Raw genomic sequence first — 72089 nt, forward strand, 5'->3', positions numbered from 1 at the left:
ATGGGGAAGGAAGGCACTGTATTTGGACACTGGGATAGGGGGAAGGAGGGCACTGTATTTGGACACTGGGGTAGGGGGAAGGAGGGCACTGTTAGTGGACACTGGGATATGGGGAAGGAAGGCACTGTATTTGGACACTGGGATAGGGGGAAGGAGGGCAGTGTTAGTGGACACTGGGATAGGGGGAAGGAAGGAAGTGTTAGTGTTCACTGGGATAGGGGGAAGGAGGGCACTGTTAGTGGGCACTGGGATAGGGGGAAGGAGGGCACTGTTAGTGGACACTGGGATAGGGGTCAGGAGGGCACTGTTAGTGGACACTGGGATAGGGGGAAGGAGGGCACTGTTAGTGGACACTGGGATGGGTGGAATTAAGGTACTGTTAGTGGACACTGGGATAGGGGGAAGGAGGGCACTGTTAGTGTACACTGGGATAGGGGGAAGGAGGGCACTGTTAGTGGACACTGGGATTTGGGGAATTAAGGTACTGCTAGTGGACACTGGGATAGGGGGAAGGAGGGCACTGTTAGTGGACACTGGGTTTGGGGGAATTAAGGTACTGCTAGTGGACACTGGGATATGGGGAAGGAGGGCACTGTTAGTGGACACTGGGATAGGGGGAAGGAGGGCACTGTTAATGGACACTGGGATAGGGGGAAGGAGGGCACTGTTAGTGGACACTGGGATAGGGGTCTGGAGGGCACTGTTAGTGGACACTGGGATGGGGAGAATTAAGGTACTGCTTGTGGACACTGGGATAGGGGGAAGGAGGGCACTGTTAGTGGACACTGGGATAAGGGGAAGGAGGGCACTGTTAAGGGACACTGGGATTTGGGGAATTAAGGTACTGCTAGTGGACACTGGGATAGGGGGAAGGAGGGCACTGTTAGTGGACACTGGTATGGGGGGAATTAAGGTACTGCTAGTGGACACTGGGATAGGGGGAAGGAGGGCACTGTTAGTGTACACTGGGATAGGGGGAAGGAGGGCACTGTTAGTGGACACTGGGATTTGGGGAATTAAGGTACTGCTAGTGGACACTGGGATAGGGGGAAGGAGGGCACTGTTAGTGGACACTGGGATGGGGGGAATTAAGGTACTGCTAGTGGACACTGGGATAGGGGGAAGGAGGGCACTGTTAGTGTACACTGGGATAGGGGGAAGGAGAGCATTGTTAGTGGACACTGGGATTTGGGGAATTAAGGTACTGCTAGTGGACACTGGGATAGGGGGAAGGAGGGCACTGTTAGTGGACACTCGGGTGGGGGGAATTAAGGTACTGCTAGTGGACACTGGGATAGGGAGAAGGAGGGCACTGTTAGTGGACACTGGGATAGGGGGAAGGAGGGCACTGTATTTGGTCACTGGGATTTGGGGAATTAAGGTACTGCTAGTGGACACTGGGATAGGGGGAAGGAGGGCACTGTATTTGGACACTGGGATTTGGGGAATTAAGGTACTGCTAGTGGACACTGGGATAGGGGGAAAGAGGGCACTGTTAGTGGACACTGGGGTGGGGGGAATTAAGGTACTGCTAGTGGACAGTGGGATAGGGAGAAGGAGGGCACTGTTAGTGGACACTGGGATAGGGGGAAGGAGGGCACTCTATTTGGACACTGGGGTACGGGGAAGGAGGGCACTGTTAGTGGACACTGGGATATGGGGAAGGGAGGCACTGTATTTGGAAACTGGGATAGGGGGAAGGAGGGCACTGTTAGTGGACACTGGGATATGGGGAAGGAGGGCACTGTTAGGGGACACTGGGATTTGAGGAATTAAGGTACTGCTAGTGGACACTGGGATAGGGGGAAGGAGGGCACTGTTAGTGGACACTGGGATGGGGGGAATTAAGGTACTGCTAGTGGACACTGGGATAGGGGAAGGAGGGCACTGTTAGTGTACACTGGGATAGGGGGAAGGAGGGCACTGTTAGTGTACACTGGGATAGGGGGAAGGAGGGCACTGTTAGTGGACACTGGGAATTGGGGAATTAAGGCACTGCTAGTGGACACTGGGATAGGGGGAAGGAGGGCACTGTAAGTGGACACTGGGATGGGGGGAATTAAGGTACTGCTAGTGGACACTGGGATAGGGGTAAGGAGGTTACTGTTAGTGTACACTGGGATAGGGGGAAGGAGGGCACTGTTAGTGGACACTGGGATTTGGGGAATTAAGGTACTGCTAGTGGACACTGGGATAGGGGGAAGGAGGGCACTGTTAGTGGACACTGGGATGGGGGAATTAAGGTACTGCATGTGGACACTGGGATAAGGGGGAAGGAGGGCACTGTTAGTGGACACTGGGATGGGGGGAATTAAGGTACTGCTGGTGGACATTGGGATAGGGGGAAGGAGGGCACTGTTAGTGTACACTGGGATAGGGGGAAGGAGGGCACTGTTAGTGGACACTGGGATAGGGGGAATTAAGGTCATGCTAGTGGACACTGGGACAGGGGGAAGGAGGGCACTGTTAGTGGACACTGGGGTGAGGGGAATTAAGGTACTGCTAGTGGACACTGGGATAGGGGGAAGGAGGGCACTGTTAGTGGACATTGGGATAGGGGGAAGGAGGGCACTGTATTTGGACACTGGGGTAGGGGGAAGGAGGGCACTGTTAGTGGACACTGGGATATGGGGAAGGAAGGCACTGTATTTGGACACTGGGATAGGGGGAAGGAGGGCACTGTATTTGGACACTGGGGTAGGGGGAAGGAGGGCACTGTTAGTGGACACTGGGATATGGGGAAGGAAGGCACTGTATTTGGACACTGGGATAGGGGGAAGGAGGGCAGTGTTAGTGGACACTGGGATAGGGGGAAGGAAGGAAGTGTTAGTGTTCACTGGGATAGGGGGAAGGAGGGCACTGTTAGTGGGCACTGGGATAGGGGGAAGGAGGGCACTGTTAGTGGACACTGGGATAGGGGTCAGGAGGGCACTGTTAGTGGACACTGGGATAGGGGGAAGGAGGGCACTGTTAGTGGACACTGGGATGGGTGGAATTAAGGTACTGTTAGTGGACACTGGGATAGGGGGAAGGAGGGCACTGTTAGTGGACACTGGGATAGGGGGAAGGAGGGCACTGTTTGTGGACACTGGGATGGGGGAAATTAAGGTACTGCTAGTGGACACTGGGATAGGGGGAAGGAGGGCACTGTTAGTGTACACTGGGATAGGGGGAAGGAGGGCACTGTTAGTGGACACTGGGATTTGGGGAATTAAGGTACTGCTAGTGGACACTGGGATAGGGGGAAGGAGGGCACTGTTAGTGGACACTGGGTTTGGGGGAATTAAGGTACTGCTAGTGGACACTGGGATATGGGGAAGGAGGGCACTGTTAGTGGACACTGGGATAGGGGGAAGGAGGGCACTGTTAATGGACACTGGGATAGGGGGAAGGAGGGCACTGTTAGTGGACACTGGGATAGGGGTCTGGAGGGCACTGTTAGTGGACACTGGGATGGGGAGAATTAAGGTACTGCTTGTGGAAACTGGGATAGGGGGAAGGAGGGCACTGTTAGTGGACACTGGGATAAGGGGAAGGAGGGCACTGTTAAGGGACACTGGGATTTGGGGAATTAAGGTACTGCTAGTGGACACTGGGATAGGGGGAAGGAGGGCACTGTTAGTGGACACTGGTATGGCGGGAATTAAGGTACTGCTAGTGGACACTGGGATAGGGGGAAGGAGGGCACTGTTAGTGTACACTGGGATAGGGGGAAGGAGGGCACTGTTAGTGGACACTGGGATTTGGGGAATTAAGGTACTGCTAGTGGACACTGGGATAGGGGGAAGGAGGGCACTGTTAGTGGACACTGGGATGGGGGGAATTAAGGTACTGCTAGTGGACACTGGGATAGGGGGAAGGAGGGCACTGTTAGTGTACACTGGGATAGGGGGAAGGAGAGCATTGTTAGTGGACACTGGGATTTGGGGAATTAAGGTACTGCTAGTGGACACTGGGATAGGGGGAAGGAGGGCACTGTTAGTGGACACTCGGGTGGGGGGAATTAAGGTACTGCTAGTGGACACTGGGATAGGGGAAGGAGGGCACTGTTAGTGTACACTGGGATAGGGGGAAGGAGGGCACTGTTAGTGTACACTGGGATAGGGGGAAGGAGGGCACTGCTAGTGGACACTGGGAATTGGGGAATTAAGGCACTGCTAGTGGACACTGGGATAGGGGGAAGGAGGGCACTGTAAGTGGACACTGGGATGGGGGGAATTAAGGTACTGCTAGTGGACACTGGGATAGGGGTAAGGAGGTTACTGTTAGTGTACACTGGGATGGGGGAAGGAGGGCACTGTTAGTGGACACTGGGATTTGGGGAATTAAGGTACTGCTAGTGGACACTGGGATAGGGGGAAGGAGGGCACTGTTAGTGGACACTGGGATGGGGGAATTAAGGTACTGCATGTGGACACTGGGATAAGGGGGAAGGAGGGCACTGTTAGTGGACACTGGGATATGGGGAAGGAAGGCACTGTTAGTGGACACTGGGATAGGGGAAAGGAGGGCACTGTTAGTGGACACTGGGATATGGGGAAGGAGGGCACTGTTAGTGGACACTGGGATAGGGGGAAGGAGGGCACTGTTAGTGGACACAGGGATGGGGGGAATTAAGGTACTGCTAGTGGACACTGGGATAGGGGGAAGGAGGGCACTGTTAGTGGACACTGGGATGGGGGAATTAAGGTACTGCATGTGGACACTGGGATAGGGGGAAGGAGGGCACTGTTAGTGGACACTGGGATAAGGGGAAGGAGGGCACTGTTAGGGGACACTGGGATAGGGGGAAGGAGGGCACTGTTAGTGGACACAGGGATGGGGGGAATTAAGGTACTGCTAGTGGACACTGGGATAGGGGGAAGGAGGGCACTGTTAGTGGACACTGGGATGGGGGAATTAAGGTACTGCATGTGGACACTGGGATAGGGGGAAGGAGGGCACTGTTAGTGGACACTGGGATAAGGGGAAGGAGGGTACTGTTAGGGGACACTGGGATTTGGGGAATTAAGGTACTGCTAGTGGACACTGGGATAAGGGGAAGGAGGGCACTGTTAGTGGACACTGGGATAGGGGGAAGGAGGGCACTGTATTTGGACACTGGGGTACGGGGAAGGAGGGCACTGTTAGTGGACACTGGGATATGGGGAAGGGAGGCACTGTATTTGGAAACTGGGATAGGGGGAAGGAGGGCACTGTTAGTGGACACTGGGATATGGGGAAGGAGGGCACTGTTAGGGGACACTGGGATTTGAGGAATTAAGGTACTGCTAGTGGACACTGGGATAGGGGGAAGGAGGGCACTGTTAGTGGACACAGGGATGGGGGGAATTAAGGTACTGCTAGTGGACACTGGGATAGGGGGAAGGAGGGCACTGTTAGTGGACACTGGGATGGGGGAATTAAGGTACTGCATGTGGACACTGGGATAGGGGGAAGGAGGGCACTGTTAGTGGACACTGGGATAAGGGGAAGGAGGGCACTGTTAGTGGACACAGGGATGGGGGGAATTAAGGTACTGCTAGTGGACACTGGGATAGGGGGAAGGAGGGCACTGTTAGTGGACACTGGGATGGGGGAATTAAGGTACTGCATGTGGACACTGGGATAGGGGGAAGGAGGGCACTGTTAGTGGACACTGGGATAAGGGGAAGGAGGGCACTGTTAGGGGACACTGGGATGGGGGGAATTAAGGTACTGCTAGTGGACACTGGGATAGGGGGAAGGAGGGCACTGTTAGTGGACACTGGGATATGGGGAAGGAAGGCACTGTTAGTGGACACTGGGATAGGGGAAAGGAGGGCACTGTTAGTGGACACTGGGATGGGGGGAATTAAGGTACTGCTAGTGGACACTGGGATAGGGGAAGGAGGGCACTGTTAGTGTACACTGGGATAGGGGGAAGGAGGGCACTGCTAGTGGACACTGGGATAGGGGGAAGGAGGGCACTGTTAGTGGACACTGGGATGGGGGAATTAAGGTACTGCATGTGGACACTGGGATAGGGGGAAGGAGGGCACTGTTAGTGGACACTGGGATAAGGGGAAGGAGGGCACTGTTAGGGGACACTGGGATAGGGGGAAGGAGGGCACTGTTAGTGGACACAGGGATGGGGGGAATTAAGGTACTGCTAGTGGACACTGGGATAGGGGGAAGGAGGGCACTGTTAGTGGACACTGGGATGGGGGAATTAAGGTACTGCATGTGGACAATGGGATAAGGGGAAGGAGGGCACTGTTAGTGGACACTGGGATAAGGGGAAGGAGGGCACTGTTAGGGGACACTGGGATTTGGGGAATTAAGGTACTGCTAGTGGACACTGGGATAGGGGGAAGGAGGGCACTGACAGTGGACACTGGGATGGGGGGAATTAAGGTACTGCTAGTGGACACTGGGATAGGGGGAAGGAGGGCATTGTTAGTGTACACTGGTATAGGGGGAAGGAGGGCACTGTTAGTGGACACTGGGATTTGGGGAATTAAGGTACTGCTAGTGGACACTGGGATAGGGGGAAGCAGGGCACTGTTAGTGGACACTGGGGTGGGGGGAATTAAGGTACTGCTAGTGGACACTGGGATAGGGGGAAGGAGGGCACTGTTAGTGGACACTGGGATAGGGGGAAGGAGCGCACTGTATTTGGACACTGGGGTAGGGGGAAGGAGGGCACTGTTAGGGGACACTGGGATTTGGGGAATTAAGGTACTGCTAGTGGACACTGGGATAGGGGGAAGGAGGGCACTGTTAGTGGACACTGGGATGGGGGGAATTAAGGTACTGCTAGTGGACACTGGGATAGGGGGAAGGAGGGCACTGTTAGTGGACACTGGGATAAGGGGAAGGAGGGCACTGTTAGGGGACACTGGGATTTGGGGAATCAAGGTACTGCTAGTGGACACTGGGATAGGGGGAAGGAGGGCACTGTTAGTGGACACTGGGATGGGGGAATTAAGGTACTGCTAGTGGACACTGGGATAGGGGGAAGGAGGGCCCTGTTAGTGTACACTGGGATAGGGGGAAGGAGGGCACTGTTAGTGGACACTGGGATTTGGGGAATTAAGGTACTGCTAGTGGACACTGGGATAGGGGGAAGGAGGGCACTGTTAGTGGACACTGGGGTGGGGGGAATTAAGGTACTGCTAGTGGACACTGGGATAGGGGGAAGGAGGGCACTGTTAGTGGACACTGGGATAGGGGGAAGGAGGGCACTGTATTTGGACACTGGGGTAGGGGGAAGGAGGGCACTGTTAGTGGACACTGGGATATGGGGAAGGAAGGCACTGTATTTGGACACTGGGATAGGGGGAAGGAGGGCACTGTTAGTGGACACTGGGATGGGGGGAATTAAGGTACTGCTAGTGGACACTGGGATAGGGGGAAGGAGGTCACTGTTAGTGGACACTGGGATAGGGGGAAGGAGGGCACTGTTAGTGGACACTGGGGTTGGGGGAATTAAGGTACTGCTAGTGGACACTGGGATAGGGGGAAGGAGGGCACTGTTAGTGGACACTGGGATAGGGGGAAGGAGGGCACTGTTAGTGGACACTGGGATGGGGGAAGGAGGGCACTGTTAGTGGACACTGGGATAGGGGTCTGGATGGCACTGTTAGTGGACACTGGGATATGGGGAATTAAGCTACTGCTAGTGGACACTGGGATAGGGGGAAGGAGGGCACTGTTAGTGGAAACTGGGATAGGGGGAATTAAGGTACTGCTTGTGGACACTGGGATAGGGGGAAGGAGGTCACTGTTAGTGGACACTGGGATAGGGGGAAGGAGGGCACTGTTAGTGGACACTGGGGTTGGGGGAATTAAGGTACTGCTAGTGGACACTGGGATAGGGGGAAGGAGGGCACTGTTAGTGGACACTGGGATAAGGGGAAGGAGGGCACTGTTAGGGGACACTGGGATTTGGGGAATTAAGGCACTGCTAGTGGACACTGGGATAGGGGGAAGGAGGGCACTGTTAGTGGACACTGGGATGGGGGGCATTAAGGTACTGCTAGTGGACACTGGGATAGGGGGAAGGAGGGCACTGTTAGTGTACACTGGGATAGGTGGAAGGAGGGCACTGTTAGTGGACACTGGGATTTGGGGAATTAAGGTACTTCTAGTGGACACTGGGATAGGGGGAAGGAGGGCACTGTTAGTGGACACTGGGATGGGGGGAATTAAGGTACTGCTAGTGGACACTGGGATAGGGGGAAGGAGGGCACTGTTAGTGGACACTGGGATAGGGGGAAGGAGGGCACTGTTAGTGGACACTGTGATTGTGGGGAACTAAGGTACTGCTAGTGGACACTGGGATAGGGGCAAGGATGGCACTGTTAGTGGACACTGGGATATGGGGAAGGAAGGCACTGTTAGTGGACACTGGGATAGGGGGAAGGAGGGCACTGTTAGTGGACACTGGTATATGGGGAAGGAGGGCACTGTTAGTGGACACTGGGATAGGTGGGAAGGAAGGCACTGTTTGTGGACACTGGGATAGGGGGAAGGAAGGCACTGTTAGTGGACACTGGGATAGGGGGAAGGAGGACACTGTTAGTGGACACTGTGATGGGGGGAATTAAGCTACTGCTAGTGGACACTGGGATGGGGGAAGGAGGGCACTGTTTGTGGACACTGGGATAGGATGAAGGAAGGCACTGTTAGTGGACACTGGGGTGTGGGGAAGGAAGGCACTGTTAGTGGACACTGGGATAGGAGGAAGGAAAGCACTGTTAGTGGACACTGGGGTGGGGGAAGGAGGGCACTGTTTGTGGACACTGGGATAGGGGGAATTAAGGTACTGCTAGCGGACACTGGGATAGGGGGAAGGAGGGCACTGTTTGTGGACACTGGGATAGGGGGAAGGAAGGCACTGTTAGTGGACACTGGGGTGGGGGAAGGAGGGCACTGTTTGTGGACACTATGATATGGGGAAGTAGGGCACTGTTAGCAGGCAATGCCCTTAACTCTGGAGCTCTGCCAGGTTCTTGTTATGAGCGGTTAGCACTGTGCCGACGCGATATGGGCCAATGACTCGTCTCAGAACAACAAAATCACCAGGGATTCTGGGAAAGACAGAGAGTTGCAGAAAGTTCCATTGGCAGTTGTTGAGATCATTATGAATTGTTGCTGTACCTTTGGAACTATGGTTTATCTCAATCTCTACCACTCTCTATCTCACTCTCTCCCCTTCTCTCTGGCCAATGGTTTTCTCTCTCGTTTTCAGGCATTGGGCTTTCGCTCATTTCTTGCTGTCCCAACGCAACTCAGGCTATTTGGGGAAATTAAATAACCTGAGGATTAAACTACTTTAGAAGCCCCAATTAACATATTTCCCACTGTTGGGAAATGTTGCCTGAAGTAGAATGGACAGTAATTTTACGCATGGATTTTCTTCACCCTAATTCTTCAATTTTGAATAATCCTGAGATTAAATTGTTTTATGGGATGGTGGGGTCTTTTCAATGTTCTTTTAACAAGTGAACTACTAAGAATTGAATTTCAGAAATGTCAGCTAATATACTGGTTTAAATCAGTATTACATGCTTGTTGTATTGTGCATGCAGAACATGATTTACAGCCAGAAACCATTAGACTTTTATTTTAAATCTAACTTTAATGGCCACATTATCACACATAAACAGTTTATACAACAAGTCAGATACAAGCTGAATAAATGGCTTCAGGGTGTGTTGACCATATAGTGAGAGTGTCACAACACTGGGAGATTACAGTGGATTATGTATCTGCCCAAGGCCTATATCTGACAACAGTCATTCTGGATGAATATACCAATTAGAGTGGTAATTGCCTGTGTAGTCCCCTCTGGTGTCTAATCCAAGAGATCAATTTCTGTTGAGCCCAGATATGTTACATTGTGAAAACATTCAGCTCCCTGTCCAAAGTTAGTACATTTAATTACCACTATGTTGTCATTCCTCAAGCCTCCACTATACACACAGAAAACAGGGTTCAGATTCCAAATCCAATCTCTAAAGTACCTTCTTTGACTCCCTTTCTAAATCCCGCTGTGCATGAAGATCAAAGTCTTGTGATGTTGGGATAACCCTTATTACTTCTCATTAGCTGGTAACCTGATGCATTTTGACAAGTCCAGCAGTTGCTGTGGTCAGCTGTTGATGCCTAAGCTAGCTAGCTACATATGGACCAATCAGTGGTAAAGATGAGGATCGAGGAGAATCCCCAAGCAAGATAGTGGAGTATCCAGGCAAGGTGGCCTAGCGTACCGTAAACTCCAGTTGACTGTCACCTCAAGCCCTCAAACCATTAGGGACAGTTAAAGATGGGGCTAGTTGTAGGTCTTCCATGGCCCTCCTGCCATCGTCTACCGCAGCCACAGCTCATTAAGACTCCATAGCCTCCATCTCTAGAACACTACAACACACCACTGAAGCCATTACTGTAAAGTCAATGTCTAATTAAAGTAGGAATAAACAAGGGCTTTTCTCTCCCTTGGTCCCTTTTTGCTCCCCTTTTCTCTGTGTCGCTCTCTTTTTTCTCTCTCTCTCAATCTCTCACCTCACTCTCTCTTTCTCTCTCTCAAAGTGGGGGTGATTCTCATTTGTTCCCAGTGAGACCATCAGCGATGGACGACGTCCTGTGGTCTAATTAGAAACCTAAATACTTTGAGTAATGCCTAACCCATGGGAGTTCAACTGCCACATCTCTTCCGCATGCCCTATGTGGAAGGACCCCTCCAGTCCCCCAGACCACTGGGATGTCTCATTGAAATACACCAGCCTGCTCCCCTCAGCTCCCCACAGCTGTCTTCTACAGACACTGCACTTAAGACAGCATTGCTTTCATAGCTAAAATAGACATTTGTGTCCTAAGTGGTGCAACATGGCTAATGCAAAATATTTAATTCCCCTGGGTACTAATTATGGTTGAGTACTGGCAACACGGATTCCTTTTTTTCACTTCACATAACAACTGTAAAAGCAATTCGAGCATTTTTCAATTAATTAAACACATAGTCTTCCAGTAACCTCCTCTCATTTTGCCCTCCAGGACCGTAGCTAATTTGTGCAGAATAGAAAGAAGAAAAATAGAAAGGCAGTAAAGAAAGTGTTTCCATCTTTTTAAAATATGCCTCAACAAAGGATTTCGCAACCCACTGATGAAGTGAAATTACTACATCAACAATAAAATAGAGATTTCTGAAAACCCTTTACAATATCACAGCTACTGTCACGACTTCCGACGAAGTCGGTTCCTCTCCTTGTTCGGGTGGCGTTTGGCGGTCGAAGTCACCGGTCTTCTAGCCATCGCCGATCCACCTTTCATTTTCCATTTGTTTTGTCTTGTTTTCCCACACACCTGGTTTTCATTTCCCTCATTACTTGTCGTGTATTTAACCCTCTGTTACCCCCATGTCTGTGTGTGAAATTGTTTGTTGTAAGTGCTTGTGCACATTTTGACTTGTGTGCGACCGGTTTTGTACCCATATTTTGTTATTCTGGATGCCGTTGGTTTTGATAATTAAACTACTCTGGTTATTACCCAGTTCTGCTCTCCTGCGTCTGACTTTCCTGCCACCAGTTACGCACCCCTTACAGCTAGACATTCAAATTAAGCTCTGTCAGTTTAGTGGTGTAATGGCATACAATATCTTGCAAATGTACTTTTGAAATTAAGATAATGATAGACATTTTACATTGTACTACATGCTAAAATAATCACTATTCTCTAAATGGATATGCCGTATGGCAAGCTAAAACATTATATCTATTGCCCTGGGAAAGACCTACAGTACTTCACCCCAAAACCTCACCACAATGGTCAGTCAATGAATGACAGAGAATGATCAAATAAGAAGAACACACCAGAAAAAGTTTGTAAAAATCAAATCAAATCAAATCAAATCAATGTCTTGTACAGTACCTTGCAAAAGTATTCATCCCCCTTGGCATTTTTCCTATTTTGTTGCATTACAACCTGTAATTTAAGTAGATTTTTATTTGGATTTAATGTAATGGCCATTCACAAAATAGTGCAAATTGGTGTGAAAAAAAACTTGTTTTAAAAAAGAATCTCCCCAAAAATAAACTGAAAAGTGATGTGTGCATATGTATTCATCCCCTTTGCTATGAAGCTCCTAAATACGATCTGGTGCAACCAATTACCTTCAGAAGTCACATAATTATTTTAATCAAGTCCACCTGTGTGCAACATACTGTAAGTGTCACATGATCTGTCACACGATCTGTCGCATTATCTCAGTATATATACATCTGTTCTGAAAGGCCCCAGAGTCTGCAACACCACTAAGCAAGGGGAACTACCAAGCAAGCAGCACCATGAAGACCAAGAAGTTCTCCAAACAGGTCAGGGACAAAGTTGTGGAGAAGTACAGATCAGGGTTGGGTTATAAAAAAATATCAGAAACTTTGAACATCCCACGGAGCACCATTAAATCCATTATTAAAAATGTTTAAGAATATGGCACCACAACAAACCCACCAAAACTCGCAGACCAGGCAAGGAGGGCAATAATCAGAGATGCAACAAAGAGACCAAAGATAACCCTGAAGGAGCTGCAAAGCTCCACAGCGGAGTTTGGAGTATCTGTCCACAGGACCACTTTAAGCCGTACACTCTACAGAGCTGGGCTTTATGGAAGTGGCCAGAAAAAAAGCTATTTCTTAAAGCAAAAAATAAGCAAACACATTTGGTGTTCGCCAAAAGGCATGTGGGAGACTCCCCAAACATATGGAAGAAGGTACTCTGGTCAGATGAAACTAAAATTGAGCTTTTTGCCCATCAAGGAAAACGCTTTGTCTGGGGCAAACCCAACACCTCTCATCTCCCCGAGAACACCATCCACACAGTGAAGCATGGTGGTGGCAGCATCATGCTGTGGGGATGTTTTTTATCGGCAGGGACTGGGAAACTGGTCAGAATTGAAGGTATGATGGATGGCACTAAATACAGGGAAATTCAGTCTTCCAGAGATTTGAGACTGGGAAGGAGGTTCACCTTCCAGCAGGACAATGACCCTAAACATACTTCTAAAGCAACTCTCGAGTGGTTTAAGGGGAAACATTTAAATGTCTTGGAATGGCCTTGTCAAAGCCCAGGCCTCAATCCAATTGAGACTATGAGGTATGACTTAAAGATTGCTGTACACCAGTGGAAACGCATCCAACTTGAAGGAGCTGGAGCAGTTTTGCCTTGAATGGGAAATACTCCTAGTGGCTAGATGTGCCAAGCTTATAGAGACATACCCCAAGAGACTTGCAGCTGTAATTGCTGCAAAAGGTGGCTTTACAAAGTATTAACTTTTTTTTGGGGGGGGGGGGGGGGGGGGTGAATAGTTATGCACGCTCAAGTTTTCTGTTTTTTTGTCTTGTTTCTTTTTTGTTCCACAATAAAAAATATTTTGCATCTTCAAAGTGGTAGGCATGTTGGGTAAATCAAATTATACAATGCAACAAAATAGGAAAAATGCCAAGGAGAGGGTGAATACTTTCGCACGCCACTGTATGGCGTCCCATCGTCCACTGTACAGCTGGTGTGTGTGTGTGTGTGTGTGTGTGTGTGTGTGTGTGTGTGTGTGTGTGTGTGTGTGTGTGTGTGTGTGTGTGTGTGTGTGTGTGTGTGTGTGTGTGTGTGTGTGTGATTATACTCTGAGACAGGACAGGGGGAACCAGGCAGTGATCCTGGCACACCCAGCCTCTCATAAAGGCTCCTGTCATAGCAGGAGATCAGAGGCAGCCCGTGAAATCCAGCTAATAGTCATTATGGGATCCCCTTCCTTTTCCTTCCCTCTCCCTGCTCTGTACTCCCTACCTGCTCTGCTCTCCAGGCAGCTTCCTCTCCCTGCTCTGTACTCCCTACCTGCTCTGCTCTCCAGGCAGCTTCCTCTCCCTGCTCTGTACTCCCTACCTGCTCTGCTCTCCAGTCAGCTTCCTCTCCCTGCTCTGTACTCCCTACCTGCTCTGCTCTCCAGTCAGCTTCCTCTCCCTGCTCTGTACTCCCTACCTGCTCTGCTCTCCAGTCAGCTTCCTCTCCCTGCTCTGTACTCCCTACCTGCTCTGCTCTCCAGGCAGCTTCCTCTCCCTGCTCTGTACTCCCTACTTGCTCTGCTCTCCAGGCAGCTTCCTTTCACAGTGCATTTGTCTTATCAGCCTTCACACAGATAGAGGACGCATCACACACAGCAGACAGACAACCTCCTTAGTAAAAGACCATCATTGTAAATAAGAATTTGTTCTTAACTGACTTGCCTAGTTAAATAAAGTAAATAAGGAAAGAGAGAGACAGAGCGAGAGGGGAGGCGAGGGGGTTAATGTAATATTCTGGGATGCTGGGGTTTTAAAACAATATGAGCAGTAAATTGTAGAAATAATCTAAACACAAAGTGGTAATTCAACCCTGAAGTGAAACCATTGAAAACCCTAAAAATAATCCCCAGTACTGTTATTTTTCTCTAATGTAAAATGAATGTCTGTAGTCCTTTGTAGAGCATTCTAGCATGCGTCCCTTGTGCTCAGCTCTGCAGGGTGAACACTCCGGACCCTGTGTGCTCATTCACTCCTGGGCCCAGTCAATAAGGCTATTTCTGATCTCCGGATGGCTAAGGTTTCAAAGCCTGCTTAAATGGGCGCCCACAAAGCCGGAAGCACCAACCTCAGTCAGCCCTCTCCTCCTCTACTCTCCCGCGTGGAGGACCTTTCTCTAAATATTGAGAGGGAGGCTCAGCTTCCAGCCCGTGGTAAAGGGGGAGGAGGGAGGGAGAGAGAGAGAGAGAGCGTGAGAAAGAGTGAGATAGAGAGAGTGAAAGAGAGAGCGAGAAAGAGAGAGCGAGAGAGAGAGAGGTGGGGGGGAAGCCTCCCCCACAGCTCCCACCACACACACCCGGCATGGTGACGACAGACAGGGAAGCGCAGTTCAGGGCTCCCGGTGCTAAACTCTGAACGGCAAACGTTTGGCAGAGTAATTACACGCCACAGTGCACTGGGAGTGATTAGTGATAGTTGTCTGTTAAAAGTGCTTGGAGGCTCAGAGAACCCTTTATGTGCCACGGTTGCCTTCCCCTCCACTAATGTTTAGGTTTCATTTGCATCAGGGAGGAAGGAGTCACATGTCAACACAAATAAAGCACGTCTATAAAAGAACAGTATCGTTCATATCCTATTTTATGCAAATGTCAGTACAGTATTTTCAAACGAGATTACATTTTATTTCAATAATATGTTTCCTTCAATACCATCTAGGAAACTATAACAACAAAACAATTTCCACTTTTCCACTTAACACTTTTCAACTTAACTGAGTCGTATCTACAGAACTATGTCACATCTATAGAACTATATTAAGCCTGCGGCTTGTTTTGGTCTGGATCAAAATAAATGTCACAAAGTGGGTATTCCACTCTAAAGGCGTCTCCATTGCCAGGTCATGTCACGCTCCGGTGCGTTGCCGTCAACACACTCAGGTGGCGTAGCGGCAGCCGAGCCTGCAGCCTGCCTTTCCTTTGATCTCCCTGCTGTGTTTACCTTAGCTGGTTAGCTATGGCGTCTCAGTCTTAGTCACTACGGCATGCAGCAGATGTGCCTGTAAGCAGCTGAAAGGTGAGTAGCACTCGCAGATAGTTAGTGCGCCCAGTTGTTAAACACATCACAGAGAAATAAGGGGGGAAAGGAGAGAGTCATGAGGAGGATGGACTGTGGGATTATTGACACCACCTGATAATTCCTAAACCACAACACACACACTGGGCCTTGAGCTGTGAGTCGGGTGGCAAAGGGAAACAAACGCACCCCATTGACATCCACTAGGGAGGAAAAAATACCTGAGGGGTTTGACTAGGGGATTGAGAGGATGTAAGACAGTACCTGTGGTGGAAGCCTCTACAGATCTGCACCAGGTGTGAGGCATTAAGGAGAGGAGCTCTGCATCTGGCTCTATCACCCAGGGCCCAGGGCGGTGTGTCAGGTGCTGTGTGCTGTTGGTCTCTCAAAAAAGGGCCTGACTGAGAAACCAAATTGATTACAAAGACAACTATGTGGACAACGATTTCAAGTGTACTATTGCCTCTGTTTATACAGTGTACAACAATTTAGTAAACATAGCTTATTATTGATGTGCAATAAAAACAATATCCAGAGAGATGTGATTATACAGACAACAACACCTACATCACATTCTGCTGTCAGTTTACACCTGGCACTTCCTCACACTAATCATACAGCACAGTGTGTTAAAGCTGCTGGCTGGTGGTTATTGTCCTGAAACAAAAACCCACTGTAATGAATACAGAGAACACAGCACCAGTGTTGCACTGGAATACATTCTTCATTACAGAGAAGAAAACCATGTGGGCATTGTTGTTTCTGCAGATTATACATGACACAGAACAGAGGGGTAAGACTGTAAGACGAGTAAGTGTATCACAAGCAGTGGGAGAGGTAACTCTAGACCTCAGAGCTGGGAGAGAGAAGGAGAGGGAGAATGCGACTGGGCACGTGTGGAATGCAGAGTGGCGGGGAGAGAGAGCAATCTACATTTCAAATGTTCTAGGATGTTTCCATTGTGTGTTTATGAAACATGGCTGCTAGGACTACAAAGGTAAGAGGATATGGCATCAAAGGCCTCCCTTAGAAAACACAAAAAAGCAACATCGCTGCACTGAAATGTACAGCAGAACATACTACTCCTCCTCCTACTCTGCTCTACTCTGGTCTTTAACCATTTGATTACAGTGTACAGGCCTCAAATCAAGGCCCTGCAATCCATTTTCTCACTGTAACTTACCGCTGGGTCTGTAGTGGGTTTAATGTAGGAGGTAGACAGACAGAACTGGTCTGAGTGGCTATAGGCAGAGGGAGAGAGAGAGAGAGAGAGAGAGAGAGAGAGAGAGAGAGAGAGAGAGAGCGAGAGAGAGAGAGTGAGAGTGAGAGTGAGAGTGTGCGAGAGAGAGAGAGAGAGAGAGAGAGAGAGAGAGAGAGAGAGAGAATCAGAGAGAGAAAAAAACAGAGTAAGAAACACACATAGAGAGAGAGAGACAGAAAGAAAGAGAGAGAGAGATGGTGTTCTGTTCTGGATGAAAAGACCTCATTTAGGGAAACAAAAGACATAATGGAACGGGGGTGTGGGAAAGAACGAGGAGAAAGTGCTGATGTGAGTCCAAAATGGCACCCTATTGCCTATATAAGTGCACTGCTATAGACCAAAGCCCTATTCTCTATTAGTCCACTACTTTTGACCGAAGTAGTGCACTACATAGAGCATAGGGTGCCATCTCAAACAGTCCTGAAGCCCTACTGTAAGTGCAGCCAGTGACCGACACCAGGCGGAGCCTGCCTGTCTGTTGACGGTCAGGGTAATATTGTTTACAAGCTCCCTCAGCAGAATCCCACTGCCCTCCTCCAACCATCAGCCAGCCACAGAGCTCGCCCTCTACTTAAGGCAACAAGACTGGAATGTGTTCACTTCAGCATTACAAGCCTATTAAAATACACTTTTAATTATGCTACAATCTCTCCAGGGATCATTTATTTTCATCTCCTCCTCTCTTGAACTGCGTGTTCTTTGACATCTGCACCAAGAGATCAACAGCACAACTGGAACTGGGAACTAGCATGTGTTGTTTTCTCACTAGCTCCAATTAAAGGGCATGTTGACAGATTATAGTACGTAGCTGCTGCTGCTACTGGTACGGCTGGTTGTAGTTTGTGCTCCAAACTAGTAGGGTGAGGAGGAAGGGTAGGCTGTTGATGGGGGAGAAGAATGATGAGGAGAGAGGGGTAAGGAGGGGAGGGAGGAGAGGGTGAAGAGGGTGGGGAGGGAAGAAGAGGGGGCTGATGGGATGAGAAGAAAGGGGGATTATGGGAGATATCTCATGTACACAACATAACCAGGCAGCCCTGGGGGGTTAATGTGTTTACACTACCTGGGCTGTGATCTATCATCAACCTCATCAGCTTCTATTACCCTTCACATACATAACCAAGCAGCATCTCTAACGTCTTAACCAACCGCCAATCCACAACTCTCACTCACACAATTTCTATTGGATTAGTAAAATGCTAATATCCAGGGTATAACTCACTTCCCCAGTAGACTGGGTTGATGTGCAGTACTGTACATCATCATTCCAGTAGTTGATTTATATTTAGTGCCGTTGGGGCTTTTCAAGGCGTTTCAGGTTGAACACCTCACAGCTTCAAAGGAGTTGTCATGTATATGCATATGAAACGGCAACCACATGGAACCTATAGCATTATCATAACAAGTCCTCCATAATAGTTGTTTACTTATATCTGCTAAGACAACAGACAGATATTCCCTCTGATCCTGAATCAGTTTACCTACACCAGTGAGAGGCGTAGAAATGGGGGATGAATACAGTACACTTCATCAGCATGGACCATCTGAGATCTTTAGACTAACAACACAACTGGTAAGCGGAACATCATAAGTCTATAATGTGCATAAAATGTGCATTATTTCTCCTACAGTGCACATAATAGCATAGTAACAGTGATGGCATGGGTTCACCACAGCGCAGAGCCCATGCAGTCAGGCTGAGGTTAGCTAGATGCTGATGAGGGAGGTGCCTGCCTCAAAGAGCTTGTTTTCACTTTACTCAGGCTTCATTATGTCCAATCAATATTCATTTAGTCTCTAGAGCTATTGACTCATTTCTAAAATAAAATGACAGGTAATTTGTCTTGTCATGGAATAGGGTGTATTATCCCTTTAGAAAGAAAACAGAGTGGGTGGGATGGGACGTGGTGACCCATAGAAAAGCTGGATACAACTGTAAATATATTTTTTGATAAGACATTGAAAAATCAATGTCTGCTTCCTGCAATCTGTCTCGAGCAAATCAATCGTAATCTGCACAGTTGGCAGTGGGATGAGAGAGAGAGAGAGGGAGAGAGAGAGAGAGAGAGAGAGAGAGAGAGAGAGAGAGAGAGACAGAGAGAGAGAGAGAGAGAGAGAGAGAGAGAGAGAGAGAGAGAGATGGATGGAGAGATGGAGAGAGAGAGAGAAGAAAGGCTGGAAGGGCCCAATCATTGTCTGATATCTCTGATTTCTGAATGGCTTCTCATCATGGTGATAATAGGGTCATCATTTCAACACTTAGCTAACCCCAGCCCCTTCCATTCAGCCTGGGGTAGAGGGGAGCAGAGGGGAGCAGAGGGGAGGACAGGCTCCAGAGAAAGAGGAGTGGACTCATTCTAGCCCCATTCATCTTAATTCAGATTGGCAGACAGACACAGACAGAAGTGACCTAGAAAAAAAAATATCAAGGGGACCAAATCAGTTGAAATGTTGCCCTGGTGTATACTATAGCGATAAGTATGTTATTAAACGACTTATTTCAAATGATTGCATGTAATTATATAATTGTTTATGAACAATACATACATTAACAATAGGTTAATTGAATAGGTGAATTTATGTTTTGCAATTTAAATGTTTGTTTCAAATGTTGGTCAGAAAATATAGTTAGGTTCATATTTGAAGTAAAAGGACTGTGACCTGAATGTCAGTCTGAAGTGAACTCCATGCCACCATCTGTAGGCATCTCCAGTAAAACTGGATAGCAGCATGACATCACACAACAAAGATGGCCGTACACACTGCTGACTTCTGACCACATTACAAAATGGAAGTTAATTTATAAAGAAGAGAAATACTTGGATGTGACTGCATAAGTAAATGGGTGCATACATTAAATAATAAATGAACCAACAACAAAAATATACACAAACAGCACAATGTGTATTATCTTGGTTTTTAATATTTTCATATTGGTAACTTAGATAATTACAAAATCATGCACATTTAGAATAATATTGCATGAAATATCCCCAAAACATCTTATGACACCAGATAAATAGCAGTAGTGATGATTCAATCACTAATACTTGTACAACTAGTTAGTAGGCTATATAGCCACAATAATGTTGTGCCACCTACAAATGAATTACTATTGTCAGCAATAGGATCAGTAGATTCAATGCAGGTGTTCAGTTGAGGGACGCAGTGCAAGTATGTTTAATCATTTCATTAAAAAACTGCAAGGTCAAAAATAAATAGCATCCATTATTTGCAGCAGATCTCCCCAAAGCATTGCGAGCGAAACTGTTTTGAATTTCAATTGGCTTCCAAGTGGCAAAAGCCCACAGCTAATACAACAAAGAAAAGTTGGTGTCAACTAATCGGTTTAGGACACAGATTTAGAAGGGCTTCTAAATTATTATGAATACTTGTAGCGGGTTTCCCTCCTGTAGGTACCAACTAACCACTGCTTTCTAGAGAGCACAGAATACCTGACCTTGTGCCAACGAAGGAATCTGTCAAGCACTTGACGTTAACCAACTTAATTAAACTTAACCATCATCTCTATGAACGCGAGAGGCAATTAGTCTAGTACAATAGTTAATGCTTTCTAATAATAGTCTCTAAATCCAAATTAGATTACGCCTGCTCCCTCAGGCATTTTCACTGTGATGCTTCATCCTTCACATCCATGTTTGGTTTGCTCCACCGCTGGGCTCTCTCTTCTGCTCTTACTGGTTTCTCGACCAGTGTGGACTAGTCCTACAGAAGCTGTCTGAATTGTACTGCTTTTTCACATGTATACAAAAGTCTAGCAAGTGTAAGACACTTGGAATAGCTTCCAGTCAATGATGTCCAGCAGAGTGTGCGTAAAGCTTATGCTGGAGCCTGTCATAGGATATGTCAATTTATTGTCCGTTTTTTTTAATATTTTATCAAACGTATGTTTTGACAACTATGACGTTTCATATATTTAAATATAAGTAGAATATACAGTTGATTTGAATACATATATAATAGGTTCATACACCGCTTCAAAGTGGTATGACATATTTATAACATGCAGACATTAGCCTATACTTGAAAACTATTTTATCCCGTGTATTTAATTATGCTCTAATATAATATTATCACCGATTAAAAAAGCGAGAGTGCACTCAACTTCAGCTAGGGTATATTTCTGTTATGGAAAATTATCCGTTTCCTACCTTTTCCTCAGCACGAGCTATAAGTATTTTTCCCGCTCCTTGTGATCTCACACACACACACACACAAACACACACACACACACACACACACACACCTCCTCGTCCTACTTCAGAATAGACGTCTTATCATGCGCATATGGTGCCTGGAAGTCATTAATGTCGATAATAGAGTATCAATGCATGTTGACGTCATTCAAAATACCTCTCCCCTCTCGGTATCCCTGGTAACCGGTATGCTATTCAGAGATGAGTGACTGAGCATTGGCCATTCATTACGTCCCTCATTGAGGAACAGTAAATATAATTGGCCAATAATACAATGAATGTCGCTTAAACCCTTGCGGGCACTCATGACAACTTCAATGGGAAAAGTACAATTACACTTGAGTAGGTGTTTACTTAGATTATTATTGATTAATTTGTATATTATACGAAATCAATTATAGGCTAATAGTTCGTTGTAGTCTATATTTAAAAAATATTTATAAACAACAGTAGCATATACCTTTCTGGCGTATATCTATCGTAGCCCTGCTCAAAAGGGAAATACATTGACATAGGCATACCATTAAATCAAATCAGTTTATCAATGGCAAAATATGATCAATAATAGTAGTACTATTATTATTAGTAGGCCTAATAGTATTATGACCATCATCAGTAGAGTAGGATATCATTATTTCTAGACCTCTACTTTTTCTTCAAAAATAGATGTAGTAGGTCTAGTATAAACAATATTAACATTAGTATCCTGAACCTTATATACCTGTGTTGTCATAGATGTTACTGCAAGAACATGAGGAAGAAAAACTGTTGGAGTAACAATAATTAGTTTGGCTATCATAGCACTGCCGGTGGTTGTAAAAGTTGGTATTCTAGTACCGTTGTCACCATCATTATTCTCTCTTCATGTATGTATCTTTCTTGCCTTTCCCCAACTCTTGCATTGGCTCACTGTACCAGCGTCATCACTCTCTGCTGCTCTCCAGAGGGTTTCAAAGCGTAGGAACACGTGACACTATGCACACACTTTTTAGCAGCGCCTACAGCGATCCCTTTCGGTTTATCGGGGATTTGAACTATAAAGCCAGAAACAATCAGCACTGTGACTATAAGGCCTGTGGATGTCTGTATTTCAAAAACAAATTCAATCCGGATATGCATTATTATACCTTTATTGTGGTTAAAATATGAGTCTAAAATGTATTTTCTAAATATAAAACTATTACAAGTTTAAAAAGATATCGTGCAATATTTTTATTATATAAATACTATTATATAGCATAACCTAACTAGTATAGATATTTGTATTATCATTAGGCCTATTAATATCATTATATTGATGATAATGTAATAAATAATTGAAGAGTGACTCATATATGGCACAGGTGCGTAAAAAGTAATTGTGCTGAAATGAAAAATCTGGATATCCATAATGGCCGATAAGCACAAGATATTAAATGAATCGGGACTATCCATATTTCTGCAGAGAAACGTATCTGGTGGCATCAAAGGAGATTACATCCAGTGGTCATAGCGGATTTGCTGTAGTTCATATGGTACTAATCTGCCCTCGCTTGGGGCTTTTATGACTTTCGGGGTGAGAGAGAGCGAGAGAGTGTATCTGACTGGTTTATTCCTGGATCCATGGAGAAAACTATTTAGCAGCCGCTTCAGTTAACAGCTGTCACACGTTAAGAGTTGCTTATCCCACAGCTGAGTGGAATGCTTCCTAGATTTCAGCTAATATTACAAATAGCTGGTTAAGGAAAAAAATATACGTTTACACAAACAGCCAAAACCTAAATTGTTTGGGATAAAGGTTATATTTATATTCACTGTGTATTATTCGCGCCATCATTTATGCACGCTCCTGCGTCTTACCCTAACAACACAAATGCGTCTGGCGTAAGAATGTCGATATGCACAAAATAAATCCAAATCAAAAACCGTCGCCCCTTTTTAGCTCCCGTTGCGGATTTTAATTTACGGCACGGCACGTAGGATCACCGACAGTCAGTTAGGCTGTTACGAGGCATCTATTCAAAAAGACAAGTTTTGCGCTCAAAAGAAACAATAAACCATGAACCATGGAAAAAAGAAGAGCAGCGTGCAGAACATGGAGCGCTTTTTTCCCTTCAGTATCTGGAAAGCTGTTCCTGACAGACAACAGCCTATTTGTTATTGATCAAGTGTGAAAGTGACGGCTTCATGTATTTAGAATAAGAAGAAAGTTGGAGTTGATCTACTGGCTCGCATGATATCGCCATCCAGGGGCTGGTGTACTGGAGTCCTTGTTAGAGAAAAAAACATAGAGAAATAGCGGGAGGGATTGTTAGTGAGAGAAAGAGAGGGGAGGGAGGGAGGGGGGAAAGCGGGAGAAAAAAAGAAAACATGGAGAGGGAGAGAGAGACAGACAGAGATAGGCAGGGCTGTGGTATTAACCCAGCATAGGCTTGCCTTTTCCTTCGATGACTACACCCCGATAGGAGGAGCGTGAAGAACGTAGTAGGCGTCAGAATCCTCAATTTACAACTTAGCATCTTGGCAGGACATTTTCCCAAGCAAAGCCCCCATCGGAAGGCAAAAAAAGTTCTTCTGCACGGCATGAGGCAGAGTGAGCAAGAGAGAGAGAGAGATAGGAAAAATAGAGCGTAGCAAGCAAACACAGCGGTCAGTTGTAGTTGACTATCAGCGACTAAAAATCTATATCTAAGTCTATGTATTTGTTTATATTTTTACTTTTTACAGCAATCATTTAGGGGGGAACAGACAGCGGTCTGTTGATACGAGACTCCTATGACTGAAATCGGACAGTGCATGAGAAAATAAAGAGGAAAAGTGCGCAAGTAAGTGGCTTACTTTCGGGGCTTTCACCATGGCGTATCCTCAGGGCTACTTGTACCAGCCATCCCCTTCTTTGGCGCTGTATTCATGCCCGGCGTACAGCACCAGCGTTATATCGGGACCCAGGACCGAAGAACTTGGTAGATCCTCATCTGGCTCTGCTTTTGCTCCCTATGCCGGATCTACCGCGTTCAGCAGCGCTTCGCCCGGGTACAACTCCCATCTGCCGTACAGTGCGGAGGCAGGAGCGGCCGCGACATTCGCTTCATACGTGGTGAGTGAGAGAGCATTGACTCGAAATTGCCGAGTGGAAAATCTTTTATTGTATTGTTTGTGGGCCTATGTGTAGAGTGTTAGCACCGTGCAAATGAGGCAAATGTATTTCTGGTTTAGCGTGCGTCTGTATTTTGCTGATGACTCTTTTTCATTTGGGTAAGTTAGTTGTAAATAGGCCCATCCATTTGATGCAAAGACGAACATGCAAAATAACCAATTAGGCTAATTAGCATGTTATTGTTCTTTGGATAAATGTAATTTTTCTGTAAATAATGAGCAATGAAATAGGTCGTTGTGTTGAAGCAGTTTGCATACAATAACAAACAGCAAGCTCCCAACCTCGGTAGAACACATTTATATATGCTGTAGTTATTTGTTGGATAAGGTCTTTATTAGTCTATGCGAAATTATAAACTCGTTTATTTAGGGCTACTCGGTTGTTTTTATGGGCATTGACCCATTCGTTAACTTGGGAACACAGATCCTAATATTTAACATATTCTAAACCTGAATGGGAGTTGAGCACGCAGTTATATTCAAATGAAAGCAGGTATGTAAGCCAGCTGAAGAATAGTGGGAAATAATGATAGTGAAATCCTGTCTTGGTAAAATTATGAGAAGAGAAGACATGGTAGGCCTGTTACGCATGATGCTAATGCTTCATCTAATTTGTAAAAGAGGTTGCTTTCACTACGCATATATTACGTTGTAGTGGCTACAGTCAGCAAGACAGGCGCATCTTGAATACAAAAACGCACAAAGAAAAATTAAGTTGAGAACAATGTCCATCTGTGTAAAATGTCAAAAGTGCATTGGTGACGCATCTGATGCTTGATTTATTGTAACCAACCTAAACGTCAGAGGTGTGTGTGTGTGTGTGTGTGTTTGTTTGTGTTTATTATGGTGCCTTGTTATTGTTTGTAACTTATTTTGTAATGTTTTAATTGTTATGAGTCGTTGACAATTATCTGAAAAGCATTTTCTTTTCGACGGCTTTGTTTTCAGAGTTCTCCCTATGACCACACGACGGGCATGGCTGGGTCTATAGGATATCACCCCTACGCTGCTCCCCTGGGTTCATACCCCTACGGTGACCCGGCATACCGAAAAAACGCGACCCGGGATGCTACCGCCACTCTCAAAGCCTGGTTGAACGAGCACCGTAAGAACCCCTACCCCACCAAGGGCGAGAAAATCATGCTGGCCATCATCACCAAAATGACCCTCACCCAAGTTTCCACCTGGTTCGCCAACGCCAGGAGGAGGCTAAAGAAGGAGAACAAGATGACCTGGACTCCCCGAAACCGGAGCGAGGACGAGGAGGAAGACGAGAACATCGATCTGGAAAAGAATGACGACGACGAGCCTAGCAAGCCGAAAGACAAGGGAGACTCGACAGACACAGAGTCAGGTCTGTAGAAAAATCATCAATTTTTTATCGCAGTCGTTTCCACTCAGGGCACAAAATGAATTGCTGGTTAATGGTGGTATATTATTTATAATGGGACAATTGCTTTACATAATGATCACCTTGAACTCCCCTCATTTGACTTATCATGTGCTGAAAATTGCTGGTGACGTAAAGTGTTTAGCATTCGATTTATCTTTAACTGCATAATAAGGCTGGCTGCAGCTGGTGGACTGGGCTGTGTATCGCCTAATGATAATTATTACGATTAAAACACAATCATTAATATCACGGTTTTCAGTAGCTGTATACCTAGTTGTTTGCAGGCCTATTATTTATTAGCCAACTTATTATGATAACTAGGCCTATTATTATGGTAATTAGCATTTGCACAAATATGAACGCACGAGTGCATGAATTAGGGGCCTATAGCATATTGGTAGCCTATGTATCTTATGTCAATGTTATACATCTTTTTCACAATAACTTAACTCTTGTCTCTCTCTCACTGCAGATCATAAATTGCTGAACCCGGGGGACATAGTGTGCGACAGATTTAAAGAGGAGAATCATGGCAAAGAAACGGATCCCCTTCTGAGCGACTCGGAATTAAAAGACCAAGGGGATAGGACAGAGTTACTGCCCGAGTCTGCTAAACCTACCACCTCGTCTCCATCCGCCATGCCTCGGGGAGGAACGGAGCTCGTTGCGCAAGACAAGCCGTCAGAAATTGGCCATGCGCCGGGCACGGTAAACAGCAACGTGACGTCTGTCATTCACTCCTCCCCATCGGCCCCTAAACCCAAACTCTGGTCCCTGGCTGAGATCGCAACGTCCTCAGACAGGTGTAAGAGCAGCAGCGACGGGCCGCAGGGCCATGGGATGGGTCACAGCACAGTGATCACCACCAATGCAGCGTCACCATCAAGGTCCTCCCCACAGTGCCCTCTCCCAAACAGCACAGTCTTATCCAGGCCTATCTACTACACGTCCCCTTTTTACCCGGGCTACACGAACTATGGCAGCTTTGGACATCTTCACAGTCACAGCAATCACGGCTCAGGCACGGGCTCCACGGCACATTTCAATGGATTAAACCAGACTGTGTTAAATAGAGCAGAAGCTTTGGTAAGAGAAAGCCAGAAAGGCAGAGGCCAAACGCAGGTAGATCTTTGTAAAGACTCCCCTTATGAACTAAAGAAAGGTATGTCAAACATTTAATACCTTGATCCCTTTCAAAAATCCATCGGACCTTTATTTATTATTTGTGGTTGCATTACAAAAAATAAGAAAAATAATAATAATAAAGGAAAATTCTGAGAACAGTTATTTTCTGAGTAAATGCTTATCTTCAAATCTTAGTTTCTGAATGGTTAATCCTAATGATGTAACAAGAATGGTCTTCATCGCTGCAGCCGCCTGAGTCTATTTGTATTAAAGACTAATATGTATATTTAATGTAGCATTTTTGTATTTAAAATGGACAATACACTATCTTTGAAGTAAATTATGAGAGAAAAAACTACACGTGTGCAGCGATTATTCTGGGGGGAGCGGAAGGGGGAGGCAACTGTTATTATCAAATGTGTCAGAAGGGCTTGAAAGAGGAACACATAATGGAAAATGAAAGAGATATTTATCGATGGGATTGTGTTCTTTTACCCCGTGACAGGTGTATCAATTACATTATCGATACAAAAAGAGCACTTCAGCTTTATACAACATGAAAACATGTCGAAATTTCACAAATTCTCGAGTGAAAAACAGATAGGCGTACAGCCTTTTAGGTCTACCCAAATATTTACATTTTGGTGGGGTTTGGCCAAAGAAATTGGCAAGAGTTTAATGAATATATGTATATTTCTGGCTCTGTTTCCTATTCCTTTCTACATGTGCAGTAGGAGGATACTTATGAAGGTGAATATGATAACAACGGCATAACTGGAGGCCCAGTCGTTTAACCCAATTACTTTCCAACCGCAACGTGTTATAAGCAAAGCAATCAGGTGGCGAACTCCAGTAATGAGTTCGATTTTATGCCAAATTTAGAGCTCATTACTATTTCCAAGGCGTGGCAAAGCTGTTAAAAGGACGCAACCATGCATTTATGGCTTCAGAGCACACTGGCCAGTTATATGATTAATGTTGGAGCCTCCTTAATGACGCGTTGGATGTGAAGCACTCGTGGTTAGGTTTGGAGAGAAGGAGGATAGCAAGACTAGCATGTCAAGCACACAGTAAAGGCCACATAGTTTCCAGGGTTTAATCGGTTTTGTCAATAACCGAGCCTCTCACTGTCCTGAAGGCTCAAACTCTTCCTTCCCACTTCCGCAGGTAGGTGTCACACTTGCTCCTAATTTCAGGGGTCTCATTCTTAATCCGTCACGGAAAGCCGTCCCTGATCGAATGGCCTAGTTAAAATGGACCAAAGACTGGGAGGCAGAGAGAGAGAGAGTTAGAGGGAGAGAGAGAGAGAGAGAGAGAGAGAGAGAGCAACTTGAAATGGTCACAGTTATTACATGTTTACTATAACAATACTGCCAAGTGGGAAAACCTGAATATTACAATATATTAACATGAGACAAACCATTTCCTTTCCGGAAATACATTACCGTGGTGGATTTTTGAGAGAGAATTTTTTTTAATGCGGCCTAATCTTTGAAATTTTGCTGATTTGTAAGATGAGACCAATGCTATCTTGATTTGGCACAGATATTGAGAAATGTTTTGAAAACAAATCTGTTAATTATACTCGATGTATTATATTATTACTACTAGTAATATTTGTTTTATCAGGTGCCAATTTTGTTTTGTTTTATGATCAGTAGTGAACCTTTAGTGTTTCTAGTATCATTATAATCAGTTGATCAACACGGGAGTAAATTAGCTCATGGCTTCATGGTATTACTCCCAACATTTCATATATATTCCTGTTTCTATTTCTAAACAACTCAATCTTTGTCTTGATTATTTCTATTGGAAAAATATTGAAATAGGCCTACGTTTAATAATTTAGAATTATCTCAAGTAATAATAATAATAATAATAACAGTAATAATGAACTAGTGAAGTGGGCCAGCTTGCTCTTGTTTACTGCCTTTCATTAATCTCTATAGTTTACTTTCCGCACTCGAGTTGAAGCCTCCCCTGGGCTTTATATAATTCCCTTAGCCCTAATGTCCTCTATTCCGAGTCACACGGGCGAGCGACTGGGGCTTCTATTTTAATCTCCCAGAGTATGTGTGCTGCCTGGCCCAGTGATTGCAACACATCATCCGGCTAAATAGCATAATTATGTTTTTCTTTGCAGATCCCTCCAGGAATTGAAGTGTTCGATGCAATGTCCCCTAAGAAGACATCGTTTTTATTTTAAATAGGCTTTTTAAATAGAATAATGTATTTTTCAAAGGGCCAATATATACAATTTCAGATACGTAAATCATCTATATTCAGCTTAGGTAAATATTGAATTGTTTAGAATCGTTTATGTGTAACATTTAAAGCGGTGACACAGATACCCGAGTATTCTGATAACGCAATTTTACACCGCTCTCTATGATTCGAGGAATATGAGGCAAATGTTTGGAAAATAATCATTTATACTGCTAAATTGGATCTTCAGACGGACATTGCATAGCCCATGGGCACGGAGTAATAAAACATGCTTGTCATGTTTGTCTTCTGCACTGTCGAAATAGCCCAAACGATTTGACCACATTTGTGAAATATCGTTTTGAGACGGAGTTGTTGTTTTTGTTGTTTCAGAGATGTGCTGCTATTTAGTAATTCTCCTCCACGCAGTTTGTTATTCAAATCACGTCTAGAGGGACAGAGAAACAGGGCCTCTGTGGAGACTCATTCAACATATTGAGTATGTAAAAAAATACATATATTTATTGAAATAAATTATTATGATTATTATTAGGCCTATTATTAGTATTATTATTAGCAACTGCGGCTAAAGACAATAACACGAATATATTTAATCCATAAAAAGGACTTTCCACAATCTTAGTTTGAACACTGATAAAAAATGTTGAAAAAATTAAATCCACACTGCTTTTTAGCGTTGTAATGCGTTCGTGCTATCGAGAGTGAGACCACTGAATCTGTCCAAAACCATTGTCAGTCCTGAATGCATGGAACAGGGGAACTCTGCAATGATCTAGCGCAACTTTATTCAACTTCTTTCTCCCTCCGGTCTCTCTTCCAGTTGAACGGCTCGCTGGCTCATTGTTGGGAAGCGATGCATGGATACAATGTGAGAATGCCAAGTGAGGTTGAAACAGTTCCCATGTGTGAAGGAGGAAAAAAGCATAACGAACCCAATTGAAGATGGAAAAGAATAACCGATATATATTTTCGCTTTGTCGGGATAAAGGAAATATTGACATTTCATCAATGCATTTACGTCTACATTAGTTTAAATCTGTAGGTCTGGAGGAGGACAATATTGAACTGTTAGACTAATAAAATAGGATCGAAATCTGCATACATTTGTTACAGTTGAGAAAAATGTATGTCTTGGGTCATTTCGATTTTCAAAATCGAAAACACGTTTTGTCAATGCATGAATGCAACAAATAAAACATGCCTTTATGGATAATTATATTGAAGACGTACGGACAAATTCCATTAAACAATTTTTTTTCAAAATCTAATTGTCACTTCAAGTGTAGGCTGTCGCTAGGTGTATCCACTAAACAGAAACAGACATGAAAAAAACGTATATTAATTTGGTGCATACAACCTGGGTGAGAATATAAATTATTGCAACAAAAATGCAAACGATCTTAAACATGAATCCCTAAATACCTGCTATGCACCCACACCTTAGCGTTGAAGCATAGCCATCTAGGCAGGTTCGCCACATAAGCCCTAAAATAAGACATTTATACATATGTTTAGTATCTGTACCATCATATTCTACTGGGAAACGTTACACTGTGACTGAAAATAGTGTATATAATAATCACAATTAGGTAACTGTTTTTGTAAATCAATATTTTCATTTCATTTTACATATTTGTAAATGCAAATAGACCCAAACAAGCTAGGCCCATATGCCACATTCAACATTCATACGCATCTCCACCCATTATGCACCCAGTCTCCGGTGATAGGAAAACTTCGGTGATATCAAGAGAAGATAGCCTAATCGAGTTCGGCTAATATTGCACATTGACGATAAATATGCAAATCATTGGTCTGTAAAGGAACGTTTTAAGGGGAGGGGGGGGGGGGCAGTTATAGGCCTACTAACTTTCATGGTTTTGAAATGAGATCTTCATGTAAAAAATAAGCCTAGGCCTAAAGGCTACTGGGAGATCAGTCTTTCAATCGGCTTCAAAATAAGCATTGCAATGTCTCACATTTTCTTTCTGTACTTGAAAATCTCATAGGAGCATAATTAGCATACACAAATTGCATTATAGCATACACAAATTGCATTATGGGACATTTTCTTGATTTTATATCATTGTTTTTACCTGTATGGTGATATGAAGTTACAAGTGTAAATGGAAGGTTTTGTCAGGTTACCTGTAAGGTGGAATATATTGCACAATTCATGATTGATTGCCTCAGTGTGAGGATATCTAGGGGTCCCGCAAACCATGTCACTAAAAACCAGAACCTGTTGATAAATAAATTCCCACTTGTCCTTAAAAATGAACCCAAATGAAAAAAGAAAATGTCTAGGCCTACATGATCCAACACATCTGCCATGACTGCAGTAGAGTAGACTAGAGTCAAATTCCGCTCCAAGTGTAAAGAGACACCCTTCTATTTGACCTGCCCACAGCCCACTTTATTCGGGACAACATCTGTGACAACCAAACAGTGTTGCCAAATACACAACCGTTTGTTTTCTTCTTCTACTCCTTGAAGTGAACAATATGTCACTTCATTTTCCCGCTAGTTGGTGTAAGAAAAAAGGGGAGAGCGAAAAGAAGTCTGTCTGTCTGTCTGTCTTTTTGCAGAAAAGCTAAATATCGTTTGGGAATGGAGCTATTGTGAGTGTAGGCTACCAAAAAGCAATATCGAGGCATTTTGTCTCTCAGAAAATAATGTCTGATCAGCTCACCCGTCAACAGACGTCATCGCCCCCCAAACGCTGTCAAACAAAGCTGAAGTGGAATAGTCTTTCAGCTTTCAGAGGGTCTCTCTGGGAATACCGCCTCTACTTATTTAATCATCATATCCCCGAGAGTTCGAGCCTCTTCATTCATTATGGGCGCACAACATTCAGCCGTGCTGTTTCTGTGTAGGACGTGAGCGAGGCGTTAGCTCTGTTTTTGCGAGCAGGGGAGTCGTGACTGCTTCGGACAACATTTTCACAAATTACCCACATTTACCCCCTAAAAACCGAATCGGTGTCAGGGCTCATCTGACGTGTGGCGTTTCGGTTGGCTTAGAAGATCTTCAGTGCAAAGAACAAGCAGAAGAGGTACACTGAATGTTTAGATATTATTTGCCTCTTCTAAACCGTTCATATTGGATGAACTTTTTATAGGCCGGAGCGCACCGTAAACCGACCCAGATGAAGTGGCAGTGGGGTGGGTGATTTACCACTATTAACCCCCACTCTACCCTCAACCTCACGGACTGTTTTTCTATTTTCCATGGAGCTCTCGGGGGAGAGATTACACGTGTAATTTTCAGCTGTCTGATGTTTTAAGTAAACCCCCCCATACATAAATAAAACACTTCTATGAAGAAAAAACATTAACGAAGAATGATGAACTGTGAGGTGGTAGGCTACTTCTATAGGAGATTTAAGCATGATCTGGATTTATACGTGTTCTATCAGCATATCATTATAATGCACATGGTTACACAACAATATGGTGGGTGAATGTAAGAAGGGTAAGGGGTTCACTTCAAAATGAAGAATTTGGGTATTTCTGGGGTGTGAACTTCAGACCACATAAACAACACGTATTACCTTGTCAACGCCAAGGGAGATTTTCATGCAAAATCTGCAAAAATCATTTTTGACGTCTGTTTTTTTTAAAGAACCTTTGTTTCACCTTTGCGATATTTTATACAGCCTGCACTATTCTGTAGGTCTGACAACTCCGATGTGTGGGAGCAAGTTGTTAAAATTATAATTTGGTAAGGAATATTTAAACTAGGGGGAAAATAAATTAGACATTTTTTGTTATAAGTATAATTTTTCGACTATTTATTTAAAACTTAAAACATACAAATACAAAAGGTAATTAGGCCTACTATATAAATAATATGCAAATGTATTATTTATTTATTTTGTATCATTAATTTTTATCGTCTATGTTATTATCATTATACAATTAATTCAGTAATTACTTTTTCGAATGTTGAACTTTTTAAATTATTTCTACAAAAACACACTTCATACCCCAGAACATCTCAAGCCACTGACAGCACCTTGACTCCCGTAAGTCCTGCCTATTGAGCGGTCTGTTCTAACAGCAGTGTGGTCTGAGCTCCTGACCCTGTGACTGGAGAGGGGCCCTGTTCAGTGGCCCTGTAAGGGCTCACTGGTGCTGCATGCTGGGGGCCCCTGCCCTGCCCTGGAGGAGGTGGCATAGGCTCTGTCTACTGGGTACCTGCACACACACACACACACACACACACACACAAACACACACACACACACATACACACACAAACACACACACACACACACACACACACACACACACACACACACACACACACACACACACACACACACACACACACACACACACACACACACACACACACACACACACACACACACACACACACACACACACAAGGTAGGAGGGAAGTATTGTGGCCAGCTCCTCAGCTAAGCACTGATCACAGAGCAGTGAATAAAGCAGCAAGGTCTGGAGGAGCAGAGGAGATGCCAACACACACAGATCTTGGCTCATCTGGTCTTCCCTGTGTGAGTGTGTAACCAGGACCCTCCCGGTGGTTACAGGACTGGATATATCAACCACTGAACTTTGTCATCCTGCTGGCTACTTTTAGTGACACACCACAGCCACAGGATGGGCCTTTAGCTCGCTACCTTCCTTCCAACAGGTTCAGCCCAACCTCACTTTCAATTCGTGCATATATGTATATAATGTATTTCAGCAGATTTCGTGCAGGATTGATATAGCGGTAGGGTTTGGAACAGAATTTTGGAAGATACCTGATAATTATATTTTATTGAACAAAACAGAGCTATGTCTGAAAAACACACAAAAAACACTTGGGGATATATCAGTTATTTCAAGCACCTTTTCAAAAGGAAATCCTAATCACAAGTCCAACAATGGTTAATAAAACCATGAGGAAACACCTTTAAAGCAACGCAGCAGCTCTTATACAGATAAGACCCTATATTATTACATTATTAATGGCTCTGATGAAGATTGATGAAGTGTTTTCTTTCAGTGACTTCAGAGGGTCCAGGAAAGGGGGGATGAGAAGGAGGAGGGGTGGAGGGTACCGTGCTGCCTGACTGTTTATTTACATTTGCCCTTTTTAAATGATCCCTTTCTGTCCAACATCTGGTCCACATTACCTCACAGATATCTGTCCTAATGACCGCTCCTTCTGATGCCTCTCTCCTCTCTCATACATACACATATGCACACAAGTGGTGCACACACACACACACACACACACACACACACGCGCACGCGCACGCGCACACGCACACGCACACGCGCACACACACACACACACACACACACACACACACACTTGCATGTATGCACATGCACACACACAAACACAGACACACACAAACACAGACACACACAAAAACACCTGGGAGACTTTACCCTCCTCTCTCACACCACCACCTTGAACATAACTCCTCTTTCCTTCTTTCTTGCCCTTCATGTTGTGCTCCAAGTCAACCATTTTCTCTAACTGCATCCCAAATTGCACCCTATTCTCTGTATAGTGCCCAAATTTTGATCAGGGCCCATAGGGCTCTGGTCAATAGTAGTGCACTATTTTAGGGAATAGGGTGTCATTTGGGATGCAGCCCCTGGGTTTGGTGTAGCCTGACGGATGCAAATGGCCACTTACTTAATTGGATCAGTTCCCAAGATGTAGATAAACTGGTGGTGCTTTTTGCCAAGTTATTTTCAGCTGCGTTCAGTTCAGTGGTGTGTGTAGAGAACGCTAATGAGGAGGAAAGAGGAGAGGAGACACGGCAGCATAGCTGTCCTCAGTCAGAACTCTGAACCAGACTTCTTCCCTGAAACACAATGAGGAGACGGGGACGCAGGTCCCCTTGTGTGACACCACGCTTTACAATCCAATTAAGAAGAGTGCCCGTTGATGATGCAACACAGGAGCTGTCCAATCAAACGACAGAACATGGAGCGCACCAATCTGAGCCTGCCTGCTCTTTCAGGAACAGGTAGTGGATATTGTCATTCAACAGATAAATTAGTCTGGGAATGAAATTGAAATTCAAATGGTGCCTAACACAGACAAAAAAGGAAAAGGAAATCAGTTTCATTCCATCCTGTCTGTGTCTGCTCATGTTGCGCTAGCTTAATACCTGAGTGCTTCAGACATTAGCAGATGATTATGGATGCAAACATGGATGCCGTCATACCAGTTCTGCTGTGTTGCTTCCCCAAAATCAAGTGGTGGCTGTGTGCCGAGGGGAGAGAGAGTTGGCTGAGGTTCCTTAATTAACAGGGTGGTCTACAGCCTGGCCCAATAGGTAATCTCATCAGAGCAGGGCTTTAAACAGATGAAGACCACCCTCCTCTCATCTCCCTCCCTCGATGTGTCCCCTCTCCCTACTCACAGCCCCCACCCCAAGGACTCCCTCTCTCCCCTCCCTCCCTCCCTGTGTCCCCTCTCCCTACTCACAGCCTCCACCCCAAGGACTCCCTCCCTCCCTCCCTCCCTCCCTCCCTCCCTCCCTCCCTGTGTCCCCTTTCCCTACTCACAGCCCCCACCTCAAGGACTCCCTCTCTCCCCTCCCTCCCTCCCCAAACCTCCAACCATGCCACAGTCAAAGTCGCTAATACCTGGAACAAGCAAACATGGCTAGCAACAGACCAGGGCTCAAATAAATCGATTGACCTCATTTTCAATAACAGTGCTGTTTCCAGACAAATGAATGATTTGTTGGCTGCATATAAAATGGCCATCTGGATGGAGTGTACAGTACAATACATGTACAGTGCAGTAGGTAGCAGACCTGGGTTCAAATACTATTTGAAATATTTCAAATACATTTGAGCATTTGCTTTGGCCTGCCTGGATTGGCAGGTAGGAAAGGTTTGCACTTTTCAGATTTTAAAATTGGTTCCATTGTAACAGGCAAGCGCAATCAAACCGATTGTGTATGTGTATGTGAAATTACTTCAAATACTATTAGAACCCAGGTCTGGTAGCTATGCATCACCCGGCAGCACAGCTGGCACAGGCTGAAGCAAGAAGGTTACAGTTAGCATCATCCCTGTCTTAGCATCTGGCTGAAGCTAGGAGGTTACAGTTAGCATCATCCCTGCCTTAGCATCAGGCTGAAGCTAGGAGGTTACAGTTAGCATCATCCCTGTCTTAGCATCTGGCTGAAGCTAGGAGGTTACAGTTAGCATCATCCCTGTCTTAGCATCTGGCTGAAGCTAGGAGGTTACAGTTAGCATCATCCCTCTCTTAGCATCTGGCTGAAGCTAGGAGGTTACAGTTAGCATCATCCCTGCCTTAGCATCTGGCTGAAGCTAGGAGGTTACAGTTAGCATCATCCCTGTCTTAGCATCTGGCTGAAACTAGGAGGTTACAGTTAGCATCATCCCTGCCTTAGCATCTGGCTGAAGCTAAAATAAACCAATACCGGTGAGGAGATTATGCACTAACTGAATTTTGCACAGTCTGGTCTCAATCATATTAGGCCATAATCGCAATCAATCTTGACACTATTCTGATCCAATCCAAGCCAGCCCTGCATCCTTCATAGACATAATGTTATTCAGTTATCAAGTCGCGTTGTAGCTCTGGCCCCTTTTGTTTGAGAAATAAAGAGAAAAAATGATTACAAAACAAATCCATGACAGCTGTATTCAAAGTCTTCGTCCCACACAGTCTTTTTGTTTTGGGGGGCTGAGATCGGTGGCATCGTGGTTCACACTAGCTGCACTGCCTGCACTTGAGATTTTTAAAGACATCTGATTTATTAGCTTGTCAAGGGAAGCATTGTTCAAGAAGGCAATCAAAAAGCACTTACCTAGCTGAACTAAAATTACTGCTTCTTCACTGGCTAATTTGTGTAACTCCCATGGAGGGGGCTGGGTAAAGAGTTTGATGAGGCATAAAATTATGATTAATGAATTTATTGCCCCACTGCTCATCAAACTGTTGTAGTATATACTTCTCCCTTTTTCCTCTTTGATGCCGATGGTGTCGGGGAGACCGGAGTGACTGAGAGAGAAGGACAAGAGAGGGATGGTTTAGTGCTGGCCCTGGTCGCCCCCCCAGTCCTTAACCTGTGTGACCTGACAGGTATGTGAATGTAACTGGGGCTATGCCAGCAGACTGGGTACACAAAGGACAGTTTAATAGGAGGTTAAACTGGAAACAGGAGTAAACCCGCTGCAAGGGAACATGCTCTCAACTTTCAGGCTCTGATCACTATGTGGGAAAAGCCAGCAGTAACCAGATCCAACAACGCCACCCCTCCACCCTCTCTCTCTCTCCCTCTTTCTCTGTAACCCCTCCCCGCTTTAGCCCTCGAAAGAAGACAAAGCCAGTGAGTGAGCAACAAAACCAGCAATTAATTAATAAAAAATCAACATGAACACAAACTATTGAGGAAACAATCACCTTTTTGTGAATTGGAAGAGGCTAGCGTAGGAATATGCCATTATCATGTGCGCGCGCACACACACACACACACACACACACACACACACACACACACACACACACACACACACACACACACACACACTCATTCCAAATTATGATTGACGATGGTAGGTGGGGGGGGGGGGGGATGGGGTAGCAGGGGTAGAAGAGCGGTCGCCATGGGGTAAAAATGACTTCTGCATATTTGCTAAATAAGCCCCCGTCTATCCCCCAGTACCTCCTCCATACACCCCTCTCCCATGACTCCCAGGCAATACATCCCTCTGTCTCTCAGTTCAACATTGTATAGATGTTTACACTTGATTACTCCACATGCCTTTCTCCCCTCTTGCTCTTTGGGCAATTGTGCTTAATTAAGTCCTCACTTGTTCACCATCTCCGGGAACACTAAAGAATGCATTGTTTCTATGCACTGCAGATCCCCCTTGGAGCTCTCGTTGATGTCCCCCGATAGGCCTGTTTCTGCATTCACAGATTCATTAGGTTGGTCTCTTAAATACATCAAAGGGCTTCCATTCACACAATAAACTGATAAAAGCAATTATGACCCACTGCTGTATGGTATCTAGATCACATGGGATGTAGCATTAGATAATGAGCAGGCTTGATGACATAAGAATTCTGAGAAAGTGCTCTCTCTTTCTAGAATAAATATTCTGCCTTGCATGCAAGGTTTTACTTAACAGTATAGTATGAATTATCATAACAGTGATGGATGAAGTACAGCAGTATATGGTGCAGGAAACCCATATTACAGAAAAAGTACAATTCTTTCTTATGATTGACATAAACTCCTCACAATAGTCAGAGGCCTACTCAACACAGTTATGCTTAAAAGGCTTGCATATGTTCAACATTAAATGTTACCACTTACATTCCTTTAAATATTAATTTCCTTCATGCACTCCGTCATTCCCTTTGACAGTGGTTGAAGAAGGGATAGGCATGGCTGTATGGTTGTGATAATCTCATTTACTGAGATGCATGGAGGAGATGAAATACATTTGTCAAAAAGGAGAAATTAAAATTCTCTCTGCAGCACCGAGTGCCTGATATTACCCCTCTCTCTCTCGCTATCTCTCTGTCTCTCTCTCTCTCAGCAACCCAATCAGCATATGCAGATAGATCATATCCCAATACATTTTTCATGAGCATGTTTCATCTTTATGTGGGATAAAAAGGAAGAGGGGGAAAGTGGTTATTAAACAAACGATTGAATCATCAGACTGAGAAATAGCTTTAAAAATAAACTTTCTGAGCAAATGTTTTGCTCCACAATCCATTTAAACTCTTTAACAAATGTGCATATACCCAGTTCATTATACAGCATGCTTTTGAATGGGAGCAGTCAGAATGGAATACCTCCTCTATCAGGCTATTACTAAACTTGATATTTTCATCAAAGATAGTTGTTTTTTCACCTACGATTGAATATGATTGAGATCGTCCACACTATTTATCTCAAATTAACTCAAACAAATCCCAGCTCTACATATTATGCAAAGGTTGTAGAAATGGTCAATAGTTTGCAATTCAAAATGTAATTCCTCTAAGAATATCGTAGAGTTATAATATCTAGTTCCAACCAGAAAATACATCCATGTGAAATTCTAATAAGAGTGTTACTTGCATATAATTTACCACAGTAACACAGTAGTCCTAATCCTCCGAGCACTCTCGGTGCTGGCCTGTGTGTGTGTGTGGAGGGGGGGGGGGGGGGGGGGGGGGGTTCATACACAGTCATCACTTTCATATTTAGCTCAGCTACTGCACAAACACAGAGCAGAGCTGCATAGAAGCTACTTTAAATTAGCAACAGAACACTGCCTGCTGCATGTGAAATGTACCTGTAAGTCAGCATTTCATTGCACTGTGTACTCCATGTACAGTATATTATGTGTAAAAGACAAATAAACAAACTTGAAGTGAATTTACTGGCAATGACTTCTTTTCAATTAATCTGCAGTTTGTTCAAGATCAAGACAGATACATCACTGAAAACAATGATAGAGGAATTAAATATCCTATTATTGTATTATTCGTTTTTACTTCACACAAATTACAGTACCTCCGTCCCCAAAAATACTAGGCTTATAAAATACCCAATATTTACACTACCATGTTTGTGTGTCTCAGCAAATTCACCCGAGAGTTGAAATGCTCCTCTGTGTCAGATGGGAACACACATTTATTACCACGCAGGGGACGATCGTTCCCCCTCTCTCTCTCCTCTCTACCCCCCCCCCCCCCCCCTCTTCCCCCCCCCCCCTCTCCTCTCTACCCCCCCTTCTCTCTCTCTCCTCTCTCTCCGCCCCCTCTCTCTCTCCTCTCTACCCCCTTCTCTTTCTTTTTCTCTACCTCCAGTCCTTGACCTGTGGACTGACTCTTCCAAATGCACTGTGTTCATTAGCAGGTCGCCCACCACACCTCCCGCTTCACTGTCATTAGTAAATACATTCAGTATTGACACCCATATAAAATATAAAAACCACTGACACATTATGTCATAGAGCAGTTTTACCCAGAGGGCAATGTGGGTTTCAGTCTCAGCGTCCCATTACACCAGCCCCAAGCCTTCCACCTGCACCAGTCAATAGGGAGTAAAACTCTGATTTACGGTCAGAATCACACAGACAGAAAACCCTAAAAGACGTATTGTGGCTCAGCCGCATAATATGTTAAGGTTAGACAGTCCTAGTTTGCACACATAATTGCTTAAATGAGGGCTATTAAGCCTAAGTGCATATAATTTTACTGTTTGCCCTACATTCGACCTGATGATTACGTTGATCAATACATATGATTTGTAAGTCGCTGGCCATTGATCGAATAGTAAAATGTTTTACCTAGGGTAAAGGAGCTCTTACTGCAGGCCAGTGACACTGAGAGGAAACAGGGATGCTGGGCGACAAAATAAGAGGACAGGACAAACATGGCTGCTATTTCTAAAGACACACAGACCCCAAATGTACTGTGTTGGTTCCCATATTTCCTTTTCACTTGTCCCTTTCCAACACGCTTCCAACAACTATGGTGGATGCGTAAACTTCCTAGTGCAGAACAGTCTCTTCAAATTATGGGTGATTGCTGCTGATTTCAAATGTAAGAAATACAAAATAAACAAAGCTTCACAGACAATCAGTAAAAAGTCCTAGCTGAGTCTGTTCAGATCTCCAGGGAACCTGTAGAGTTCATAATCAGCCTGTGCAGCTCTGTGGTGTTACACAAACAAACACACACACACACACACACACACACACACACACACACACACACACACACACACACACACACACACACACACACACACACACACACACACACACACACACACATACACACACACACACACACACACACACACACACACACACACACACACACACACACACACACACACACACACACACGCACACACACACCACCACATCCTCCCCCTCTTTCTTAAACATGCACATCTTTAATATAGAGAAGCATCACACTACAAATCACTTGGTAACATTCAAAAGAAGGCTTTGTGTGGCCTGGGAAGATGTGCTGCTTGAGGCACAATTAATAAGTCTAGCTGTCAGAATAATTCATATTCAATGAAGGCAGATTGAATTTCTGCAGGCAGGGTGATGCAGACTCTGAGAGGAAGAGGCAGGCAGAGTGATGTAGAGAGTGAAGCATAGGCCCTTACTGGGCATACTACCTGTTAAATGAGGCCCTTACTGGGCATACTGCCTGTTACATTAGGCCCTTACTGGGCATGCTAGCTGTTAAATGAGGCCTTACTGGGCATACTGCCTGTTACATTAGGCCCTTACTGGGCATACTACCTGTTAAATGAGGCCCTTAATGGACATACTGCCTGTTATATGAGGCCCTTACTGGGCATACTGCCTGTTATATGAGGCCCTTACTGGGCGTACTGTCTGTTATATGAGACCCTTATTGGACATACTGCCTGTTATATGAGGACCTTACTGGGAATACTATCTGTTATATTAGGCCCTTACTCTGAATACTGCCTGTCATGTGAGGCCCTTACTGGGCATACTGCCTTTTATATGAGGACGTTACTGGGCATACTACCTGTTATATGAGGCCCTTACTGGGTATACTGCCTGTTACATGAGGACCTTACTGGGCATACTGCCTGTTACATTAGGACCTTACTGGGCATACTACCTGTTACATCAGGCCCTTACTGGGAATACTGCCTGTTACATTAGGACCTTACTGGGCATACTGCCTGTAACATGCAGACCTTACTGGGCATACTGCCTGTTACATTAGGACCTTACTGGGCGTACTGCATGTTATATGAGGCCCTTACTGGGCATACTGCCTGTTACATCAGGTCCTTACTGGGCATATTACCTGTTATATGAGGCCTTTACTGGGCATACTGCCTGTCATATCAGGGCCTTAGTGGGAATACTACCTGTTATATTGGGCCCTTACGGGGCATACTACCTGTTATATTAGGCCCTGACTGGGCATACTTCCTGTTACATCAGGCCCTTACTGGGCATACTGCCTGTTAAATTAGGCCCTTACTGGGCATACTGCCTGTTACATTAGGACCTTACATACCTCTGGGCATACTACCTGTTATATGAGGCCCTTACTGGGCATACTACCTGTTACATGAGGACCTTACTGGGCATACTTCCTGTTACACGAGGACCTTACTGGGCATGCTACCTGTTACACGAGGACCTTACTGGGCATACTACCTGTTACATGAGGACCTTACTGGGCATACTACCTGTTCTATTAGGACCTTACTGGGCAAGCTGCCTGTTACATTAGGACCATACTGGGCATACTACCTGTTATATTAGGACCTTAATGGGCATACTGCCTGTTTCATGAGGACCTTCCTGGGCATACTACCTGTTATATTAGGACCTTACTGGGCATACTGCCTGTTATATTAGGACCTTACTGGGCATACTACCTGTTATATCAGGCCCTTACTGGGCATACTACCTGTTATATGAGGCCTTTGCTGGGCATACTGCCTGTCATATCAGGGCCTTACTGGGCATACTACCTGTTATATTGGGCCCTTACGGGGCATACCGCCTGTTATATTAGGCCCTGACTGGGCATACTGCCTGTTACATTAGGCCCTGACTGGGCATACTGCCTGTTACATGAGGACCTTACTGGGAATACTGCCTGTTACATTAGGCCTTTCCTGGGCATACTACCTGTTATATGAGGCTCTTACTGGGCATACTGCCTGTCATATCTGGCCCTTACTGGGCATACTACCTGTTATATGAGGCCCTTACTGGGCATACTACCTGTTACATTAGGCCCTTACTGGGTATACTACCTGTTATATTACTGGGCATACTACCTGTTATATGAGGCCCTTACTGGACATACTGCCTGTTACATTAGGACCTTACATACCTCTGGGCATACTACCTGTTATATGAGGCCCTTACTGGGCATACTACCTGTTACATGAGGACCTTACTGGGCATACTTCCTGTTACACGAGGACCTTACTGGGCATGCTACCTGTTACACGAGGACCTTACTGGGCATACTACCTGTTACATGAGGACCTTACTGGGCATACTACCTGTTATATTAGGACCTTACTGGGCAAGCTGCCTGTTACATTAGGACCTTACTGGGCATACTACCTGTTATATTAGGACCTTAATGGGCATACTGCCTGTTTCATGAGGACCTTACTGGGCATACTGCCTGTTACATGAGGACCTTACTGGGCATACTACCTGTTATATTAGGACCTTACTGGGCAAGCTGCCTGTTACATTAGGACCTTACTGGGCATACTACCTGTTATATTAGGACCTTACTGGGCATACTGCCTGTTTCATGAGGATATTAGGACCTTATTAGGACCTTACTGGGCATACTACCTGTTATATCAGGCCCTTACTGGGCATACTACCTGTTATATGAGGCCTTTGCTGGGCATACTGCCTGTCATATCAGGGCCTTACTGGGCATACTACCTGTTACATCAGGCCCTTACTGGGCATACTGCCTGTTAAATTAGGCCCTTACTGGGCATACTGCCTGTTACATTAGGACCTTACATACCTCTGGGCATACTACCTGTTATATGAGGCCCTTACTGGGCATACTACCTGTTACATGAGGACCTTACTGGGCATACTTCCTGTTACACGAGGACCTTGCTGGGCATGCTACCTGTTACACGAGGACCTTACTGGGCATAGTACCTGTTACATGAGGACCTTACTGGGCATACTACCTGTTATATTAGGACCTTACTGGGCAAGCTGCCTGTTACATTAGGACCTTACTGGGCATACTACCTGTTATATTAGGACCTTAATGGGCATACTGCCTGTTTCATGAGGACCTTACTGGGCATACTACCTGTTATATTAGGACCTTACTGGGCATACTGCCTGTTTCATGAGGACCTTCCTGGGCATACTACCTGTTATATTAGGACCTTACTGGGCATACTGCCTGTTATATTAGGACCTTACTGGGCATACTACCTGTTATATCAGGCCCTTACTGGGCATACTACCTGTTACATGAGGCCTTTGCTGGGCATACTGCCTGTTATATCAGGCCCTTACTGGGCATACTACCTGTTATATTGGGCCCTGACTGGGCACACTGCCTGTTACATTAGGCCCTGACTGGGCATACTGCCTGTTACATGAGGACCTTACTGGGAATACTGCCTGTTACATTAGGCCTTTCCTGGGCATACTACCTGTTATATGAGGCTCTTACTGGGCATACTGCCTGTCATATCTGGCCCTTACTGGTCATACTACTGGTTATATGAGGCCCTTACTGGGCATACCACCTGTTACATTAGGCCCTTACTGGGTATACTACCTGTTACGTTAGGCCCTTACTGGGCATACTACCTGTTACATGAGGACCTTACTGGGCATATTTCCTGTTACACGAGGACCTTACTGGGCATACTACCTGTTACATGAGGACCTTACTGGGCATACTTCCTGTTACATGAGGACTTTACTGGGCATACTACCTGTTATATGAGGCCCTTAATGGGCATACTTCCTGTTACAATAGGCCCTTACTGGGCATACTTCCTGTTACATGAGGACTTTACTGGGCATACTACCTGTTATATGAGGCCCTTAATGGGCATACTTCCTGTTACATGAGGACTTTACTGGGCATACTACCTGTTATATGAGGACCTTACTGGGCATACTTCCTGTTACAATAGGCCCTTACTGGGCCTTACAGGGCTCTGGAGTGGGAGTGACTGGAACAGAATAGATAGGCCTGTGCTGTGTACATTGACAGATGGCTAAGCATTGGAGATATCTTAAGCTATACTCTTGGAATGGTTTGAAACATTCTTTGTGTTTTGGCAATAGAGTAGTGTGATATGTGATCCATCACAATGAATGAAGCAACAGTGTTTAAAGAGCAAAGGATCTGTTTTTTTTGTATTCTTGTTGTGTCACGTTTATACTGATGGCAATCAGATACCCATACTTGGCCTGAACACCTGTTTTCCCTAGCAGAATGTCCCTGTCATATGTACTAAATGGCAAGACACTGTAAACATCTAAGTATCTCTCCATCCTTCATTACCTATATCATTCCTTATCGATCTTTGTCTTTGTGTTGTTCTAACAGCGTCTCTTTCGCTCCACAAATGGGGTGTACATGACTGTGTGTGTCGGCATCTGTGCATGAGCCTGTGTGTGTGCTTACAAGCTTGCCTGTATGCGTGGTCACTTGTGAATAGTGTGTGTGTGTGTGTGTGTGTGTGTGTGTGTGTGTGTGTGTGTGTGTGTGTGTGTGTGTGTGAGAGTGCGTGCGTGCGTGTGTGCGTGCGTGTGTGCTCGAGGATGTGTCAGTATATGCTTGCATGCATACGTTGGTTCATGTGTGTGTTCTCAGTCTACCTGTGTTAGAGCCAGGTGCTGAGGGACCTATTAGGAGGCATTGGACCTGGATCAATAGAGAAAACATCAGAGAGAATGTGAATTCCTAGATTCATTAGTCAACTCTGTTTCTGGTCAATGAGGTGGTGTTAAACCCCTTCACTCCTGTGTACACCAGATTAGCACTGTCTGATGCCATCCAGCGCAATGTACTGGGTGTATAAGGAGAAATGGTGTAGAGGTATCCTATGCGTGTTCATGCGATATTAAGACATTGTTAAAGGTTCTACACATTCACCTACCTACCACATAGAGAATACATTTTTTTTTATTCTAGGTGTAACACCTTTAAAGACTTTATACACATATTTAATTAATATTATACACTGAGTTTACAAAACATGAAGAGCTCTTTCCATGACATAGACTGACCAGGTGAATCCAGGTGAAAGCTATGATCCCTTATTGATGTCACTTGTTAAATCCACTTCAGTCAGTGTAGAAAAAAGTGTCGGGGCAGTGCAACTCAACTTAATGTACTCAGTGTATATTTTAAGTGTTGAGGAGTGAGACAGGGATGTCTTCTGTCTCCATATCTGTTAAATAACGGCATCGTTCATACTCGCAATGAAAATAGTGTTTTATTAACAATGTGCACAAAGTGTACATCTCAACTCTCCCTGATCTCCCTGTCATTCATGTATGTCACCTTAGATGTTATTGTCCATGTATTAACTTGTCTAGCATTTCCTCCCCAAGCTGACAACTGAACACAGACATTTCTGACCAAGGGGTGGGTCAAAGTTGGAGTGGATTCCATCTGCTTTCTGTTTATGTGTAAACCCAACCAACAAGCTAGCTGCTAGGGTAACAGGAGCACCTCACAGCAGCGTGATCAAGCATGGGTAGCATGAGTACACTACACAGGGCTATTAGATGTAGAGTGATACGGTTGAAGCTGCTTCTTGTGAACCTCACCGCCACTCACTAGTTTACTGTTGAGGTGAGCTCTGGAATACCAGGTAGGTAGCCACTCGAATTGGGGTGTGTGTGTGTGTGTGTGTGGGGGGGGGGGGATAGTTAGCCCAGCTGTGACCTCATATCCCTGACCTGGTCTCTTGCTAGCATTCATCCTGTTCAGCTAAAGTCTGATGCCATTCACTTCCCTCAATCAAGCTCCAGTTGAGACGTGTGTTGTGTGTTTGCATTAGGCTGCATCGTCTCCCTGCCTCCCAACCTAGTTATTAACCCAAACAGTGGCTGTCACTTGTTTGTGTTTCAGTTTTAATTGCATCTGGATGTTATGTCTCATGTGAACACAGACATTAACATTTCTCTTGCATGGTATAATCAGTTGTTCAACCACAATACCATACAGACAGAACAGAGACGGGAGGGGAAATAACCACATGCAATCATGTTTGCTGCACATGCACATTTGGGTGAGGCCTGTTTGTTTGTGTGTGTGCATGTGTGTGTGTGTTTGTGCGTGTGTGTATATGTGTGTGTGTTTGTGTGTGTGTATGTGTGTGTGTATGTGTGTGTGTTTGTGTGTGTGTGTGTATGTGTGTGTACTAGGATCTAAATAAGGCCTCTATAGGCCTCCTGAGGCCTGAGATTGGATTTCAAACCCACACAGTCTCTATCACACCCCTCAATAAGCTCTGTGTTTTTAATGAGGGCAAATTCAATCTGTGTCATTTTCTCCCGACCCAAAAATATCCAGTGTCATTAAATCATCCAATGAAAATGCACTCTCTCTGTTCAAGACCAAAAGACATACCATAAAACATATCATAAGACTTTCAGTCAGTGAGTACAGCTCCTGTGTGAGAGACAGTATGACATGTATGGTGAATCATGATGCAAAAATGTAATGGAATCAATCTATCTATAACAGGCATTCTTCTGTTCAACGCAATGTTGACGAAGACCATGATGCTACCTGTGCCAGAACAGACATGTGATATGACATCTGAGGTCCCTGGTTTCTCTGAGAGCCTCTCTACTGTGTATATGAACATCAAAGACTTCTATCTCTCTCTCTCTATGGCTGTTCAACCCTTCTGTCAAAACCATTCAGATCTGTCCAGTTGCTACATTCAGTGCTACAGATGTAGTACTGAATGTAGTACTGAATTTTTGTTGTTGTTGTAAGATGGCGCCGGAGGGTAAGGTTGCCGTTTTATGGGCTCTAAACCAACCGTGCTATTTTGTTAGTTTTTTTCTCTGGCTTTTGACCAGGTGTCCCACCTAGCCGTCATACCACTCAGGAAGGAGACGCATTCTGTCTCCTAGAGATGAACTTACTTTGCTGCGAAAAGTGCAACTCAATCCCAGAACAACAGCAAAGGACCTTCTGAAGATGCTGGAGGAAACAGGTACAAAAATATCTATATCCACAGTAAAACGAGTCTTATATCAACATAACCTGAAAGGCCGCTCAGCAAGGAAAAAGCCACTGCTCCAAAACCGCCATAAAGATGCCGGACTACGGTTTGCAACTGCACATGGGGAGAAATATCTTACTTTTTTGGAGAAATGTCCTCTATGATGAAACAAAAATATAACTGTTTTGCCATAATGACCATCGTTATGTTTGGAGGAAAAAGGGGAGGATTGCAAGCCGAAGAACACCATCCCAACCGTGAAGCACAGGGGTGGCAGCATCATGTTGTGGGGGTGCTTTGCTGCAGGAGGGACTGGTGCACTTCACAAAATATATGGCATCATGAGGGAGGAAAATTACGTGGATATATTGAAGGAACATCTTAGGACATCAGTCAGGAAGTTAAAGCTCGGTCGCAAATGGGTCTTCCAAATGGACAATGACCCCAAGCATACTTCCAAAGATGTGGCAAAATGGCTTAAGGACAACTAAGTCAAGGTATTGGAGTGGCCATCACAAAGCCCTGACCTCAATCCCATAGAAAATGTGTGGGCAGAACTGAAAAAGCGTGGGCGAGCAAGGAGGCATAGAAACCTGACTCAGTTACACCAGCTCTGTCAGGAGGAATGGGCCAAAATTCACCCAACGTATTGTGGGAAGCTTGTGGAAGGCTACCGAAAAAATGTCACCCAAGTTAAACAATTTGAAGGCAATGCTACCAAATTCTAATTTAATGTATGTAAACTTTTGACCCACTGGGAATATGATTAAAGAAATAAAAGCTGAAATAAATCATTCTCTCTAATATTATTCTGACATTTCACATTCTTAAAATAAAGTGATGATCCTAACTGACCTAAGACAGGTAATTTTTACGAGGATTAAATGTCAGGAATTGTGAAAAACAGAGTTTAAATGTATTTGGCTAAGGTGTATGTAAACTTCTGACTTCAACTGTATATACAATTCTTACCCTGTTTTCACCCAAATTTTGTGGTATCCAATTGGTAGTTACAGTCTTGTCTCATCGCTGCAACTCCCGTACAAACTCGGGATAGGCAACAGTCGAGAGCCGTGCGTCCTCCAAAACACAACCCAACCAAGCCGCACTGCTTTTCGACACAATGCCCACTTAATCTGGAAGCCAGCCGCACCAATGTGTTGGAGGAAACATCATGAACCTGGCGACCGTGTCAGCATGCACTGTGCCTGGCCCGCCACAGCAGTCGCAAAGGAGATCCCTGCCGGTCAAACCCTCCCCTAACCCGGACGACGCTGGGCCAATTGCGTGCCGCCTCATGGGTCTCCAAGTCGCGGCCGGCTGTGTCAGAGCCTGGACTCCAGTATCTGTAGTGGTACAGCAAGCTCTGCAATGCAGTGCCTTAGACCACTGCGCCACTCGGGAGACATAAATCTATTTTACCTCCTTTCTACCAGCATGTTAAATGTGCAAACATAAGGGAAAAAACTCTAGACCACCTGTACTCCACACACAGAGACGCGTACAAAGCTCACCCTCGCCCTCCATTTAGCAAATTTCACCATAATTCTATACTCCTGATTTTTGCTTACAAGCAAAAACTAAAGCAGGAAGCACCAGTGACTCGGTCAATAAAAAAGTGGTCAGATGAAGCAGATGCTAAGCTACAGGACTGTTTTGCTATCACAGACTGGAATATGTTCCGGGATTCTTCCAATGGCATTGAGGAGTACACCACATCAGACACTGGCTTCGTCAATGAGTGCATCGATGACTTCGTCCCTACAGTGACTGTATGTACATATCTCAACCAGAGGCCATGGATTACAGGCAACATCTGCACCGAGCTAAAGGCTAGAGCTGCCACTTTCAAGGTGCGGGACTCTAACCCGGAAGCTTGAACCTGCTATGCACTGCGACTAACCATCAAACAGTCAAAGCATCAATACAGGACTAAGATTGAATCCTACTACACCGGCTCTGACACTCATTGGATGTGGCAGGGCTTGCAAACTATTACGGACTACAAAGCGAAACTCAGCTGCAAGCTACCTAGTTATGCTAGCCTACCCGACGGGCTAAATGGCTTTTATGCTCGCTTCGAGGCAAGCAACATTGAAGCATGCATGAGAGCACCAGCTGTTCCAGATGACTGTGTGATCACGCTCTCCGTAGCTGATGTGAGCAAGACCTTTAAACAGGTCAACAATGACTATGGCCCCGTAGCACGTTGGTAACCATGAAGTGCTTTGAATGGCTGGTCATGGCTCACATCAACATCATCATCCCGGAAACTCTAGACCCCCTCCAATTTGCATACTGCCCTAACAGATCCAGAGATGACACAATCTCAATCGCGCTCCACACTGCCCTTTCCCACCTGGACAAAAGGAACACCTTTGTGAGAATGCTGTTCATTGACTACAGCTCAGCTTTCAACACCATAGTGCCGACAAAGCTCATCACTAAGCTACGGACCCTGGGACTGGACTTCCTGACAGTCCGCCCCAAGGTGGTAAGTGTAGGCAACAACACATATGCCATGCTGAACCTCAACACAGGGTTTCCTCAGGGGTGTGTGCCCTCCTGTACTCCCTGTTAACCCACAACTGCGTGGCCAAGCACAAATCCAACACCATCATTGCGTTTGCTCACGACACAATGGTGGTAGGCCTGATCACCGACAGTGATGAGACAGCCTATAGGGAGGAGGTCAGAGACCTGGCAGTGTGGTGCCAGGACAACAACCTCTCCCTCAATGTGAGCAAGACAAAGAAGATGATCATGGACTACAGCAAAAGGAGGGCTGAACACGCACCCATTCACATCGACAGTGCTGTAGTGGAGAAGATCGAGAGTTTCAATTTACTTGGTGTCCACATCACCAACAAACTATCATGGTTCAAACACACCAAGAAAGTCGTGAAGTGGGCACGACAACACCTTTTCCCCCTCAAGAGACTGAAAAGATTTGGCATGGGTCCCCAGATCCTCAAAAAGTTCTACAACTGCACCATCAAGAGCATCCTGACTGGTTGCATCACCGCCTGGTATGGCAACTGCTCGGCATCCGTCCATAAGGTGCTACAGAGGGTAGTGTGTACGGCCCAGTACATCACTGGGGCCAAGCTTCCTGCCATCCAGGACCAATACACTAGGTGGTGTAAGAGGTGTTATGGTGACCAGTGAGCTGAGGTAAGGCGGGGCTTTACCAAGCAAAGACTTATAGATGACCTGGAGCCAGTGGGTTTGACGATGAATATGAAGCGAGGGCCAGCCAACAAGAGCATACAGGTCGCAGTGGTGGGTAGTATATGGGGCTTTGCTGACAAATGGATGGCACTACATCCAATTTGCTGAGTAGAGTGTTGGAGGCTATTTTGTAAATCGCCGAAGTCAACGATTGGTAGGATAGTCAGTTTTACAAGGGTATGTTTGGCAGCATGAGTGAAGGATGCTTTGTTGCGAAATAGGAAGCCGATTCTAGATTAAATTTTTGATTGGAGATGCTTAATGTGAGTCTGGAAGGAGAGTTTGCAGTCTAGCCAGACACCTAGGTATTTGTAGTTGTCCACATATTCTAAGTCAGCACCGCCCAGAGTTGTGATGCTAGACGGGCGGACGGGTGCAGGCAGCGATCAGTTGAAGAGCATGCATTTAGTTTTACTTGCATTTAAGAGCAGTTGGAGGCCACGGAAGGAGTGTTGTATGGCTTTGAAGCTCATCTGGAGGTGTGTTAACACTGTGTCCAAAGAAGGACCAGAAGTATACAGAATGGTGTCGTCTGAGTAGAGGTGGATCAGAGAATCACCAGCATCAAGAGCGACATCATTGATGTAAACAGAGAAAATAGTCGGCCTTGAGAAGTGAACCCTGTGGCACCCTCATAGAGACTGCCAGAGGTAAGGACAACAGGCCCTCCGATTTGACACACTGAACTCTATCTGAGAAGTAGTTGGTGAACCAGGCGAGGCAGTCATTTGAGAAACCAAGGCTGTTGAGTCTGCCAATAAGAATGCGGTAATTGACAGCCATGGCCAGGTCGAAAGCCTTGGCCAGGTCGATGAAGACGATGGCGGTTATGATATTGTTTAGGTCCTTGAGTGTGGCTGAGGTGCACCAGCTCGGAAACCATGCTACTAGGTACAGGAACACGAGTGTTAGCGAGGCCTCTATCCCTACTCCCTTTGTCACACCCTGGCCATAGAGAGGCTTTTTATTTTCTATTTTGGTTAGGCCAGGGTGTGACTAGGGTGGGCGTTCTATGTTATTCTTTCTATGTTTTTGTATTTCTTTGTTTTTGGCAGGGTATGGTTCTCAATCAGGGACAGGCGTCTGTCGTTGTCTCTGATTGAGAACCATACTTAGGCAGCCTGTTTTCCCACTATGGGTTGTGGGTAGTTGCTTTAATATTAGTTACCAGGCGGAACTGTTTCGGTTGTTCTTTTTGTTTACTTTGTATTGTAGTGTTCAGTTCAGTTGAATAAAATGCCGAACACTTACCACGCTGCATATTGGTCCGATCCTTCCTACTCCTCCTCTTTTGTTGACATAAGAAAAGAAACACCTGTGAGAATAATTAAGCTTGCTTTAGGTATATCTATTTGACCGTGCATTTTAGCACATTTAATTTAATCACCCATTTACCTTATTTGAATGACTCTAGAACGGCAATATAAAGGCATTAAATAAAGAAGTCTTTCAATGCACCAGCATGCGTTGTTTCTGAATTAAACGCCCTGAATATCTTTGGGGAATAATATTGTTTTCCTGTGGATGGGGCCTAATCTACTCAGTCATGGTGGTTTGAAGAGGGAATGTTTTCATGTTTTATGAGGGTTGGTTCCAGCTCTCTCTTTCTTCCACCATACCGCAGTCATCTAACTAAAGAAGGGGCTTCACTTTTTCTCTCCCTCTTCCTGCCTGCCACTGAGGAGATGAGTGTAGGGAAGGAAGGAAGGTTGCATGGAAGCGCTGCAAATTACATTGTACTCTGTGAGAAGATAACAATCACCAAATATATTCTGCAAAACTAAAGCAGCATCAATAAATGTATCCAATATTTATCCATAAATTAACAGTCTATGTAATCTCTGTAATGATGTACAGCTGTGAATTACACCCTGTGAGAACCTGACTAAAATCTCAATATGAATACCAGCGGTGTCACTAAAGATTTCCAATATTTATCCATAAATGAACGCTACTATATCATCTGTGTAATGACATGTCCCTCCAACCAAGAAGACAGGAGATAAAAGACAGACAGGTTGAATCCATTACAGGGACTAACCCTTAGGGCTAAACCCAGAGATAATGTCCCCTTGGCCCTGGCTTCCTCAACCAACACAAAGCCCAATAGAGCCACAACAGTTTGACAACAGTCAAGTACAAGAGGGTGCAAGTAGTGGGAAGAAGAAGCCAACACAGAGACTGCAGCAGCGCCTCCGGCCTTGTGGCTGTGGCTCTCAGGTGTCTGCTGCTCTCTCTGCAGGTATGCGTTACCATAACAGAATGGTTAAGAGGGCGTCTTGTAGAAGTGACCGCTCCCCTGTCTCGACACACTGACTACAGTGTGATCAGGGGTGCCTGGCCGATTTAGCGTAGTCTTGTTAGAGTGAGCATTGCACAATGGAACCTGTCATGTGGCTTGTAATGTGTAATTGAACTTGGAGGCATTTTGCTCGAGCTTGAGAATATTCAGACGAAGCTGATGGTTGGGTTTCACTCGGAAAAGCTGACCAGATATCCTGCTTGTTGTTCGCGTTAAGCCTTGTTTTCAGAAGAGGGCTTGCGCCCGGGGAACAACTTCTCTAAGTCACCTTTTTCCAAATGGATACAAATGGAGTCCAATGGAGTCTGGTGCTGTACCCTTCTCTGGTGTCCACAAACCAACACCCTCCCAACTCCTCTCGCTCCCCCCTCTCCCCACCATCACCACACCCCACCTTCACCACACCCTCACCCCTCCCTCCTCTCTGTACGTTTTTCTCCTCTGGAACTTTCATTATGTAAAGGGTATAAAAATACAGCTAGCCCTGTGAATTTATGGCTCTTTCAGAGTTGCCCTTAAACATATTAACTTTTTTATCCGTTCGCTGCTGAAACCAGAGTAGTATAACAGAGCGACCAAGAGATTACACAGAGCCACCGCAACATAGAGGCCTGCAGTCACCAGCCTCCCACTTATACTCCTCTCAGCATCAAGGCTGTGTTGTCCATCCACTGACACACACACACACACACACACGCACAAACAATCTTAGAAAAAAAGGTGCTATCTAGAACCTAAAAGGGTTATTTTGGCTGTCCCCATAGGAGAATCCTTTGAAGAACCCTTTTTGGTTCCAGGTAGAACCCTTTTGGTTCCATATAGAACTATTTTGGGTTCCAAGAAGAATCCTATTCACAAAGGGTTTTACATGGAACCCAAAAGGGTTCAACCTGGACCCAAAAGTGTTATCTTATGGGGACAGTCGAATAACTATTTTGGAACCTTTTTTTTCTAAGTGTATTCACACATTCTCTCTCTCTCTCTCTCTCTCTCTCTCTCTCTCTCTCTCTCCCCCCTCTCTCTCTCTCTCTCTCTCTCTCTCTCTCTCTCTCTCTCTCTCTTTCTGTGACAGACTGCTTGTTTATAGATTCTCAGTACAGTTAGTCCTTTCTCTTCCTGTAAACAGTAAACTGCTCCTGTCTGTTTTTATATCTTTACCTCAGACTCCAGGGACACATGACTTAAACACAGGGCCTACCAGGCCACTCTGCTGCCTGCCGGCCTGCCTGGACACATGACTCAACGATAATGACAGTATTGAGTGTTTTATAGAGAGACATAATTACACTCATCTAAACCTTCCATTCTCAGGAGTTTATGTTCTCCCTCTTTCAATCACTCTTTCTGTCTCTCCCTCTTTCTTTCTCCATCTCCCTCACCCTCTCTCCCCATCTCTCTTTTTCTACTCCCTTCACTGCCTCGACTCTCTCTCTCTCTCTCTCTCTCTCTCTCTCTCTCTCACACTCTCTCATTCCCTCTCTCTCTAACTCTCTCTCTTGCACCTTCTCCCTCTTCTTAATGACAGCTGCTTTTCCTAGGAAAGTGCCTCTTTCTCAGACGATAATCTATCGCCGCCCTCTCTCTGCTGTGCTGTCTTACATGTCGCTACATGGTGACTCAGGGCTGTAATTCCGTCATTAGCTGGATAATGTGTTTGCCGTCTCTGTGTTAAAGCTATCAGTGCCAGCTTCGGTGCGACCCCGGGGCAGCTAGTGGGCCTGAGTAATGCCAGTCAGTTTGGCCTGTATGCCTTGTAAACAGGCCTGGGAAAGCTCAGTTTGGAGGAAGAACTAAGGCCACACTTTAATCAAAAAGTACAAGGTGTTATGATGTTGTCCATGATGTCTACTTATAATGAGTTATTTTAAGGAATGAGTCTGTTGAAAATGTTCACTTAGGGGTCTGTGGATTGACTGAAGGGGTTACCATGCTCTGCTGGGTAGCATATAACCTCCCCTAACCTCTCCTCCCTCCACTGCCCATAGACACACTGGTGTCTTTATGAGCCTGTTTTTACCCTGTGTTGACCAGGCACTGACCTCAAACTAGGGTTCAAACCAATACAGTAACACCCCTACGCTCTGGGTCACTGTAACCCAGTCTGGCTGTAGGGGAGCATTAACATCCCCCAGCGTTCTGACACACACACACACACACACACACACACACACACACACACACAATTCTACTAAATCATAAGTGGAATTACAGTAAAACACAGCTTTTATTACCCAATACCTCATATACATAAAGAGACAGAAAGCCAAATTGATACAACATGCCTATGCTCCAGTCCACACCTGTCTTTTTCCAATAACAAACCCACACAATTAAGCTCTAAACTCCCTCATAAATCTCCCAGGACGCTCATTTAAACAGTCCCCTCAGGCAGACTGAAGCACACATTTGCTTTTGATTGTGCAGCGTTGGGAGTTTGTTTCCTCCAGAGTAGAAGAAAAGAAAGACTATGTCTTAAGGTAGAAAGATATTGCCTGTGTTTTGAGAATTCCGCTCGACGTACTGGGTGTCAGTCTTGCGTGAGTGCCATATAGTAGTAAATAATATACACATGTATACTCACACAACGCAAACGCCACACAGATTCAATAGGTTTATAGTATATACACATGAAAGCAGACGTGAACGTCTACGGACACACATACCATCCCCACCCCCTCCATCCTCCACACACTTACACAATTCAAAGATGAGCGTTATTTAAAACAAATATTTTATTTTATTTAACCTTTATTTTATCAGCGAGTCATACTGAGACCAAGGGGTCTTTTACAGATGAGCCCTGAACTACAGAAATGACAGAAAATACACACATCAATACAAACACAAAATTCAAGCAGAAAGAAAGACACATTAATAAAAAACAAACTCAGTAATAAGGTTCTCATATAACAGGAGCTCTTGATAAATGTCCCACCTGTCTGTTTGTGTGGGATTAGATGTAGTCCTGATCCCACCGAGGTCTACACCTGTATGTTTGTGTGGGATTAGATGTAGTCCTGATCCCACCGAGGTCTACACCTGTATGTTTGTGTGGGATTAGATGTAGTACTGATCCCACCGAGGTCTACACCTGTATGTTTGTGTGGGATTAGATGTAGTCCTGATCCCACCGAGGTCTACACCTGTATGTTTGTGTGGGATTAGATGTAGTCCTGATCCCACCGAGGTCTACACCTGTATGTTTGTGTGGGATTAGATGTAGTCCTGATCCCACCGAGGTCTAAACCTGTATGTTTGTGTGGGATTAGATGTAGTCCTGATACCACCGAGGTCTACACCTGTATGTTTGTGTGGGATTAGATGTAGTCCTGATCCCACCGAGGTCTAAACCTGTATGTTTGTGTGGGATTAGATGTAGTCCTGATCCCACCGAGGTCTACACCTGTATGTTTGTGTGGGATTAGATGTAGTCCTGATCCCACGAGGTCTACACCTGTATGTTTGTGTGGGATTAGATGTAGTCCTGATCCCACCGAGGTCTACACCTGTATGTTTGTGTGGGATTAGATGTAGTCCTGATACCACCGAGGTCTACACCTGTATGTTTGTGTGGGATTAGATGTAGTCCTGATACCACCGAGGTCCCACCTGTATGTTTGTGTGGGATTAGATGTAGTCCTGATACCACCGAGGTCTACACCTGTATGTTTGTGTGGGAATAGATGTAGTCCTGATCCCACCGAGGTCTACACCTGTATGTTTGTGTGGGATTAGATGTAGTACTGATCCCACCGAGGTCTACACCTGTATGTTTGTGTGGGATTAGATGTAGTACTGATCCCACCGAGGTCTACACCTGTATGTTTGTGTGGGATTAGATGTAGTCCTGATCCCACCGAGGTCTACACCTGTATGTTTGTGTGGGATTAGATGTAGTCCTGATACCACCGAGGTCTACACCTGTATGTTTGTGTGGGATTAGATGTAGTCCTGATACCACCGAGGTCTACACCTGTATGTTTGTGTGGGATTAGATGTAGTACTGATCCCACCGAGGTCTACACCTGTATGTTTGTGTGGGATTAGATGTAGTCCTGATACCACCGAGGTCCCACCTGTATGTTTGTGTGGGATTAGATGTAGTACTGATCCCACCGAGGTCTACACCTGTATGTTTGTGTGGGATTAGATGTAGTCCTGATCCCACCGAGGTCTAAACCTGTATGTTTGTGTGGGATTAGATGTAGTCCTGATACCACCGAGGTCTACACCTGTATGTTTGTGTGGGATTAGATGTAGTCCTGATACCACCGAGGTCTACACCTGTATGTTTGTGTGGGATTAGATGTAGTACTGATCCCACCGAGGTCTACACCTGTATGTTTGTGTGGGATTAGATGTAGTACTGATCCCACCGAGGTCCCACCTGTATGTTTGTGTGGGATTAGATGTAGTACTGATACCAACGAGGTCCCACCTGTATGTTTGTGTGGGATTAGATGTAGTACTGATCCCACCGAGGTCTAAACCTGTAATTCAGCACCTGGGGATGGACTGATGGACAGAACTGTACACATCCATGCGCGCACACACACACACACACACACACACACACACACACACACCTGGGTGTAGACTGACTGACGGATGGGACTATCTGTCCTGACAGATAGCAGCCCTGATTGATCACTGAGCGAGCCTTACCTGAGGGTGCTCCCTGCCTGGGTAGGTCTCTCCACCTGAGTCCCCGGGGGTAGATTCCCTGATTCTCTGGATCTGTGTGGAAACAACCTATCACTATCACTGACAGGATCAGATCAATCTCAAAGGTATACAGTACGCCCTTGGGCACGGCAAATTAATTACACACTCAGTTATTTATCCTCCAATAGAGGTGTCGTCTCTGTTTATCTGAAAGAGACCTTGACAGAACAGCTCTCAAAGACGAATGTCTGTATTGTACAATAGCACCCAGGCTTGGAAATAAGATGTCTACTCATTAACTATGAATAAGACCATTTTACACACAACAAGGACGAGTCAAATGCGCTAAGGAAAGGAACAATGAGTCCCTGAATAAAGCTGAATCAATCCCCTTTCCTCTCTTCCTGATCTGTTTTTTAGTTGTTGTTTTATTTTAGTCACAATGAATTTGTGGGAAGGGGAATAAAATCTGAATTCTTCGACGACTCAAAAAAAAAAAAAAAAAACCCTGACAAAAGCTTTATTGCTCATGGCTACGTCTGAATTGCCTTCTGTGCCAAGATAGGAGTCAACATGTTTAGCAACATCAAAAGAAAACCTGAAACCTTAAGTATAAGAAGATTAACACTTGCAGTGATCTTGAGCTTAGGCTGCTCCAGGACTTTCAACAGCACTGTGCCACAAGGGACAATTACCAATGAATTGGCATCAACATCTCCCGGTTATTTAACAAAATCTGGCACAGTGTATAAGCTCAGGTCCTTAAGACTTCCTTTCAAGTCTGGCCCTGGTATCACAGGGGTAACATATTCTGAAATGTGACGAGGGGAGACAGACAGCAGGAGAAGCTGCAAGAACATGCTAAGAAGGAGAGGGGGAGAGAGAGAGAGAGAGAGAGAGAGAGAGAGAGAGGGAGAGAGGATGAGAGAGAGAGGGAGAGAGGATGAGAGAGGGAGAGAGGATGAGAGAGAGAGAGAGAGAGAGAGAGAGGGAGAGAGGATGAGAAAGAGAGAGAGAGGATGAGAAAGAGAGAGAGAGAGGATGAGAGAGAGAGAGAGGATGAGAGAGAGAGAGAGAGAGGATGAGAGAGAGAGAGAGAGAGAGGATGAGAGAGGGAGAGAGAGAGAGAGAGAGAGAGAGAGAGAGAGAGGATGAGAGAGGGAGAGAGGATGAGAGAGAAAGAAATATATAGACAAAGAGAGAGAGAGAGAGAGAGAGAGAGAGAGAGAGAGAGAGAGAGAGAGAGAGAGAGAGAGAGAGAGAGAGAGAGAGAGAAGGTAACTCACCATAACACAATTGTATCTCCTTTTCTGGTTCTTGACATAAAGGCTGAATGTGTCACACCTTAAAGTGGGTGTCTGTGTTGTCCCTGAAAGTAGCAGTTTGGGATATTGGCCTGGGGGTGATATGAAAAGGCCCAAAACACTGGTGCTATTGCAATTCTGGATATACAGTATGACACCAAAACATTGTGATGTCACCACAACCATGAGCTAATCTCTAACATGAAGACCTCATTCCAACGATAGAGTGCTCTTTTCATGTCCATCTCCCTCATCAGCCCAAAGGCATGATACCATACTGTGTGTTTGTGTAGGATCCCACGGAGGTGTTTAATATGGCTGTGACAGTGATTGGGGAGGAAGCCTGGTTCTCAGGGGGAAACCCCACTGAGCTCCTCCAAGGAGAGATGTCCCCTCCTGGGGGGAGAGACTGACAGAGTCCCCTGCTTCTCAACCACCGCTGGAACATTGGACTGGAAGCTCCAGCGTTGCTCAGAGAACACTGCTAAACACTCCAGCTGCAGGTGTCCCAGTTGTTTCTGCTGTAGAGGATCATGGAAAGATAGATAGCTGCAGACTGTCGGAACATTTGGGAAAGTCTGCAGTGGAAGGAGCAGAAATAAAGACCTTATTTATTCATTTGTAAGTCCCATAATATCTGTTGAAATAGGGGTAGGTTAGTAAATGCTTAGCAGGGAATGGTATATTTTAGTAAACTGGTAAGATAAATTGAGTTCTGCAAGCATTCATTTGAGAGAGTGTCCTTTCAACAGCCAACAGCTTCTTTCAATAACAACAGTCCTTAATTAACAACAGTCTAATACATCAATCTGCATATTGTCAGAAGAAACCTGGCAATAAACAGAATGTGTGGTCATGCTGGAATCAGCATCTGCCTCCTTCCTGGGAGGTGTACGGTATCTTTTACTCCTCTCTCTCTTTTATGCCTCTTTACTTCTCTCGCTCTCTCCCTCTCGGGGCATATGTTGGTCTCAGTCTAGTCCTCTCTCTCAGATCCCACATTAGCAGCAAACTCTATATGTGAATCATCAGTCACACAGACTACAGCAGTGATTCATGATGACTTTATTCCCATTTAAACATTCTGCCAGCCACAGAGGGTCATTTGTTTTAATAGCCCTGATCGGATGCCAGGGCACGTTCAACGACCCAAAACACCCTCCTCGCATTTATAAAAAGCACATCACTGATCTTCCGTCAAAATCTTAGACATGGTTTAAGATAACAGGTGACAAGAAGAAGTGATGGAGGCTTTGGCATTGGATCTGTGGCAAGGCTGTCATGGGATACGGCGATAGGCGTTACGTTTTGACACATTTATACTGGAGGAGTGATGGGGGGGTAGAAGAGAAGAGAGATATTTGGTGTCGGAGGGGTAGAAGGGAGAAATCCCTATAGTGTCAGTAGTGTGGTGCTCTCATTCCCACTCCGACCCTCCCTGGAATGGTTTTGACAGAGGCACAGTGAAGACGTGACCTGAAACAAGCTTCTGTTTGATCTTCTCTGTAACGCTTTCATTCTGTCACAAAGAAACTACGTCAATCACTTAATATTAAAGAGGGACTTCAATAATATTAAAGGGAAGAGTACATTGGTGGAGAATGCATTATACATCAATGACTGCCTGTGACACAATCTATTTAGTAAATAAACTGAGTGTGTGGGGAAGAAAGATAAAGAAAGAGAAATGGGCTCTTTTTGAGCAGTCTCAGAGTGTAACGCTTGTCATCTGGGGAAGGAGAGGAGGACCAAGGTGCAGCGTGGTAAGTGTTCATATTTTAAATATTTTAATGAACACTGAAAACAAAAACAATAAACAACCAATGAACAGTCCTGTAAGGTGCAACACCACACTAAATGGAAAACAGGCTACCTAAATATGGTTCTCAATCAGGGACAACGATTGACAGCTGACTCTGATTGAGAACCATACCAGGCCAAACACAGAAATAGAAAATCAAAGACAAACTAACATAAACAACCCACCCAACTCACGCCCTGACCATACTAAAACAAAAGACAAAACAAAGGAAAAAAGGTCAGAACGTGACAGTACCTCCCCCCAAAGGTGCGGACTCCGGCCGCAAAACCTGAACCTATAGGGGAGGGTCTGGGTGGGTGTCTGTCCGCAGTGGCGGCTCTGGCGCGGGACGTGGACCCCACTCCACCATAGTCTTTCTCCGCCTCCTTAACCGCCTCCGTGGCCTCTTAAGACCCTCACCACCGACCTCGGACTGGGGACCCTAGCCACGGCTCCCGAACGGACAGGAGATTCCGGCAGCGCCGGAGTGAAGGACGACTCCGGCAGCGCCGGACAGTCGGAAGACTCCGGCAGCTCCGGAGTGAAGGGCGATTCTGGCATCGCCGGCGTGGCAGGTGGCTCTGGCAGCTCCTGGCTGACTGACGGCTCTGGCAGCTCCTGGCTGACTGACGGCTCAGGACAGACTGGCGGCTCTGGCAGCTCAGGAGAGACTGGCGGCTCTGGCAGCTCAGGACAGACTGGCGGCTCTGGCAGCTCAGGACAGACTGGCGGCTCTGGCAGCGCTGGACAGGCGGGAGCACTGGCAGCTCAGGACAGACGGGAGACTCTGGCAGCGCTGGGCAGGAGGAAGGCACTGGCAGCACCTGTAGGGAGAAAACGGAGAGACAGCCTGGTGCGGGGGGCTGCCACCAGAGGGATGGTGCGTGGAGGTGGCACCGGACAGTCCGGACCGTGAAGGCGCACTGGAGCTCTTGAGCACTGAGCCTGCCCAACCTTACCTGGTTGAATGCTCCCCATAGCCAGGCCAGTGTGGTGAGATGGAATAGCTCGCACTGGGCTGTGCTGGCGAACCAGGGACACCGTGCGTAAGGCTGGTGCCATGTACACCGGCCTGAGGAGACGCACTGGAGACCATATGCACTGAGCCGGCTTCATGGCACCTGGCTCGATGCCCACTCTAGCCCGGCCGATACGAGGCGCTGCAATGTAACGCACCGGGCAATGCACACGCACCGGGGACACCGTGCGCCTCACGGCATAACACGGTGCCTGCCTGGTCCCTCTCGCTCTCCGGTAAGCACGGGAAGTTGCCGCAGGTCTCCTACCTGACTTCGCCACACTCCCTGTGTTTCCCCCCCCAATACATTTTTGGGGCTGCCTCTCGGGCCTCCTTGATCGTCGTGCCAACTCCATTCGCCGGTATCCCTCCTCACACTGCTCCAGAGAATCCCAGGCGGGCTCCGGCACACTCCATGGGTTGACCGACCACCTGTCTATCTCGCCCCAAGTTGTGACATAATCCAGATCTCGCTCCCATGTCCAGGAGTCCTGCGATCGCTGCTGCTGCTGCCCGTTACCACGCTGCTTGGTCCTTTTGTGGTGGGTGGTTCTGTAACGCTCATCTGGGGAAGGAGAGGAGGACCAAGGTGCAGCGTGGTAAGTGTTCATATTTTAAATATTTTAATGAACACTGAAAACAAAACAATAAACAACCAACAAACAGTCCTGTAAGGGGCAACACCACACTAAACAGAAAATAAACACCCGTGACAGAGAGCAGGGTATTCAGTGGTCTTGGTGGGATTTGACATCTATGTGATGGTGCTGGATCATAAACTGTTGTGTGAGGAGGACGTAGCTGAGGAGGATATCTAACCTGCCTGCTAATTCTGGCCCTCAGTGCTGTCTGCAGGGGGTGGATGCTGACAGGGACAATGCGGTGTGTGTGTTTGTCAAATGGAACAAATGTTCATTAGGAGGGTCCCTACGTTTCAATAAACGGCTATAGCTGTGTCTGATTCATGGTGTGTACACACACACACACACACACACACACACACCAAAACTCTCCAAACACTTCATTAAATCACAGACCGCCCAAACCCAAACTAATTTAGAACAATCTAAGGTCTTGGCGGGAGCAGACTGGCTCGGCCATTAGTCCTGTCTCAGTGACAGCTTGCCCTGCTCACCTCATCTATCTGCTACACACAAAGACATGCCTTGTGGGGTGGCTCCCTTCCAGCCCTCACCAGGCTTCTACCCTGTTCCACACACACACATATACACACCTACCACCCCACCCTCCCCTCCACCCCTCAGTATAACAGAGCTGCCTGCTATGCCCCCTGCCGTGACAGACTTAGACAGGATTTATGCAGCCTCGTCACAGCGCCTCCATTAATTGCAGGAAAGCGACACCGAGCACAGTTATTACACGATTACAACATGACAGCTCTCGTTTTTCACCATTAAGGATTGGATCAGGCCGGTGCAGGGTGGTGGTGATGGTAAGACATAGACATACACACACACACACACACACACACACACACACACACACACACACACACACACACACACACACACACACACACACACACACACACACACACACACACACACACACACACACACACACACACAGGTGCAGAGTGGTGGACAGGACAGGCTTTCCTGTAATGCATAGCTCTTGCATGGCCCAGCATGAGGTGCTGAGCTTGCTAATGCATTGGCACGACAGAGAGGTGGAGTAAAGACAATCCCATCCTGGAGCCAGAGTACGCAATGCAGGAATCACCATGGTAACCAGGGTCAAACAACAACAACAACAACAATAGATAAGGCCAGCAGTTAGTGCCGATACGTCTGATACACCCTAATCTACCTGCTCTAAGGTCACACTTATTGTACTGAGTTTTGATGTCCAACATCTCATGTGTGTGTGTGTGCTTTCACGCATGCATGCGTGTCTGCCCTCGTATGTGTGTGTGTTTGTACGTACAAGGTAAAGAGATTACCGGTGGAGGAGATAGCTGCACGTAGTAGGTCAGGAATACAGAGCTCCAGTCCACAGCACCCTTCAGTCTACAAACGTTTACACCCCTAACCACACTCAGCCCACAACTTGAATTAACCTTGCCGTATAATGACATCATTAACACCTCACCTTAAGACCAATTATGAGAGAAAATAGATCCGGCTCCTGGTTCTATTAATTGCTGTTTGAAGTGAAGATGTCAGTGGTGTATGGATTTTCTGCCAGCCGAGGAGAGGGATGTGCGTTGGGAGAGGACTGGGGAGAAGGAAGGAGAGAAGAGAGGGACGTGCTACTGTCCTTTCTCCCGTTGGGAGAGGACTGGGGAGAAGGAAGGAAACAAGAGAGGGACGTGCTACTGTCCTTCCTCCCGTTGGGAGAGGACTGGGGAGAAGGAAGAAGAGAAGAGAGGGACGTGCTACTGTCCTTTCTCCCGTTGGGAGAGGACTGGGGAGAAGGAAGGAAAGAAGAGAGGGATGTGAATTATTCATTACAACGTATGAGCCGGGTAAGGAGCTGGGGATCGGAGGGAATTTAAAGGCATTTGTGTTTGTCACACAAATCAGGCCGTCTCGGGAAGCTCTGAGGCAAATCCCAACCGACGGATGGGAGTGGAGGATGACACCACTTCTTACTCAAGACAGCCCTAAAGAGGAAGAGCAGAGGGAGAGAGAGAGGTGTGGAGAGAGAGAATGAGGGGGATAGAGAGAATGAGAGAGAAGAAGAGAAACGCTGTGACCCCCTAATGAAAGCGGTCAGACCAGAAAGAAATGTACAGCATGAACAAGACAATGACAGCAAATGAATCAAATACATCTCAGTAGACTCAGTATTTACTTTCAATTCGTTCCTTGAGGTACTGGTAAGATGTCGTTGTGTGTTTTTGGTGTGACAAACATTTATTTAAGCAAAACTGGTTAGGACATAAATCTAAAGGTAGTCTGTTAATATTCAGCTTGTCTACATTCATATGTTTCTTATCAGACACTACAAAAGCCCTTGTCAGAAAATGAAAAAGTGATTTTTGATCAATAGGAAATAGAATAGGAAATAGACCAGACATCCCCCATTGTAAGGTTACAGTACATACTGTAGAGGCTGTGACCCTGCTCCTGGTGCAGATCAGGGGAGAGAGTCCCCACACTCCTGTGGTTGGTGCCTGTCAGTGGTTTGTTTTTCAGAGGGTCCATGGTGGCCCTGGCTCCTGCCATGGCTTCCAGTGTAAATCAGTATGGCGTGGCTGAGCATGCCTGGCAGCTGAGAGGACCTGAAGAGATTCTCACCCCAGCCCTGGAAAGGTTGAGGAGCCAGCCTGTGGCTGATTTGGGGCTGTGGTGGTGCAGACAGACAGGGAGCAGATCACACACTCACACAGGACAGCCACATCACCAGCCCCACAGACAAACAACTTAAACACACCACACAGGACTCTACTAGAAAGGGTTTTCAGCCACCAACACTTAGAGAGGGGATGAGCATTCACAAGCATCTCGATGCACAAATTACACCTACAAATTACACCTACAGCTCACCCTATAAGAGAGAGGGTGAGCTCACCTTATAAGAGAGAGGGTGAGCTGAGTCCCCTCGCTCTTATAGGGTGAGCTGAGTCCCCTCGCTCTTATAGGGTGAGCTGAGTCCCCTCGCCCTTATAGGGTGAGCTGAGTCCCCTCTCTCTTATAGGGTGAGCTGAGTCGCCTCTCTCTTATAGGGTGAGCTGACTCTCCTCTCTCTTATAAGGTGAGCTGAGTCCCCTCGCTCTTATAGGATGAGCTGAGTCCCCTCTCTCTTATAGGGTGAGCTGACTCCCCTCTCTCGTATAGGGTGAGCTGACTTCCCTCCCTCTTATAGGGTGAGCTGAGTCCCCTCGCTCTTATAGGGTGAGCTGCTATTTTCCCTCTTCCTGCTGACTGTGGTTGGTTGGTTACTTTAGGTAATGACACAGAGAGAGAGGCAGCAGGTCTGGAATATGTTCTCTCAGCACAGAGCCCAGCATGGCCAGGCAGGGTAGGCTGCCAGCAGACACATTCCTTGTCTCACTTAAAGTTCTGTGTCAGGGGTTAAGTGGTCATGGAAAAGAGGGAGAGACAAGAGACTGAACTTATTGGGCAACATTGTTTCTCTCGTCAGCAGCTGGGAAGTGCCGGCTGGCTGGTGTGAGACTGGCGTGAGAGAGAGGCAGTGCTAGATCACAGGCTTCACAGGGCCATGCAGAGCCCACAGCTGAGCCTTAGTGTGCGATAAGCCCAACGCCACTTTAATTACATTACCCACACCACTCTGACTCAAAAAGAGAGAGAGAGAGGAAAGTGTGTGAGTGTGTGTGTGAGCGTGTGTGTGTGTGTGCATGTGTGCGTGTGTGCGTGTACATGCGTGTGTGCGTGTGCATGTGCATGTGCGTGTGCGTGACAGAGGGAGCTGAGCACTAAATACAGGATTGGCAGCTGAGAAGATATTTACCTTTTTACACTCTATTCTTTCTGTCATTTCACCTTCTATTCAAGTGTTTATTGGGGATAATAGTTTCCATCTGAGGTGAGCTGAGCGTTGCCTACAGGGATGAAACCCTGTGTTTGTGTCAGACAGGAATCATCCACATTATCCACACCTAGCTACCAACAACCTACACATTTCAAACCCCAGTATTTTGTCTGAAACCAGTATCTACACATGTTAACTACATGTTGGTGAGAAGAAAAAGAGAGATAAAGATGAGAGGAGGAAGAAATAAGCGCATGGGGAGCGAGAGGAGAGCCGAGGCGTAGCCCCTTATTTGAAGATGACAGTGTGTGTTGTCTGCTTGTCTGCTACAGATTGCTGTGTTCCCCTAGCCCAGGCTGCTCCCAGAAGTCCTTCCATTAGAAGAAACCAAAATCATAAACAAACAAAAGTGGGTAGAAGAAACAATGGATGAAAGAGGAGGAGAAGCAGAGGGAGCTTTGAGGATGAGAGGAGGTGAAGTATTGATCAGCCATTGACAAACAGAATAGACATTTTAGATGTGATGTGAGAGGCCTCATCCATAATTTAACAACTGGGCCAAATGTGAGTGACAGGGGTGTCGAAGGGGAGCACTGTATTGATTAGTAAGAAAAAGTGTACAGAGCGAGAGAGAGAGAGAGCTCCGTTGAGAGATGGGAGGATGAGGGGAGGAGAGGATCGGAGGGCAGATGGAAGAGCACGGGAAAGCCATTAAGGATGGCAGTGTTACCAGACACTGGCAGACGAGAGAAGAGAGAGAGAGACAGCTAAAGAGGGAGATAGAGATAGAGAGATATGGGAGGAAGAGAGGTCACACAGGCCCCACCCCCACCCCATCTCCTCGCCTGCCCAAATCAATAGAACCATGTCAAAACATAAAATGCATGCTTTTGCTCTTAAGTAAAAGGTGTCTAAGATTTTTAAAAGCATTGATTCAGGCCTGGTCGATGGAAATCAAGGCATATTGTCCTGTTCAAAGAGGGGTAATAACACTCAACTGATAATAGCACAACGGGGGACTTTCGGGGGCTTCATATCTGAAGCGGAGTGCGCTGGTCAGATTACTGCACTCCACCACCGCTCGGTCGGTCGGGGTCAAAATGACATGGGGTCAAGGATTCAAGTGTTCCCTCTCCAAACTGTGTCTGACATTTGTATGGGAGGTGGTGAGGGAGGAGGAGGGAGAGGAGGAGAGAGGATGCAGGGTGATGGCACTGGACTTTACGCAAGCGCCTACCAGAAACATTTTACGCATTAAAGTAAGGAATGTCTAGACAAGAGTCCTCATAGGTTTGGCTGGGGGAATAGAGCTGAGGCCCATCAAATAGGAGCGGGTTAGATAATAATTCTACCCTAACCACACATATCCAAACACTAACTATAAAAATAGAGAGCCTTATAACATTCTGTTCATTAAACATGCCATTCAAATGTACCCTCAAGTATTTGTTTTAGTGCCTTTTTAATCTCGGGGATTCAACCCATACTGTATATGTGTATGGTAGGAAGCTATGTGAGCACCCTGAATAGAGGTCACACACAATGAGGGCAAACAGAGGCTGAGGCAACAAGGGTTCTGTATAGGAGGGTTCTGTGGTTTGGGAAATGTGGGCACCACTGAAGGAAAACCCACACTCCCTTTTTACGTTAGAACACATCACAGCCTGTGGAAAACTAGTAACCAACAAACCCATGCAGAGCAAAGAGAAAGCGAGAATGAAAAAAGAAAAAATGTTGAGAAAGAAAAAACAAAATGATGTCTAGTAATCAGAAACAAAGCGTACTGCTGCCACATGAAGGGCGCTGCCAATGTGCCTCCATGTGCCCCTCGTTGCTGCACCAGTTAGTGGTGGAGCCACAAGCTGAGGCCTTAAAGACAATGGCACAGCAGCAATTAGCCTAGTGTAGCCTAGAGCAGGCAGGCAGGGCGCGGCCCCATGCAGCTACATACAGACAGAGAGAGACACTTATCTATTCCACAACCACAGAGACAGACAGACACATAATGAATGACACAGCATCGCTACGACCACACAAGCAAATAAACAACATCTGCCTGACCTCTAACCTCTGAGGACGCATTGTCATTGGCTGACCTTGTGAGGGCATTCACCCATTGGTCGAACCTGTGTCCTCTTAAAGGGTACCTTCAGCTCTGTCATGACACGCATACTTAGCTACTAGCTACGTGGAACGGATATCAAAATATCATACACCACTACACGAATTCGCCCTCTACGCCAAAGCAGCAGAAGCCAGTGAGATTTGACCTGTCCTATTTCTCCTGGTACATGTTGTTGAATTCGGTAGCCTAGCTTCCTGATTGTGTCTGATGTGTTTTCACCCCTACAGTACATTCTCACAGGGCACATGAGAATGCAGGGAAAAGAAACGCTAGCCGGACAGGAGATAATCTAGACACCTGATCTGAAGAACACAACACACACACAGTGGTGGAAAAGGTACCAAATTGTCTAACTTAAGTTAAAGTCAAAATACCTTAATAGAAAATGACTCAAGTAAAAGTGAAAGTCACCCATTAGAATATTACTTAAGTAAAAGTCTGAAAGTATTGGGTTTTAAATATAATGAAGTATCAAAAGTCAATGTAATTGCTAAAATATGCTTAAGTATCAAAAGTCAAAGTAAAAATATAAATCATTACAAATTCCTTATATTAAGAAAACCAGACCGCACCATTTTCTTGTTTTTTTATTGACGGATATCCAGGGACACACTCCAACACTCAGACATCATTTACAAAGGAAGCATGTGTTTAGTGAGTCCTCCAGATCAGAGGTAGTAGGGATGACCAGGGATGTTCTCTGTTTAGTGAGTCCTTGATAAGTGCATGAATTGGACCATTTTCTGTCCTGCTAATCATTCAAAATGCAACGAGTACTTTTGGGTATCAGGGAAAATGTATGGAGTAAAAAGTACATTATCACACACACACACACACACACACACACACACACACACACACACACACACACACACACACACACACACACACACACACACACACACACACACACACACACACAGAGGGTAATGACAGCCGTGCTGTGCAACCGTGTGTCATTCGATGAGCAGCCAAATGACAGGTTACTGACTCACCCCCTCTTAATGGAGAGATAACTGCAATGACAGAGGGGAGCAGGGGAGAGAGAGAGGGATAGAGACAAGGATATATGGAGATAGGGAGGAAGGGAGGGGGTTAAGGAGGGAGAGAGAAATAGATGGCTTTCATTTGATACCCTGGCTGTGTGATTGTGTGATTCCTGATAAAAGTGTGTCTAATGTGACCCTGACTCTGAGAGAGGAGAGGAGAGGAGAGGAGAGGAGAGGAGAGGAGAGGAGAGGAGAGGAGAGGAGAGGAGAGGAGAGGAGAGGCAGCCCTCTCTGTTTACAGTCTGGACTGGGCTGGCAGGATAGGAGGCTCACTGCTGGATCGCCAGCGACACTGTGTGAAGCCAGCAGGTATGGAAGCCATCCACGTGTGTGTGTGTGTTTGAGTGAGCATGCGTGTGCATCTGTGCGTGTTAGCGCGTGCATGCTCATGCGTGTGCTTGTGTGTATGAGTAAGGGGGCAAAATCAATTCCCCTTCACCACAGAGGGAAACAGGATGTTTAACACCTCCAGAAGGGAATCCTTCTTTCACAAATTGCTCATAAATGCAGACAGCTTAAACAAAGAACAAAGAGTGCTGACCAACCCTCATTTATCTAAAGAAGAATACTTCTGTCACGGTGCATCGTAATCAATAGCTAAAGTCCCTCTATCTATTAAACAAAGCCTGATGACATGACAGTCACCAATAGAGAAGAGGACAGGGGATGAGACTATATCAATATATGTGATTCCACAGCCACTGTAGATAATTGGCCAAACTAGATAAAGAGCCTGGCTCTATGCATGCTAACACCCTCATAAATGCAGATGTTATGCGGATGATTAAATCAGACTTGTAACAGATGTTTTTGGGCTGCCCCCTTTCATTAAAAGCTCTCTGCCTGCAGTGGATAGTAGCTAGGAATCAAAAATTATTCCAGAAATTAGGATATGAAAAGTGAGTTAGCTCAATTAAGGAAATGAAATTGTGTACATTAGACGTGGCTTGTTCTACCAGCGAGCGGTGAGCTGTGTGTGTGTGTGTGTGTGTGTGTGTGTGTGAGTGGTGAGCAGTTTCCAGGGGAGAGAGACAGAGAGAGAGAGACCGGGGCATAATAACATCAGAGAATCAGACTGTAATTGAAATGCACTTAAAAAGGATCATGCTGACAAATGTGATTGTATCGAGGCAGTAATGCTCCACACCTCCCTCCTCTTTCCTCCCCTCCTCTCACAGGGAGAGGCCTGCATCGCAAATGACACCCTATTTCCTACATAGTTTACTACTTTAAACCAGAGCCCTGTGAGCCCTGGTCAAAAGTAGTGCACTATATAGAGAATAGTGTAGAATTTGGTACACAACCTGTTCCTTGCTAAATCCAATGAAATTGAAATAGTGAAGGGGTCCTGACAGCTTCCTGATACAATCTTGCGGGTGGCGGGCAGCCGCGTTCACCAAACAGGTAATCAGTTTAGTAGCAAAGCCCCCCCCTCGTCAGGATGGGCCTCCTGTTGAAGAACACTTAAAGATCAAAACAAATGAAAGCTAGAGTGCACATGACAAGTCATCATAGCCTTATCAGCATGTCAGCCCACAGAGACTATTCATTCCCTTCCGCTCATAATACTGATGGAAAGGAGAGGAGGGGGGGGGGGGGGGGGGGGGGGTCTAGATGATGGAACACCCAGTGTCCAGCCCAGGCCTCATTAACATTACCACCAAAGCCTAGAGTTGGGCCGTTCCTCAGAATCCTCAACCCCTCCATCTGCCTGCATCATATCATATCATATCAGTCCTTTCTTACTGAGGGGCTAGATCAGTGACATGCCCAATGGGAGGCTCTCCACACTCCTCTCACACAGAGGTTCTGACTGAGAAGCTGTATTCTGCTGTCTCTGGATGAGGCTGATAAACAGGCTAAGATCACATCCTACAGCTCCTAGGTCCTCCCTCCTGTCTTCGTGGTCAGTTCATGAAGATTGAAAACACTGTTTATAAAATGTCCCCTGGCATGGCCTGTAGACAGCGAGTAAGACACATAGTCTCGGAGGCTGCCAGACATTGTGTATGTTATGTCTCTTAAATGGTGCGTGAAATGAAACCACATGAGAGTCAACAACAGATTGATTTTAGGAGTATTAACAGGTTGTGCTGGAATAAAGACATTAGGACTGCATTAGCCACCAAAACTATTGTCAACATGAGGAGACGACCATATCACTACACTACGAAGTACTGACTCTCTCCATCATGTATTAAACAGTCTTTTGAGTTATTCTGTAGAGCTGCCACTAGGGGAGCTTTAAACCCCTAATCCAGAAAACGGTCACCGCATCCACAGTATCTATAACGCACCCACACACACACACACACACACACACACACACACACACACACACACACACACAAATTAAGCAATGAATGAGCATGGGTGAAACATGCACACAAATCATATTGTACATACAATATTGACCGTACATACTATACTATAAATCAACA

General features: G+C 45.6%; 1 protein-coding gene across 1 annotated transcript; it reads left to right on the forward strand.

Annotated features, from left to right (window-relative positions):
- The first annotated feature begins 23476 nt into the window (after window positions 1-23476).
- On the forward strand, window positions 23477-30136 carry LOC110506746 (iroquois-class homeodomain protein IRX-5). The gene is made up of 3 exons (XM_021586588.2): window positions 23477-24135; window positions 25143-25548; window positions 26060-30136. The coding sequence occupies exons 1-3, from the start codon at window positions 23893-23895 to the stop codon at window positions 26764-26766; spliced, it is 1356 nt and encodes a 451-aa protein (XP_021442263.2). The 5' UTR covers window positions 23477-23892; the 3' UTR covers window positions 26767-30136.
- The last annotated feature ends 41953 nt before the right edge of the window (window positions 30137-72089 follow it).

The sequence above is a fragment of the Oncorhynchus mykiss genome, chromosome 26 (genome assembly GCF_013265735.2).
Source record: "Oncorhynchus mykiss isolate Arlee chromosome 26, USDA_OmykA_1.1, whole genome shotgun sequence".
NCBI lineage: Eukaryota > Metazoa > Chordata > Actinopteri > Salmoniformes > Salmonidae > Oncorhynchus > Oncorhynchus mykiss.

Bases quoted from the DNA above. Each gene is read 5' to 3' on its own strand.
- LOC110506746 (XM_021586588.2), top strand. From the start codon at position 23,893: ATGGCGTATCCTCAGGGCTACTTGTACCAGCCATCCCCTTCTTTGGCG. The intron at 24,136-25,142 runs GTGAGTGAGAGA...CTTTGTTTTCAG, and splicing joins CGACATTCGCTTCATACGTG to AGTTCTCCCTATGACCACAC. The intron at 25,549-26,059 runs GTCTGTAGAAAA...CTCTCACTGCAG, and splicing joins CTCGACAGACACAGAGTCAG to ATCATAAATTGCTGAACCCG.